This window comes from Salvelinus alpinus, chromosome 12, assembly GCF_045679555.1.
Source record: "Salvelinus alpinus chromosome 12, SLU_Salpinus.1, whole genome shotgun sequence".
In the NCBI taxonomy this organism is placed as follows: Eukaryota; Metazoa; Chordata; class Actinopteri; order Salmoniformes; family Salmonidae; genus Salvelinus; species Salvelinus alpinus.
In genome coordinates this window covers 55,131,770-55,203,208 of record NC_092097.1, presented here as the reverse complement: position 1 = coordinate 55,203,208, position 71,439 = coordinate 55,131,770, and the positions used below count along the sequence as shown (strand labels likewise).

At 41.8% G+C, this 71,439-nt stretch overlaps 4 protein-coding genes and 1 pseudogene across 6 annotated transcripts; 2 read left to right on the top strand and 3 right to left on the bottom strand.

Moving 5' to 3' along the window:
- Positions 1 to 13,986: 13,986 nt before the first annotated feature.
- Positions 13,987 to 17,077, bottom strand: LOC139536386 (L-rhamnose-binding lectin CSL3-like; annotated as a pseudogene).
- A 10,811-nt stretch (positions 17,078 to 27,888) lies between these two features.
- On the top strand, positions 27,889 to 30,974 carry LOC139536375 (L-rhamnose-binding lectin CSL3-like). 2 transcript variants are annotated; one of them, XM_071336865.1, is made up of 9 exons: positions 27,889 to 28,001; positions 28,283 to 28,318; positions 28,399 to 28,443; positions 28,603 to 28,738; positions 28,841 to 28,959; positions 30,240 to 30,284; positions 30,395 to 30,530; positions 30,607 to 30,714; positions 30,786 to 30,974. In XM_071336865.1, the coding sequence occupies exons 1-8, from the start codon at positions 27,971 to 27,973 to the stop codon at positions 30,710 to 30,712; spliced, it is 654 nt and encodes a 217-aa protein (XP_071192966.1). In that variant the 5' UTR covers positions 27,889 to 27,970; the 3' UTR covers positions 30,713 to 30,714; positions 30,786 to 30,974. The 2 variants fall into 2 exon arrangements, with proteins under 2 accessions (XP_071192966.1, XP_071192967.1); XM_071336866.1 differs by lacking the exon at positions 28,283 to 28,318 and having other exon boundaries at positions 27,922 to 28,001; positions 28,369 to 28,443.
- Positions 30,975 to 42,329: 11,355 nt separating this feature from the next.
- LOC139536387 (L-rhamnose-binding lectin CSL3-like) lies at positions 42,330 to 45,487 on the top strand. 2 transcript variants are annotated; one of them, XM_071336885.1, is made up of 9 exons: positions 42,330 to 42,457; positions 42,770 to 42,805; positions 42,886 to 42,930; positions 43,085 to 43,220; positions 43,323 to 43,441; positions 44,769 to 44,813; positions 44,924 to 45,059; positions 45,136 to 45,243; positions 45,315 to 45,487. In XM_071336885.1, the coding sequence occupies exons 1-8, from the start codon at positions 42,427 to 42,429 to the stop codon at positions 45,239 to 45,241; spliced, it is 654 nt and encodes a 217-aa protein (XP_071192986.1). In that variant the 5' UTR covers positions 42,330 to 42,426; the 3' UTR covers positions 45,242 to 45,243; positions 45,315 to 45,487. The 2 variants fall into 2 exon arrangements, with proteins under 2 accessions (XP_071192986.1, XP_071192987.1); XM_071336886.1 differs by lacking the exon at positions 42,770 to 42,805 and having other exon boundaries at positions 42,377 to 42,457.
- A 3,079-nt stretch (positions 45,488 to 48,566) lies between these two features.
- LOC139536376 (L-rhamnose-binding lectin CSL3-like) lies at positions 48,567 to 51,712 on the bottom strand. Its single transcript, XM_071336867.1, has 9 exons — positions 51,613 to 51,712; positions 51,266 to 51,301; positions 51,141 to 51,185; positions 50,849 to 50,984; positions 50,628 to 50,746; positions 49,262 to 49,306; positions 49,016 to 49,151; positions 48,832 to 48,939; positions 48,567 to 48,760 (listed from the first exon to the last, which is right to left on the bottom strand). The coding sequence occupies exons 1-8, from the start codon at positions 51,641 to 51,643 to the stop codon at positions 48,834 to 48,836; spliced, it is 654 nt and encodes a 217-aa protein (XP_071192968.1). The 5' UTR covers positions 51,644 to 51,712; the 3' UTR covers positions 48,567 to 48,760; positions 48,832 to 48,833.
- A 9,927-nt stretch (positions 51,713 to 61,639) lies between these two features.
- Positions 61,640 to 64,728, bottom strand: LOC139536367 (L-rhamnose-binding lectin CSL3-like). The gene is made up of 9 exons (XM_071336850.1): positions 64,641 to 64,728; positions 64,320 to 64,355; positions 64,195 to 64,239; positions 63,898 to 64,033; positions 63,677 to 63,795; positions 62,335 to 62,379; positions 62,089 to 62,224; positions 61,905 to 62,012; positions 61,640 to 61,833 (listed from the first exon to the last, which is right to left on the bottom strand). The coding sequence occupies exons 1-8, from the start codon at positions 64,669 to 64,671 to the stop codon at positions 61,907 to 61,909; spliced, it is 654 nt and encodes a 217-aa protein (XP_071192951.1). The 5' UTR covers positions 64,672 to 64,728; the 3' UTR covers positions 61,640 to 61,833; positions 61,905 to 61,906.
- Between the last annotated feature and the right edge of the window lie 6,711 nt (positions 64,729 to 71,439).

Genomic DNA, 71,439 nt, shown 5'->3' with positions numbered 1-71,439 from the left:
TCACAACCGATAAATACATAATAATTGAGAATTTCAATAAGCATTTTTCTACGGCTGGCCTTGCTGTCCACCTGGCTACCCCTACATCGGTCAACAGCCCTGCACCCCCCAGATCAACTTGCCCAAGCCTCCCCCGTTTCTCTTTCACCCAAATCCAGATAGCTGATGTACTGAAAGAGATGTAAAATCTGGACCCCTACAAATCAGCTGGCCTTGACAATCTAGACCCTCTCTTTCTAAAATGATCCACAGAAATTGTTGCAACAACTATGACTAGCCTGTTCAACCTCTATTTCGTATCGCCAGAGATCCACAAAGATTGGAAAGCTGCCGCGGTCATCCCCCTCTTCAAAGGGGGAGACACTCTAGACCCAAATTGCTACAGACCTATATCTATCCCACCCTGCCTTTTTAAAGTCTTCGAAAGCCAAGTTAACAAACAGATCACCGACCACTTCGAATCCCACCGTACCTTCTCCGCTATGCAATCTGGTTTCCGATCTGGTCATGGGTGCACCTCAGCCACGCTCAAGGTCCTAAACGAAATCATAACTGCCATCGATAAGAGACAATACTGTGCAGCTGTATTCATCGACCTGACCAAGGCTTTCGACTCTGTCAATCACCACATTCTTATTGGCAGACTCAACAGCCTTGGTTCCTCAAAAGACTGCCTCGCCTGGTTCACACACTACTTCCTAGACAGAGTTCAGTGTGTCACGTCGGAGGGCCTGTGGTACGGACCTCTGGCAGTCTCTATGGGGGTGCCACAAGGTTAACTAACCTCCAGACGAGCTTCAATGCCATACAACTCTCCTTCTGTGGCCTCCATCTGCTCTTAAATGCAAGTAAAACTGAATGTATGCTCTTCAACCAATCACTGCCCACACCTGCCCGCCCGTCCAGCATCACTACTCTGGACGGTTCTGACTAAGAATACGTGGACAACTACAAATACCTAGGTGTCTGGTTAGACTGTAAACTCTCATTCCATACTCACATTAAGCATCTCCAATCCCAAATTAAATCTAGAATTGGCTTCTTTTTTCGCAACAAAGCATCCTTCACTCATGCTGCCAAACATACCCTCGTAAAACTGACTATCCTACCAATCCTTGACTTTGGCGATGTCATTTACAAAATACCCTCCAACACTCTACTCAGCAAATTGGAAGCAGTCAATCACAGTGCCATCCGTTTTGTCACCAAAGCCCCATATACTACCCACCACTGCAATCTGTATGCTCTCGTTGGCTGGCCCTCGCTTCAAATTCGTCGCCAAACCCAATGGCTCCAGGTCACCTATAAGTCTTTGCTAGGCAAAGTCCAGCCTTATCTCAGCTCACTGGTCAGCATAGCAGCACCCACCATAGCAGCACGCGCTCCAGCAGGTATGGTCACCCCCAAAGCCAATTCCTCTTTTGGCCGCCCTTCCTTCCAGTTCTCTCCTGCCAATGACTGGAACAAACTGCAAAAATCACTGAAGCTGGCGACTCATATCTCCCTCACTAACTTTAACTTCTTATGGCTGCAAGGGCAGTATTGAGTAGCTTGGATGAAAAGGTGCCCATTGTAAACGGCCAGCTCCTCAGTCTCAGTTGCTAATATATGCATATTATTATTAGTATTGGATAGAAAACACTCTAAAGTTTCCAAAAATGTCAAAATATTGTCTGTGAGTATAACAGAACTGATATTGCAGGCGAAACCCTGAGGAAAATCCAAACAGGAAATGGCATCCATTTTGAAATATCCATGTTCCATAGCCTCCCTTTGCTGGATTTAAAGGGATATGAACCAGATTCCTTTTCCTATCGCTTCCTCAAGGTGGCAACAGTCTTCAGACATAGTTTCAGGCTTTTATTTTGAAAAATGAGCCAGAACGATAACATCTCGTCAAGTGGTCACATGAGTTTTGCTCGCGCAACAGAGTTTGGACAGCCATTGTTTTCCCCTCTCCTACTGTGAAAGACATTTGCGGTTGATATATTATCCATGATATATTTTAAAAACAACCTGAGGAATGATTATAAAAAACTTTTGACATGTTTCTGTGGACATTATGGAAACTATTTGGAATTTTCGTCTGCGTTGTCGTGACGTTGTCGTCTTTCCTGTGGATTTCTAAACATAACGCGCCAAACAAACGGAGGTATTTTGGATATAAAAATAATCTTTATGGAACAAAAGGAACATTTTTTGTCTAACTGGGAGTCTCGTGAGTGAAAACATCCGAAGATCATCAAAGGTAAACGATTCATTTGATTGCTTTTCTGATTTTCGTGACAGAGCTACTTGATGCTAAGTGTACTTAATGTTTTGTCGAGCAATCGATAAACTTACACAAACGCTTGGATTGCTTTCGCTGTAAAGCATAATTTCAAATTCTGACATGACAGGTGGATTAACAAAAGGCTAAGATGTGTTTTCCTATATTGCACTTGTGATTTCATGAATATAAATATTTTTAGTAATATTTATTGAATGTAGCGCTATGCTATTCAGCGGTTGTGGATGACACTTATCCCATTAACGGGATTGCAGCCATAACAAGTTAACTTCTTTGGGCTGCAAGCCCGACGTCGGTACACTTATGACAACAGCCAGCTCAAGTGCAGGGCGCGATATTCAAAATATATATTTTTAGAAATATTTAACTTTCACACATTAACAAGTCCAATACAGCATTTGAAAGATAAACATCTTGTGAATCCAGCCAACATGTCCGATTTTTAAAATATTTTACAGCGAAAACACCACGTATATTTATGTTAGCTCACCACCAAATACAAAAAAGGACAGACATTTTTCACAGCACAGGTAGCATGCACAAAATGAACCTAACTAACCAAGAACCAACCAAACTATCCAAGAAACAACTTCATCAGATGACAGTCTTATAACATGTTATTCAATAAATCTATGTTTTATTCGAAAAATGTGCATATTTGAGCGATAAATCAGTTTTACATTGCAGCTACCATCACAGCTACCGTCAGAAATAGCACCGAAGCAGCCAGAGTAATTACAGACACCAACGTCAAATACCTAAATACTCATCATAAAACATTTCTGAAAAATACATGGTGTACAGCAAATGAAAGACAGGCATCTTGTGATTCCAGCCAATATTTCCGATTTCTTAAGTGTTTTACAGCGAAAACACAATATAGCATTATATTAGCTTACCACAATATCCAGAAACACAAGCCATTTACCAGCAGCAAAAGTTAGCGATCGTAACAAACCAGCAAAAGATATATAATTTTTGACTAACCTTGATAAGCTTCATCAGATGACAGTCCTATAACATCAGGTTATACATACACTTATGTTTTGTTCGAAAATGTGCATATTTAGACCTGAAATCAGTGGTTATACATTGTGCTAACGTAGCAGCTTTTTCCCACAACGTCCGGATATTTTTCTGACACTCACATATTCTGACCAAATAACTATTCATAAACATTACTAAAAAATACATGTTGTATAGGAAATGATAGATACACTAGTTCTTAAAAAACAACAGATGCTTCTGGAAGTGGTGTCGGAGGGCCAGTAGGAGGCACCCTTTCTTCTGGTCTAAAAAATATCTCAATGACCGAGGGCAGTAGGGTGCTGTCTTTTGGATGGGACGTTAACCTGTTGAGGCCACGGGTGCCGCTAGCGGCACTCCTCCCACATTCCATTGAAAAGGCAGAGCGGCAAATTCAAAAAACAAAATTGAAATATTTAACTTTCACACATTAACAAGTCCAATACAGCATTTGAAAGATAAACATCTTGTCAATCCAGCCAACATGTCCGATTTTTTAAATGTTTTACAGAGAAAACACCACATATATTTATGTTAGGTCACCACCAAATAAAAAAAGACAGACAGACATTTTTCACAGCACAAGTAGGCTGCAGGTAGCATGCACAAGCCAACCTAACTAACCTAGAACCAACCTAAATAACCTAGAAAAAACTACCTCAGATGACAGTCCTAAAACATGTTACACAATAAATCTATGTTTTGTTCAAAAAAATTGCATATTTTAGCTATAAATCAGTTTTACATTACTGCTACCATCATAGCTACAGTCAGAAATCGCACGGGAGTAGCCAGAGTAAATACAGACACCAACTACCTAATTACATATCATAAAACATTTCAGACAAATATATGGTGGATAGCTAATGAAAGACAAATATCTTGTGAATACAGACAATATTTCCGATTGTTGAAGTGTTTTACAGCGAAAACACCACATATATTTATGTTAGTTCACCACCAAATACAAAAGACAGACAGACAGTTTTTCACAGCAACGGTAGCATGCAAGTAGCTAACCTAACTAACCTAGAACCAACCTAGAACCAACCTAAATAACCTAGAAAAAACTCCCTCAGATGACAGTCCTATAACATGTTACACAATAAATCTATGTTTTGTTCGAAAAATGTGCATATTTTAGCTATAAATCAGTTTTACATTACTGCTACCATCATAGCCACCATCACAGCTACAGTCAGAAATCGCACGGCAGTAGCCAGAGAAAATACAGACACCAACGTCAACTACTAATTACACATCATAAAACATTTCAGAACAATATATGGTGGATAGCTAATGAAAGAATAAGATCTTGTGAACAGAGCCAATATTTCCGATTTTTGAAGTGTTTTACAGCGAAAACACAATATATCGTTATATTAGCTTACTACAATAGCTAGCACACAGCAGCATTGCTTCTAGTCAAACGGTAGCATAGCACAGTTCGACAGATATATATGAAAAAGCATCCCAAATTGGGTCCTTATCTTTGTGGATCTTCCATCAGAATGTTCTCCAAGGGGTCCTTTGTTCAGAACCGACTTTATTTGGATCCATAACGAACGATTTCCCTCAGAATTAGCAAGCACCATTAGCTAGCATTGCTAGCCTCTCGTTCTTGAACCAATTCTTGCGTCGCATCACGTCTAAAGTCCAGAATAAATTTCAATAATACAATTAAACTATATTGAAAAAACATACTTTAAGATGATATTGTGACATGTATCAAAGAAAATCGAAGCCAGAGATCATATTCACCTTTAAAAAGGTTCTTCAATGAGCCGAGTACAGGTCAGACTTCGCGCCCAGAAAATAAATAAAAGTGCGCACGTCTCAGTCCAAGACGTTGTGTTCAGTCCCTGGTCGAGATAATCAACTGATTTTTTCTCTCACTTCCGCATTACACCCAGGCGAAGGCGTATGACGTGTTTCTACAGTCATAAGTGACATGCCCTTTTATAGACAAGCTCCTGAAGAGAGAGTTCGCTTTTGGAAATCTCACTTCCGGTTAGGAAATGGTCTGTAAAAGGAGTTCTGTTTCACTTAGAGAAATAATTCAAACGTTTTTAGAAACTATAGACTGTTTTCTATCCAATAGTAATAATAATATGCATATTGTAGGAGCAAGAATTGAGTACGAGGCCGTTTAAAAATCATACGATTTTCTCCAAAAGTGAAAACAGCACCCCCTTGTCCTCAACAGGTTAAATGGGTGTCCTGACTCTCTGTGGTCACTAAAAGTCCCATGGCACTGATCGCAAGAGTAGGCGTGTTATCCCCAGTGTCCTGGCTACATTCCCAATCTGTCCTTCATACCATCATGGCCACCTATTCATACAATTGGCTCATTCATCCCCCTCTTCTCCCCAGTAACTATTCCCAAGGTTGTTGGTGTAAATGAGAATGTGTTCTCAGAAAACTAACTTGTTTAAATAAAACTAAACAAATGAATTAATATAGATAGGCACATTGTATCTTGTCTGGTTTAGCGTCCCAGATAAAGCTAAATGTTTTTTACTCCTATGATTTGAAAAACGAGTCATCAGGAGTACAGTCGTGGTCTAAAGTTTTGATAATGACACAAATATTAATTTCCACAAAGTTTGCTGCTTCAGAGTCTTTAGATATTTTTGTCAGATATTATGGAATACTGAATTATAATTACAAGCATTTCATAAGTGTAAGGCTTTTATTGACAGTTACATGAAGTTGATGCAAAGAGTCAATATTTGCAGTGTTGACCCTTCTTTTGCAAGACCTCTGCAATCCACCCTGCTGTTAATTAACTTCTGGGTCTGACTGACAGATGGCAGCCCATTCTTGCATGATCAATGCTTGGAGTTTGTCAGAATTTGTGGGTTTTTGTTTGTCCACCCGCCTCTTAAGGATTGATCACAAGTTCTCAATGGGATTAAGGTCTGGGGAGTTTCCTGGCCATTGACCCAAAATATTGATGTTTTGTTCCCAGAGCCACTTAGTTATCACTTTTGCCTTATGGCAAGGTGCTCCATCATGCTGGAAAAGGCATTGTTCGTCACCAAACTGTTCCTGGATGGTTGGGAGTAGTTGCTCTCGGAGGGTGTGTTGGTACCATTCTTTATTCAAGGCTGTGTTCTTAGGCAAAATTGTGAGTGAGCCCACTCCCTTGGCTGAGAAGCAACTTCACACATGAATGGTCTCAGGATGCTTTACTGTTGGCATGACACAGGACGGATGGTAGCGCTCACCTTGCCTTCTCCGGACAAGCTTTTTTCCGGATGCCCCAAACAATCGGAAAGGGGATTCATCAGAGAAACTGACTTTACCCCAGTCCTCAGCAGTCCGATCCCTGTACTTTTTGCAGAATATCAGTCTGTCCCTGATGTTTTTCCTGAAGAGAACTGGTTTCTTTGCTGCCCTTCTTGACACCAGGCCATCCTCCAAAAGTCTTTGCCTCACTGTGTGTGCAGATGCACTCACACCTGCCTGCTGCCATTACTGAGCAAGCTCTGTACTGGTGGTGCCCCGATCCCGCAGCTGATTCAACTTTAGGAGATGGTCCTGCCGCTTGCTGGACTTTCTTGGGCACCATTAAGCCTTCTTCACAACAATTGAACCGCTCTCCTTGAAGTTCTTGATGATCTGATAAATGGTTGATTTAGGTGCAATCTTACTGGCAGCAATATCCTTGCCTGTGAAGCCCTTTTTGTGCAAAGCAATAATGACGGCACGTGTCTCCTTGCAGTTTACCATGATTGACAGAGGAAGAACAATGATTCCAAGCACCACCCTCCTTTTGAAGCAAGACAGAGTGATCTCCAGCCCAGCCTTGTCAGCACTCACACCTGTGTTAACGAGAGAATCACTGACATGATGTCAGCTGGTCCTTTTGTATAGTTTATTTTTTAAAGATCCAATACGTAGTATTGTACACCTCTCATAATTAGGTTTTAGTCCAGAGAGTCCAGAAAAGTTATCTAGATCTTCAATGAGACATTACAGGGATCTAGCTAGCAGACTAAATATAAAACTTGAGTAATCGGCATACATGGACACCTTTGTTTTTAAGTCTTGGATTTCTAATCCTCTAATGTTGTTATTTGATCTGATTTTAAAAGCTAGCATTTCGATGGCCATAACGAATAGATATGGTGACAGCGGACACCTTTGTTTTTCTCCGCTTGACAATTTAAAACTCGCGCTAATTTTTCAAAATAAAAGCCTGAAACTATGTCTAAAGCCTGGTCACAGCCTGAGGAAGCCATTGGAAAATGAATCTGGTTGATACCCCTTTAAATGGAAGAAAGATGGGCCAGCAAACACAGATAAAAATAAAAAAGTCACTTCCAGGTTAGACTTTCTCAGGTTTTGCCTGCAGAATCAGTTTTGTTATACTCACAGACAATATTTTGACAGTTTTGGAAACTGTGGAGTGTTTTCTATCCTAATCTGTAAATTATATGCATATTCTACGATCTGGACCTGAGAAATAGTCTGTTTACCTTGGGAATGTTTTTTTATTTTTTTTATTTTTTTATCTGACCCCTAGCGTCAAGAGGTTAAACTCACAGACACTATTTTAAACAGAAAACAGACAGCTTTATCTGGGACGCTAAACCAGACAAGATACAGTGTGCCTATCTATATTTATCCATTTGTTTATTTGTATTTAAACAGGTAAGTTGTCTGAGAACACATACTCATTTACAGCAACAACCTGGGGAATAGTTACAGGGGAGAAGAGGGGGGATGAATGAGCCAATTCTAAACCGGGGATGATTAGGTGGCCATGATGGTATGAAGGACAGATTGGGAATTTAGCCAGGACACTGTGGTTAACACCCCTACTCTTGCGATCAGTACCATGGGATCTTTAGTGACCACAGAGAGTCAGGACACCCATGTAACGTCCCATCCAAAAGATGGCACCCTACTGCCTTTGGTCATATGTTTTAGACAAGAGGAAAGGGTGCCTCCTACTGACCCTCCAACACCACTTCCAGAATCATCTGTTCTTCCATCCAGGGACTTACCAGGACCAACCCTGCTTAGCTTAGCTTAGCTTCAGAAGCAAACCAGGAGTGTGATGATGGGTGGTATGCAGGCCTAGCTGGCTATATAATGAATATGAATTGGGTGTTGTGATATTAAATATAAAAGCACTAAACATCCCTAAAATCTTCACTTAGTCAAAAGATTTATTTGAACCCTAAATGTTTCTCAAGTAAAATACTAAGAAAAGTTAATCCGCTGTTTAAATAGCGCTTTTGCCTGTGTACAGATTTCGATGTCTCATTTTTGATTGATTGCAAATGATACCTTTTTCTAAGTAAATACAAGCATTGCAGAGCTGGCTACAATTTAAATTTCATCCACCTGAAAATATATAAAAAATATTAAAGAATTAAACGTGCTGGTTGATAAAATACCTGTATTTATGGGAAACAGTTTGAAAAGGGTATTTTGTTATTAACTTCTTCAGGCTGCAAGCCCGACATCGGGATCAATATGACAACAGCCTGTCCAAGTGCAGAGCGCGAAATTCAAAATCTATTTTTGTAAAATATTTAACTTTCACACATTAACAAGTCCAATACAGCATTTGAAAGATAAACATCTTGTCAATCCAGCCAACATGTCCGATTTTTTAAATGTTTTACAGAGAAAACACCACATATATTTATGTTAGGTCACCACCAAATAAAAAAAGACAGAAAGACATTTTTCACAGCACAAGTAGGCTGCATTTAGCATGCACAAGCCAACCTAACTAACCTAGAACCAACCTAAATAACCTAGAAAAAACTACCTCAGATGACAGTCCTATAACATGTTACACAATAAATCTATGTTTTGTTCAAAAAAAATGCATATTTTAGCTATAAATCAGTTTTACATTACTGCTACCATCATAGTTACAGTAAGAAATCGCACGGGAGTAGCCAGAGAAAATACAGACACCAACGTCAACTACCTTATTACACTTCAGAAAACATTTCAGAGAAATATATGGTGGATAGCTAATGAAAGAGAAAGATCTTGTGAATACAGACAATATTTCAGATTCTTTAAATGTTTTACAGCGAAAACACCACATATATTCATGTTAGCTCACCACCAAATACAAAAAGAGAGACATATTTTTCACAGCACCGGTAGCATGCAGCTAGCATGCAGCTAGCATGCAAAGCCAACCTAACTAACCTAGAACTAACCTAAATAACCTAGAAAAAACTCCCTCAGATGACAGTCCTATAACATGTTACACAATAAATCTATGTTTTGTTCAAAAAAAATGCATATTTTAGCTATAAATCAGTTTTACATTACTGCTACCATCATAGCTACAGTAAGAAATCGCACGGCAGTAGCCAGAGAAAACAGACACCAACGTCTACTTCTAATTTCACATCAGAAAAGATTTCAGAACAATATATGGTGGATAGCTAATGAAAGAGAAAGATCTTGTGAATACAGACAATATTTCCGATTTCTGAAGTGTTTTACAGCGAAAACACAATATATCGTTATATTAGCTTACTACAATAGCTAGCACACAGCAGCATTGATTCTAGTCAAACGCTAGCGATAGCACAGTTCGACAGATATATGAAAAAGCATCCCAAATTGGGTCCTTATCTTTGTTGATTTTCCATCAGAATGTTCTCCAAAGGGTCCTTTGTTCAGAACCGTGTTCATTTGGACCTAGAACGAACGATGTCCCTGTTGAATTAGCATGACACACTGGCCATGCCATGCTAACCTCTCCGTCTTGACAAAATTCTTGCGTCGCATCACGTCTAAAGTCCAGAATAAATTTCAATAATATAATTAAAGTATATTGAAAAAACATACTTTAGGATGATTTTGTGACATGTATCAAAGAAAATCGAAGCTGGAGGTCATATTCACCTATAACGAGTGTTTTCCAGGAGCGCGGTCCAGTTCCTACTTCGCGCCCAGAAAAAATTATAAAGTGCGCACTTATCACTCAAAGAGGTTCCTTTCAGTCCCTGACAGAGATAATCAAGTCCTTTTTTCTCTCACTTCCGCATGACAACCAGGGGAAGATGTGTGACGTGTTTGTACAGTCCCAAGTGCCAAGGCCTTTTATAGAGAGTATCTTGAAGAGAGACATAGCTTCTTGGAAAATTCACTTTTTCCAGAAAATGGGCTGTAAAAAGAGTTATGTTTCACTTAGAGAAATAATTAAACCTGTTTTAGAAACTAGAAGGTGTTTTATATCCAAAGGTAATAAATAATATGCATATTGTACGAGCAAGAATTGAGTACGAGGCCGTTTGAAATGGGCACCTTTTTTCTGGCTACTCAATAATTTCCCTTGCAGCCATAAGAGGTTAACTGATATTGTAAATTGGAATGGGTGAGTTGTCTTTTATAGAGTTATCAGAAATATGGAAAGGTCTGCTCAGTCCAAGATTTTAACCAATTGATTACAGCGTTACACCAAAAATGGAGGCAGGTGGCAGTAGAAGGAGGTAGGGAAGTGGTCTGTCTGCCCAATTTAACAGGATCAAAACTTGCAGCGGAATAAAAATAGCATAAATAGGAATGTATACCAGTTTCATTTGAGGACCAGGATGTTGATATGTGCCATACAGATTGCAAAATTGTTGGGAAGAGATTCCTCTCGATGATTCAAGACTTGTGCTTTTCAGCTAATGCAGATTTCGTAGTGAGAATACAGAATCAATTGACCATTTATTTTAGTATTGCCCTCAAGTAGGTTCTCAGGAATAGCTGAAAATGCAAAACATTGATCTAAAATTGACCCTAGATATGTTGGAGGTCAATTACTAATACTATTAACGTTTTTCCAACAGTCTGTAGAGTCTATTCAATAGAAATGGTATGTTAATCACAGCATAGTTGAAATATATATGCTGCGTAGAAATCCAAAGTGTTTGGCCAGCAGAGACAGGTGGGATGGGCTAAGGGAAGATGAGGGTTGGGATGTGGAATTGGAGACAAGTGGGGGTGGAGTTGCTGGGCGAAGGATAGAATGATGTAAAATAAATTCCAGATAAAACAAATACATCTGAATGACACTGAGGGGCTGTGTTGATACAGTTAACCTCTAACGAGCCTCTACCCCGGGTCCGGGATCACCCCCCACCCCCCCCACACACTGATTAGCATAGCTAGCATAGCTTCACAAGTAGATAGTAGCATCTAAATATCATTAAATCACAAGTCCAAGACACCAGATGAAAGATACAGATCTTGTGAATAAAGCCACCATTTCAGATTTTTTAAATGTTTTACAGGGAAGACAAAATATGTAAATCTATTAGCTAAACACGTTAGCAAAATACACCACTTTTCTAACTCCATCAGTTTCTTACTACTTCAGGTGCTATCACCAATTCGGCTAAACTAAGATATTGATAGCCACTAACCAAGAAAAAACCTCTTCAGATGACAGTCTGATAACATATTTATGGTATAGGATAGGTTTTGTTAGAAAAAAGTGCATATTTCAGGTAGAAATCACAGTTTACAATTGCACCGACCATCACAAGACGACTAGAATTACTATAGAGAGCAACGTGTATGACCAATTTACTCTTAATAAAACATTTCATAAGAATAGACAAAGCATAGCAATGGAAAGACCCAGATCTTGTGATTCCAGACAATATTTCAGATTTTCTAAGCGTTTTACAGCGAAAACACAATAAATCGATAAGTTAGCATACCACATGTGAAAACGTTACCAGAGCATCGATTCCAGCCAAAGAGCGCTATAACGTAATCACCGCCAAAATATATTAATTTTTTCACTAACCTTCTCAGAATTCTTCCGATGACACTCCTGTAACATCATTTTACAACATACATATACAGTTTGTTCGAAAATGTGCATATTTAGCCATACAAAATCGTGGTTATACAATGAAAATAGTAGCAACTCAAGCATCAAAATGAGGGACGTCAGCTTTCAGAGTGATCTAGTTTAATCGAAAGCTAATCATATACTTGACTGAAAAATACAGGGTTGACAGGAATCGAAAGACAAATTAGTTCTTAATGCAACCGCTGACTTACATTTTTAAAATTATCCTTACTTTTCAATACAGGGTTCGCCAAGTGACGCGATAACAAACAAAATGGCGAAATATGCGTTTAAAATATTTCGACAGAACAACGATTTATCATATTAAATATTGCTTACTTTGAGCTGTTCTTCCATCAGATTCTTGGGCAATGTATCCTTTCTATGTTGTAATCTTCTTTTGGTCGATAGATGTCCTCTGTCCTTCGAAATGTCCACTAACAACGACCGAGACCCCGAAACGTTCCCAAAGCTAGAAAGTGCACGACAAAGAAATTCCTCAGAATCGCACTAAACGGATATAAATTGCTATAAAACGGTTCAAATTAACTACATTATGATGTTTTTAACAACTATAACGAGTAAAAACATGACCAGAGAAATATTGCTGGCTAAACAACGATTTGGAATGAGGCAAGTCCGATGTCCTTCACGCTTCAGGCGCGCGACGAGAAAGGGAGGTACCTCCACGTTTTTTTCTTTTATAGTGGCTGTGATTGTGCAATCGACTCCATTCAAAACGTGATGACGTACAGACACCCAAAGGAAGACGTAGGCAGTGTCCGTTTCTTCATAGCATTCACTGTCACCTTAAAAACAGACTCCAGATCAGGGGTAAAAATTTCTGAAATCTGACCCGTCATGAAAAGTGCTGTAGATATAGTTCTGTACCACTCAGGCAAAATTCCAACGGCTATAGAAACTAGAAAGTGTTTTCTATCCAATAATAACAATAATATGCATATTGTACGATCAAGAATTTAGCACGAGGCAGTTTAATTTGGAGACCAAAATATGCTAATGCGGAACAGCACCCCCTATAGTTCCAAGAAGTTAAGGGTTATGCCATGAAGGTTTTTGTACAAATGAATACTCAGATGGACATGGTGCCATACATGCACTCTAACATTGTTGGCCTGGCTGTTTTTCATGGTTGTTTCTCTTATTTGGTGGTGCATAGGGAAGGGAATATAATTATTTTATTTCTCAGGGTGGAATGTGATGGTTGAGGGCCAGCTCTTGGATGTCTGTATCGGTCAGGTCCCCCTTTGACATTGTGGGAGATTTGTCGACGTGCCTGTGAGTCTCTGGATAAGAAGCTGTTGAACTAATGTGATGTAGTTGGGCAGCTTCCCTGGAAGTATGTTTAGTAAGAGAAGAAATAGTCTAGCTGAATTTACACAGTAACAATTGGTTCATGATCCAACCACTTAACTATCAATGTTTGTAGGGTCTAAACAGTGTATAAAAATGTCTCACCCATCCAGGTCTGCTTTGTGACCAGCTTAGCTGGTGATTAATACAAATTAGGACCATTAAGGCTGCTGATGGCATAAGTACTACCTGTCAATGATTTGAGAGGCAGGTTCAATTCATTTAAATTGTTTGACCATCCAGATCACACCGCCTGAGGTAGTCAGGAAAGTGATCACAATGAGTATTAAACTTTTCTACATCTGCCTAAAGGTGGGCACAGATTACAGACGTCAAGACAAAGGCACGTTAGCCCCAGGTACAAATGAGACCGGTGAACACCGTGTAAGAGAGAATACCGGACACATGGTCAGTAATATTGGTGTGACATTTAGTAATATACAAGAGGCAACCAGTATCGTCTTCCAGCCACGTCATTTAATTCAGACCAACAACCAGTTCAGAAAAGGTTTAAGAAATGTTTCAGCACAAAATGCACAGGTTTACAATGGTCATTGAAGTTGATTTGGCGGTTGGAGGAAAACAGCATGACCCAATGATAAAGTCACAGAAGCCTTGTACATCTTCAGGTTCCCCAGGAAGATATCCTGCAAGACAAACCATCAGTACCAGCATTCTAGTTCCCAGTCATTTGTGCATGAACATATTCAACACTCACATTCAGTAACAGGTGTAAGCCACATCCAAGTACTTATAGGTTCCGACACAGGGGTCGCCGAACACGGAGTTGGATACCTTGACGATACACTGGCGCTCTCCGTCACACCTGTGTGAAACAGGTAGAGGTTAACATCACAGCCAATGAGTGCCTACAGGTATATGCACACTAAAGGTTTCAGTACCTTTCTGCCATTGTGCTGGTGGTGGATGGGCTGAGGCAGTTGGTGTTTTTGAGTTGGTTTTGTGGGCGCCCAATGGAACACACATCGTGTTGACGACGACCATAGTTGGCACGCTGAATATGGATCTCACCCCGATCTGAGGAAGAGATCAAAGAAAAGGATTACCAAATCTGGTTGTATGTGTGGGCTAGTGACTAACATATGTCACCACATGAATACACTGTATGGTAGTGTTGACCAGCTTACCACATAGTAGTTGAGAATCAGAGCCTTCACATATGATGCTGCTTACTGCAAGGACAACACAGGAGTTACACCACACAAATTAAGACACATTAGCCTGGTGAAGTGTTAGTGATGGGGACTAATAGGGAATGTTTAAAATGCACCTGGAATCAACGTGTTGGCATGAAGTAAAGTATACAAAGTAATGCGCGTCATCTTCCACCGTTACCTTGTAGTTTCACTTCCTTATGAACAGTTGGTAAGCTGGTGAAAACAGGTCGACCCGCTACACCAAATCTGTATTTCTATGCAGTTTGTGCTGTGCCATCTGTCAGATTAGCTATAGACCCTACCAATCTGTGGGAGTTGCTCTAGCTAGTTACCGTTCACTGAAACATATTCAGTGGTAAACCAGATTAAGTGCACAACCATCAAATAAGCTTGAGACACTTCCCTTCCATGTTCTTGCTGGCTAATTGAGCGAGATATGTACATATAAGGAACAGCAGCAGCATATGAGGCAAGTCGAAAAGGTTACTGCAAAAAGGGTCAGTGCAGATGGTCGGGGTAGTCATTCAGCAGTTTTATGGCTTGGGGGAAGTGGAAGCCATTCAAGGTCCTGTTGATTCCAGACTTGGTGCACCCGTACCATTTGTTATGGAGTAGCAGAGGCCAGTATGACTTGGGTGGCTCGAGTCTGTATGTAGGGCCTTCAGACACACGTGGTGTCGAGATCCTGATGGCAGGGAGCCCAGCCTGAGTGATGTACTGGGCCGTACACATTACCCTCTGTAGCACCTTGCAGTCAGATGCCATACCTAGTGGTGATGCAGCCAGTCAAAAAGCTCTCAATGGTGCAGCTGTAGAATTGAGGATCGGAGGGCTGATACCAAATATTTCTAGCCTCCTGGTTGGGAGGGGCTCGGCCCTCGTTTCCTGTAGTCCACTATCAGTTCCTTTGTCGTCTTGGCACCACACTTCCAGGTCCCTGACCTCCCTATAGGCTACGCTAACTAAAGTTGTTGCCGGCTACATTTTTCAATAACCACAGCTTGTTGGCTAGCTAGGGTTAGTTAGCAGGTGAGGGTGGTTTACACGTTGAGAAACCCATGCACGTATGAAGCGTTGTGGCCATAAGACGGCATTTAATAAAACGTAGTTAGCAATCTAGTAACATTGGGTCGTTCCCCTTTCTATTCCTTTTCTAGCTATCAGCAGAGTGCACTCTTTTACAAAAGAGTAAAGTGGGTAGGAGTATTAAACAATATCCCAACATGCCACAGTCGTACCGATAGTACGTTGAATCTAATTATGGATATTGGTGCCCACCACTAAGTGTTATTAGCACACATTCAGAGACTGACTTGTTTCTTGCTGTTGGACACAGGAGTATTTGATGTCCAGGTACTTGTAAGTCCCGACACAGGGGTCTCCAAAAACGAAATTGGATGCCGGCACAACACTCGCTCTTCCCACCGCATCTGTGTGTTTCAAAGACAGGTAGAGGTCATGAGTTCCTTTCTGCCATCTTGCTGGTTAACACTAGTCAAGGAGTTCCTACAGGTCAACACAGGTTCCAGTACCTTTCTGCCAACTTGCTGGTGGTGGATTGGCTGAGGCAGTTGGTGTCGGTGAGTTGGTTATTGGGGCGCCCAATGGAACACACATCGTGTTGACGACGACCATAGTTGGCACGCTTGATTTGAATCTTACCTCCATCTGGGGGAGATGGGGAAGAGACAATGAAAAGGAGAAAGGTGAGGGACAACGGAGAGACAAGCCTGGGTCTCTATGGTGTGGGCTAGTGATGCTAATCTACAGTAGAAACTATCATAGGTGGTCGGTGAGTATACTGTAGGGTTGAGTAGCTTACCACATTGCAGTAAAGCATCAGAGCCTTCACACGTGATGCTGATTGCTGCCAGGACAAATAAACAGGAATTACACACCACTCACATTAGCTTGGTTAAGTAGTATCATTATTACATACAGTACCTCCATCCGTTAGTGTACAGCAAGCTGCAGCCAGCACTGAAACAACATCACACAGCTAGTTGAGCAACATCTCACAACATATGCACTTGTACCATGAAGCTAGAATTCAGCATTGGTCTCTATACTAATACATTTCAGTTATACTAAGTGTATTATAGTCAAGTTGAGCATTTGGTCTCTTATTCCAGGCACAAGATGTCACAACATTTGTTAATGATTTTGTTTTGAATACTTTTTTGCCCAATAGGAACTGAATGTCCCTCAAATCATATGACATTCTTCTATTACAAACATTTGATCGTATATATTTAAATTCTAATCTGCATCAGATACAGATTTTGTATACTCACATATGACCGCCATCAGTCTGAACATGCACATGATTCCAGGTACAGGAGTGGTAGTAACAGAGAAAATGCAACTGATGTCAACAAGACCCAATACACCTGGTATTTATGTTATGTGACATGTCTTAATTAACCCAGGTGTATCACTTTGTCTCCAGGTGCACCTCATTGCAATCAGGGGCCGGCGTTTGCTGGTCTGAACCTGGCTATTGAGTCAGTCTCATGGAGTTAGATAGAGGACTCTAGATGGATGAAATCCATTTTGGCATGAACACTGCCATTGAGGGCTTCCAACATTTTAAAGTAGCCATCTAGGTGGTGCTTCTTTGTTATGGAAGAATTACATGGGCCACGTTCAGTCAAAAAACCTTCGATCATTGCAGATATAAATTTCATGAATAGAGACAACGTATTTCCTTGATCTACATGTCGGAGAGACATATTTGTTCAAAATAGCATATTGTTATCTGAACCTTCCAAAAGGTTGCATCCTGCTGAACGCACCCCAATATTCAATCCGGGTCATCAGGTGGGATCAGCCAATTAATTATACTCTTGAGCAAACACAGCATAACTGTATGTGCAGTAAATTGCCTTGAATTGCCTAAATTACCTCTTCAATTCTCAGGGCTGCTGGACAGGTGCCTAGCCCGTCAACGTGCGAGCCCTTTGGGTGTTGCACTTATCAGGCTTTACCGCCACGGTCCAGAAAGGCTGGTCCGAGTGATTTTGTTCATTTATATGTACACAGTTGCCACTACTGTGAGGGAGACCGCTGCGCTTGAAGGCAGTTTGGTGACCACAGAACCCCAGTACAGGTACTCTACTGTAAACATTATTAAAGTGAACCGTGTTGAATGACTATGTACATATGGCAGCAGTCTCTACGGTACAGGGTATAGTACCAGGTGGTATCAGCCCAGTACCCTGCTTTTAACAGTGACTAAGTTTGCTCAGGGTACTGGGCGGAGGCCGGCTAGAGGTTACTATTTCAACGTCCGATGGCCTGGAGTAAGAAACTTCTATCTCCAGTTTCTCAGTCTCTTAGGGTTAGCTTTGATGCACCTGTACTATCATCTCCTTCTAGATGGTAGCGGGGAGACAAGGCCATGGCTCGGGTGGCTGAGGTCCTTGATGATCTTCTTGGCCTATCTGTGACACCGAGTGCTGGAGATGTCTTGGAGGGCAGGCAGTGTGCCCCCGGTGATGCGTTGGGCTGTCCGCACCACTATCTGGAGAGCCCTGTGGTTGCAAATTCCGGACCAGGCGTTGATACAGCCCTACATGATCGTCTCAATGGTGCACATGTAGAATTTCATGAGGGCCTTAGAGGACTAGCCACATTTATTCAGCCTCCTGAAGTTGAAGAGGCGCTGTTGAGCTTTCACCACACTGACTCTGTGAATATAAGTCAAATATCCTTGACTTATATCACTCTGAGCTTTTATCCACTTGCTGCTTTCTGGACCCGGTTTTAGCCCTTGCTTTTTTCTCTTCTATTGTTACCTCTATGTCTGATAAACATGCCCCGCTTAAGAATCACAGAGTAAGAAACCGAACCAGTTCTTGGTTCTCTCCTGAATTGTCAGGTCTTTTCCTGCAAAAGAATCGGGCCTGGGCCTTGGCGAGGAAAACAGGTACTCCAGCTGATTGGCTGTTTTTTAGGCAATTGAGAAATAAATGTACTGCAGCTGTCGAAAAGGCAAAATCAAATTACTTCCTTAATGCTATGACAGATTCTGCAGGAGATCCTGCAAAATTCTGGAAAACCGTTAATTCACTGAAACGGGGGAATTCTGCTGTTTCTCTTCCTAAGCAAATTACCTCAGACTTCTGTATTCTAACTGAAAAAAATGATATTTGTGATGCTTTTAATAAGCATTTCATCTCTGCTGGTTTTTTATTTGAAAGGAAAAGTGGACTTTGTGGTACTGGCCAGTTAGTTGATTTTTCGTCTTGCTTTTCAACCGTTACTCTGAAAAATGGTAACCCTGTTTTTAGTTTCCAGAAAATAACTGAAGCAGAGGTTCTAATTGCCCTGTGTGCCATTGATACTAAGAAATCCTTAGGCGCTGACAATTTAGACCCGTACTTACTTAAGTGTGCTGCACCTATTTTTGCTGGTTCAGTAACACACATTTTTAATCTAACATTAAGCACAGGAAATATCCCTAAGGTGTGGAAAGCAGCTTTTGTTCTGCCATTACATAAGGGAGGTGACGGTAATGATTTGGATAACTATCGACCCATCTCTAGGCACCCTTGTCTGGTAAAGATTCTAGAATCTATAGTCAACAAACAGTTACAATCTTTTCTTTCTGCTAACAGTATTCTTAGTACCAATCAATCTGGTTTTAGATCTAAACACAGTACCACATCGGCCACTATGCTTGTTGTAAATGATATCGCAAATGCCTTAGACGATAGAAAGCACTGTGCTGCGTTGTTTGTAGATTTGTCAAAAGCTTTTGACACTGTAGACCATGCTATCCTTTTGAGTAAGCTGTCATCTATAGGACTGGGCACTGATGCCTGCCGATGGTTTTATGACTATCTTAAAGATAGAACTCAAGCCGTCATGGTCGATGGGGTCAAGTCTGACCCCTTACAGTTACTTAAAGGGGTCCCTCAGGGTTCAATAATTGGCCCACTATTGTTCTCACTTTATATAAACAACATTGGTGATGATGTCAGATATTGTAAATTCCATTTATATGCAGATGACACAGTGATGTACTCTATTGCTCCAACAGCGGACCAAGCTTTAATGCAGTTGGAGTCTGATTTTAGGATACTACAGGGGTCTCTTTTACAGCTTAAACTTGTTTTAAACGCTAAGAAAACAAATGTCATGTTTTTTTCTAGGTCTAAACTCTCAGTTAGAAACACGTTTGTAATCACTAGCTTGGATGGTACTCAAATCAATAAGGTCTCTGCATATAAATACTTAGGGGTATGGTTAGATGATAGGCTTTCTTTTAAAAAACATGTTACTGAATTGGGAAAAAAGCTCAAATTCAAGATAGGATTCCTTTACAGAAACAGGGCTTGTCTGTCCTCTGTAAATAGGAAAAAAATTGTGCAGGCTACTTTTATGTCCGTTTTAGATTATGGTGATATTATCTATATGCATGCATCGGCAAACACATTAAAACCACTGGATGCTATTTACCATTGTGCACTCAGGTTTATCACGGGTGATAGTTACAGAACTCATCACTGTATCCTATATCAACATGTGGGTTGGGTCTCTCTATCTGTGAGGCGAGAGCAACATGCTCTCTTGTTTATTTATAAAGCACTTCTTTTAAAACTACCTCCATATATATCATCATTAATTTCCACAAGATGTACTAATTTTAAAACCAGATCACAGATGTGGATTACATTAGAGACTCCTGCGGTCTCCACAGAGTTGGGTAGGACTGCCTTCAGTTCCTTTGCACCTTATTCATGGAACAAACTGCAGATCCAACTTAAGTTAGACACTCTGGTGTCCCTTGCCCATTTTAAAATGCTTATGGAGGATCAATATGATGTTGTCTGTGATTGTTTCTGTTGAATTGTGTATGTTTTGAAATGTTCTTGTCTGTATGTCTAAAACTGTACATGTCAACATGTTTACACAGGGCACAGCCGTAAAAGAGATCCAGGTCTCAGTCTGTTTTCCCTGTTAAAATAAAGATTTAAAAAAATAATACAAAAAATGGACTATTTCAGGTTTATAGTTATGTGCACGCCGAGTAACTTGAAGCTCTTCATCCTCTCCAGTGCGGCCCTGTTGACATGGATGGGGACTAGCTCAATCTGCTGTCTACAGTAGTCCACGATCATCTCCTTTGTTTTGTTGACATTGAGGGAGAGGTTATTTTCCTGGCATCATTCCGTCAGGTCCCTCAACTCCTTCCCGTAGGCTTTCTCGTCATTTTTGTTAATCAGGCCTACCACTGTTGTCAGCAAAATTGACGATTGAGTTGCCACGAAATCATGGGTGAACAGGGAGCACAGGAGGAGGCTGAGCACACACCCGTGTGGAGCCCCAGTCTTGAGGATCAGCGTTGCAGAGGTGTTGTTGACTAACCTGCTGGAGTGCCTTGCAGTTGTGGACGGAGTAATTGCCATACCAGGCCATGATGCATCCGCTCAGGACGCTCTCGATGGTGCAGTAGTAGTATTTAGAGAGGAGGCAGCATGGCAACTTTCTTCAGCCACCTTAGAAGGTAGAGACGCTGTTGTCATGTTGGTCCATGACGAGTCCGCAATGATGTAGTCGCTGAGAAACTTAAAACTTGTGACTCTCTCTACTGCAGTCCCGTTGATGTGGATCCGGGGTATGTTCCCTCCTCGCCTTCCAAAAGTCAACAATCAAATCCTTTGTTTTGCTAACGTTGAGGGAGAGGTTGTCATGACACCACAATGCCAGTTCACATACCTGCTCCCTACAGACTGACTCGTCATTGTTGGTTATCAGGCCTACAACCGTGGTGTTGTGCAAAGCTACGCAGTCATGGGTGAACAGGGAGCACAGGAGGAGGCTGAGCACACACCCCTGGGGGTCACCTGTGTTGATTCAGTGTCTCCTTAAAGCAGGTGGGTACTGCAGCCAAGGACAGGTACAGGTTGAAGATGTCCGAGAAGATGCCCGCCAGCTGATCAGCCCACACTCTGAGCATGTGGCCAATGATTCTATCTTGGCCAACGGCTTTGTGAGTACCTTCTCTTGAGAGTTTTTCTTCACGTCTGCCTCGGAGAGTGAAAGCACCTGGTCATTCAGAGCAGCAAGAGTTCTCCATGATGACTTGGTATTGTCTACCTCGAAGCGGACATAGAATGAGTTAAGCTCGTCTGAGAGGGAGGCTTTGGTGGGCATGGCACAGCAAGATTGCCTTTTGCAGTCTGTGATAGTCTGAAGTCCTTGCCAAGCGATGCAAGTTTGAGGATTGCACCCCAGCTAACAATCACAGACCATCATATTTCAACCCTCCCGGCGCGACACAAAACGCAGAAATAAAGATATAATTCATGCCTTACCTTTGACAAGCTTCTTCTGTTGGCACTCCAATATGTCCCATAAACATCACAAATGGTCCTATTGTTCGATTAATTCCGTTGATATATATCCAAAATGTCCATTTATTTGGCGCGTTTGATCCAGAAAAACACTGGTTCCAACTTGCACAACGTGACTACAAAATATCTCAAAAGGTACCTGTAAGCTTTGTCCAAACATTTCAAACTACTTTTGTAATACAACTTTTGGTATTTTTTAACGTAAATAATCGATAAAATTGAAGATGGGATGATCTGTCGTTCAATACCGGAGGAAAACAATGTGTAGCATGCCTTCTGGTCACGCGCCTCTAACTAACAGTACACTTCACTGGAAACTCATTCTGAACATGGCTACTTCTTCATTTCTCAAAGGAAAAACCTCAACATATTGCTAAAGACTGTTGCCATCCAGTGGAAGCGACAGGAACTACAGGAACGCCCCTTAGAAATCTGGATTCCCAATGAAAACACATTGAAAAGAGAGTGACCTAAAAAAAAAAAAATCTGAATGGTTTGTCCTCTGGGTTTTGTCTGACAAATAAGTTATGTTATTGTCACAGACATGATTCAAACAGTTTTAGAAACTTCAGAGTGTTTTCTATCCAATACTAATACTAATAATAATATGTATATATTAGCATCTGGGACCTAGTAGGAGGCAGTTTACTCTGGGCACACATCCAAATGTGAAAATGCTGCCCCCTATCCTAGAGAAGTTAACTTCTTCTTAATAGGGGGCGCTGTTTTCACTTTGGGAAAAATTCGTGCCTCGTACTCTGTTCTAGATCATACGATATGCATATTATTATTACTATTGGATAGAAAACACTCTGAAGTTTCTAAAACTGTTTGAATTATATCTGTGAGTAAAACAGAACTCATTTGGCAGCAAACTTCCATACAGGAAGTGAAAATTCTGAAAATGGGTCTCTGTGTAAGGCCTTGCCTATTCAATTGCCTTGTATTTATGGATCTGTATGCACTTCATACGCCTTCCACTAGATGTCAACAGGCATCAGAGTGTTGAATGGGGTGTCTAGCTTGATGTGAGACCGAATGAGAGCTTTTGGAGGGACAGGTCCGGTATATTCTTTGTCTTCGAAGGCGCGCTGGGGAGCTCGACATCGTCTTCTGAAAAGCGTTCGGTATACACGGCGAATATCTCCGGCTCTGATTTTATTTGATACATATGATAATAACATCATAAAGTAGGTTTTTTCAACCAGGTTTTATCAGTTTATTCAACTTTTATTGGGACTTTTGGAGTTTTCCGTTCTTTGCGCCAAGAGAGGATGGGAATGTTAGCAACCATGGCTAGCATTGTGGCGCGAATTTGACAGAAGAAATTGACATTCTAAAACCAAACAACGATTTATTCTGGACCAAGGACTCCTTGTACAACATTCTGATGGAAGCCCAGCAAAAGTAAGAAAACATTTATGATGTTATTTCGTATTTCTGTGTAAAAAGTTGACTCCTATTCTCCGCCGTGTTGGTGAGTGCTGTCTCACAATTACGCAAGCTGTATGTAATGGTAAAGTTATTTTAAAACTTCTCACGAGTCACCAACCCTGATCCGGTAGCACCCCCCAACTCACCCCACTGATTAGCACAGCTAGCATAGCGTCACAAGTAACTTGTAGCATCTAAATATCATTAAATCACAAGTCCAAGACACCAGATGAAAGATACAGGTCTTGTGAATAAAGCCACCATTTCAGATTTTTAAAATGTTTTACAGGGAAGACAGAATATGTAAATCTATTAGCTAACCACGTTAGCGGAGGACACGATATTTTTACCAGGCAGATTCGGCTAGGCGCCCACGTCCAGTTCACATGCACAACAGATATGATATAAAATCGTAAATTGGGTCTTACTATGGCTGATCTTTCATCAGAATGTTGATCAAAGTGTCCTTTGTCAAGATGAGTCGTTGGTTCCGTTCAGAATTCTTCCTTGCCCACTCCATTTAGCACAGGTACCGGTCGAGTGGCACGAATTTCTCAAACGTAAATACAATCCGACAACGGTACACCGAAAAACTCCCGGAAAAATTCAAATAATCTGATTAAACTATATTGAAAAAACATACATTACGATGATATGGTCACATGTATCAAACAAAATTCGACACGGAGATAGTTTGCATACATAACGCCAGCAAAACAGTACACCAACGCAGCTCAAATTCGAGCCATTCACCAAAACGGAAGTTGTCGGTCACGCCAAAGAAATGGGTCCTATTTCACGTCAGTCCCAGATAAACAAAGAATTTCTCCTCTGACGTCCTCTTGACAACCAGAGGAAGGCGAATGAGGTGTGTTTCTGGTCATAGGGGGCACGACCATATATAGGCAGAGCTTTGAAGCCAGCATAACACATCTTGATTTTATGTTCTTGGTCATGGAAAGTGCTGTGGAATGACTTCTGTATCACTCAGAGACAAAATTGAAACCGTTTTAGAAACTAGGGATTGTTTTCTTTCCAATGGTATGATTTATATGCATATAGTAAGAGCAATAATTGAATAAGAGGCAGTTTAATCTGTAGAGCAAATTATGCTAATGCGAAAATATTACCCCCTGTATTCTCAAGAGGTTAAAAAATCTAACACAGCGGTTGCATTAAGAACCAGTGTATCTTTCATTTGCCATACAACAAGTATTTTTATGTAAAGTTTATGATGAGTTCTTTGGTCAGATTAGGTGAGTGTCCAAAATATCTCCGGACATTCTGGGGAAATGTTGCTACGTATTCACAATGTATAATCACGATTTCCAGCTCTAAATATGCAAATTTTTGAACAAAACATAAATGTATTGTATAACATGATGTTATAAGACTGTCACCTGATGAAGTTGTCCAAAGGTTAGTGATTAATTTTATATGTATTGCTGTTTTTTGCGATAGCTACCTTTGCGGTGAATAAATGCGTTTGTGTGTTTGGCTATTGTGGTAAGCTAATTTAACCTGTCTAGCCCCGGGGTTCCGCTAGCGGAACCCCGCCCACATTCCACTGAAAAGGCAGCGCATTTCAAAAAATATTTTTTGGAAATATTTAACAAGTCCAATACAGCAAATGAAAGATAAACATCTTGTGAATCCAGCCAACATGTCCGATTTTTTAAATGTTTTACAGCGAAAACACCACGTATATTTATGTTAGCTCACCACCAAATACAAAAAAGCACAGACATTTCTTTCACAGCACAGGTAGCTTGCACAAAACCGACCAAATAGAGATAGAATTAGTCACTAACCAAGAAACAACCATCAGATGACAGTCTTATAACATGTTATACAATAAATCTATGTTTTGTTCGAAAAATTTGCATATTTCAGGTATAAATCATAGTTTTACATTGCAGCTACAATCACAAATAGCACCGAAGCAGCTAGAACAATTACAGACACCAACGTGAAATACCTAAATACTCATCATAAAACATTTAAGAAAAATACATGGTGTACAGCAAATGAAAGACAAACATCTTGTGAATCCAGCCAATATTCCGATTTTTTAAGTGTTTTACAGCGTAAACACAATATAGCATTATATTAGCTTACTACAGTAGCCAGCCACACAACCGCATTCATTCAACGCAACGGTAGCGATAGCGAAAAAAACAGCAAAAGATATACATTTATTCACTAACCTTCACAATCTTCATCAGATGACAGTCCTATAACATCATATTACACAATACATATATGGTTTGTTCGAAAATGTGCATATTTAGAGCTGAAATCCGTGGTTATACATTGTAAAAACGTAGCAACTTTTTTCCAGAATCTCCGGATATATTTCTGACACTCACCTAATCTGACCAAATAACTCATCATAAACTTTACAAAAAAATACATGTTGGATAGCAAATGAAAGACACACTAGTTCTTAATGCAATCGCCGTGTTAGAATTCTAAAAATAACTTTAGTACGACATACAGCTTACGTTATAGTGAGACAGCGCCCAAAATCAGGGCGGAAAATAATACTAAACATTTTCGACAGAAATACGAAATAACATCATAAATGGTTCCTACTTTTGCTGAGCTTCCATCAGAATCTTGTACAAGGGGTCCTTTGTCCAGAACAATCGTTGTTTGGTTTTAGAATGTCCTTTTTTCCTGTCGAATTAACAACCAAAGCTAGCCAAGTGGCGCGAAGCTGTCCATCTCCACCAAACGCAGAGAACGGAACACGCCAAAACTCCCGATAAACTTTCAATAATCTGATAAAACTATATTGAAAAAACATACTTTACGATGATATTATCACATTTATCAAATAAAATCAAAGCCGGAGATATTAGCCGTCTATAACGAAAGATTTTCAGAAGGCAATCCAGAGTTCCTTCCCGCGCCTTGCTGAACAAAGGAAATTGGGGTCATGTCATTCCAAGAGCTCTCTTTTGACCTCAGATCAAGCTATACACCCCATTTCACCTCTCACTTCCTGTTGACATCTAGTGGAAGGCGTATGAAGTGCATGTATATCCATAGATTTGAAGCAAATGAATAGGAAGAACCTGGAACAGAGCCTCGATTTCAGATTTTTCACTTCATGACAGGAAGTTTGCTGCAAAATGAGTTCTGTTTTACTCACAGATATAATTCAAACGGTTTTAGAAACTTGAGAGTGTTTTCTATCCAATAGTAATAATAATATGCATATTGTACGAGCAAGAATTGAGTACGAGGCAGTTTAATTTGGGAACGATTTTTTACAAAGTGAAAACAGCGCCCCCCTATCCCAAAGAAGATAATTCTATATTGTGTTTTCGCTGTAAAACACTTAAAAAATCGGAAATATTGGCTGGATTCACAAGAATGTTTTATGATGAGTATTTATGTATTTCACATTGCTCTCTGTAATTATTCTGGCTGCTTTGGTGCTTTTTTTGATGGTGGCTGCAATGTAAAACTATGATTTATACCTCAAATATGCACATTTTCAAACAAAACATAAATGTATTGTATAACATGTTATAAGACTGTCATCTGATGAAGTTGTTTCTTGGTTAGTGACTAATTTTATCTCTATTTTGTCGGTTTTGTGAAAGCTACCTATGCGGTGGAAACATGGTGAAAATATGCGGTTGTGTGTTTGGCTATTGTGGTTAGCTAATAGAAATACAAATTGTGTTTTCGCTGTAAAACATTTAAAAAATCGGAAATGATGGAGAGAAGCGGTAGAGGTTTTAACATCCCATCCAAATGACAGCACCCTACACAGAGCAGTGTCCCAATCACAGCCCTGGGGAATTGGGATATTTTTTAGACCAGAGGAAAGAGTGCCTCCTACTGCCCCTCCAACACCACTTCCAGCAGCATCTGGTCTACCATCCAGGGACTGACCAGGAAATACATTGTCTCTAATCATGAAAATTATATCTGCAATGCTCAAAGGTTTTGCGACTGCATGTGGCCCGTGTGATTCTTCCTTAACATTTACATTTACATTTAAGTCATTTAGCAGACGCTCTTATCCAGAGCGACTTACAAATTGGAAAGTTCATACATATTCATCCTGGTCCCCCCGTGGGGAATGAACCCACAACCCTGGCGTTGCAAGCGCCATGCTCTACCAACTGAGCCACACGGGACCCGTGTGGCTCAGTTAACAAAGATCCCCACCTAGATGACTACTTTAAAATGTTGGAAGCCCTCAATGGCAATGTTCATGTCAAAATGGATTTTATCCACCTAGAGTCCTCTATCTAACTCCATGAGACTGACCCAATAGCCAGGTATAGACCAGCAAACGCCGGCCCCTAATTGCAATGAAGTGCACCTGGAGACAAAGTGATACACCTGGGTTAATTAGGACATGTCACATAACATAAATACCAAGTGTATTTAGTCTAGATATCATCAGTTGCATTTTCTCTGTTACTCCACTCCTGTACCTGGCATCATGAACATGTTCAGACTGACGGTGGTCACATGTGAGTATACAAACTCTGTATGTGATGCAGATTAGAATTTAAATATGTATGACCTTGTATTTGAGAGTAAATGAAGTACATGTTAAATGATTTGAGGTACATTCAATTTCTATTGGTCAAAAAATATATATAATTGTCACGTTGCATTCTTGGAATAAGAGACCAAATGCTCAACTTGACTATAATCCAGTAGGTATAATTCAAATGCGGAATTCTAGCTTCATGGTCCAAGTGCATATGTTGTGAGATGTTGCTGAACTAGCTGTGTGATGTTGTTTCAGTGCTGGCTGCAGCTTGCTGTACACTAACGGATGGAGGTACTGTATGTAATAATGATGATGCTACTTAACCAACCTAATATGAGTAGTGTGTAATTCCTGTGTATTTGTCATGGCAGCAATCAGCATCACGTGTGAAGGCTCTGATGCTTTACTGCAATGTGGTAAGCTAGTCCACACTGCTGAACAGTATACTCACTGACCACCTATGATAGTTTCTACTGTAGATTAGGGTTACTAGCCTACACCATAGAGACCCATACTTGGCTCTCCTTTGTCCCTCACCTTTCTCCTTTTCATTGTCTCTTCCCCATCTCCCTCAGATGGAGGTAAGATTCAAATCAAGCGTGCCAACTATGGTCGTCGTCAACACGATGTGTGTTCCATTGGGCGCCCACAAAACCAACTCAAAAACACCAACTGCCTCAGCCAATCCACCACCAGCAAGATGGCAGAAAGGTACTGGAACCTGTGTTTACCTGTAGGAACTCCTTGACTAGTGTTAACCAGCAAGATGGCAGAAAGGAACTCATGACCTCTACCTGTCTTTGAAACACACAGATGCGGTGGGAAGAGCGAGTGTGTTGTGCCGGCATCCAATTTCGTTTTTGGAGACCCCTGTGTCGGAACTTACAAGTACCTGGACATCAAATACTCCTGTGTCCAACAGCAAGAAACAAGTCAGTCTCTGAATGTGTGCTAATAACACTTAGTGGTGGGCACCAATATCCATAATTAGATTCAACGTACTATCGGTATGACGGGATATTGTTTAATACTCCTAACCACTTTACTTTTTTGTAAAAGAGTGCACTCTGCTGATAGCTAGAAAAGGAATGGAATAGGTTGGTTCCCCTATGGTACTAGATTGCCAGCTACGTTTTATTAAATGCCGTCTTATGGCCACAACGTTTCATACGTGCATGGGTTCTCAAAGTGGAAACCACCCTCACCTGCTAACTAACCCTAGCTAGCCAACAAGCTGTGGTTATTGAAAAATGTAGCCGGCAACAACTTTAGTTAGCGTAGCCTATAGGTAGGTCAGGGACCTGGAAGTGTGGTGCCAAGACGACAAAGGAACTGATTGTGGACTACAGGAAACGGAGGGCCGAGCCCCTCCCTACCAGGAGGCTAGAAATATTTGGTATCAGCCCTCCGATCCTCAATTCTACAGCTGCACCATTGAGAGCTTTTTGACTGGCTGCATCACTACTAGGTATGGCATCTGACTGCAAGGTGCTACAGAGGGTAGTGTGTACGGCCCAGTACATCACTCAGGCTGGGCTCCCTGCCATCAGGATCTCGACACCACGTGTGTCTGAAGGCCCTACATACAGACTCGAGCCACCCAAGTCATACTGGTCTCTGCTACTCCATAACAGATGGTACGGGTGCACCAAGTCCGGAACCAACAGAACCATGAATGGCTTCCACTTCCTCCAAGCCATAACTGCTGAATGACTACCCTGACCATCTGCAACGACCCTTTTTGAAGGAACTTTATTGACTTGTCTCATATGCTGCTGATCCTTGTTATATGTACATATCTCGCTCCATTAGCTAGCAAGAACATGGAAGGGAAGTGTCTCGAGCTTATTTGATGGTTTTGCACACTTCATCTGGTTTACCACTGAATGTTTCAGTGAACGGTAACTAGCTAGCGCAACTCCCACAGATTGGTAGGGTTTATAGCTAATCTGACAGATGGCACAGCACAAACTGCATAGAAATACAGATTTGGTGTAGTGGGTTGACCTGTTTCACCAGCTTACCAACTGTTCATAAGGAAGTGAAACTACAAGGTAACGGTGGAAGATGACGCACCTAACTATTTATACTTTAGTTCATGCCAACGTGTTTAAAATGCACCTGAAATCAACATTCCCTATTAGTGCCCATCACTAACACTTCACCAGGCTAATGTGTCTTAATTTGTGTAACTCCTGTTTTGTCCTTGCAGTAAGCAGCATCATATGTGAAGGCTCTGATTCTCAACTACTATGTGGTAAGCTGGTCAACACTACCATACAGTGTATTCATGTGGTGACGTATGTTAGTCACTATCCCACACAAACACCCAGATTTGGTAATCCTTTTCTTCGTTCTCTTCCTCAGTTCGGGGTGAGATCCATATTCAGCGTGCCAACTATGGTCGTCGTCAACACGATGTGTGTTCCATTGGGCGCCCACATAAACAACTCATAAACACCAACTGCCTCAGCCCATCCACCACCAGCAAGATGGCAGAAAGGTACTGAAACCTTTAGTGTGCATATACCTTTAGGCACTCATTGGCTGTGATGTTAACCTCTACCTGTTTCACACAGGTGTGACGGAGAGCGCCAGTGTATCGTCAAGGTATCCAACTCCGTGTTCGGTGACCCCTGTGTCGGAACCTATAAGTACTTGGATGTGGCTTACACCTGTTACTGAATGTGAGTGTTGTATATGTTCGTGTACACATGACTGGGAACTAGAATGCTGGTACTTATGGTTTGTCTTGCAGGATATCTTCCTGGGGAACCTGAAGATGTACAAGGCTTCTGCGACATTTTCATCGGGTCGTGCTGTTTTCCTCCAACCGCCAAATCAACTTCAATGACCATTATAAACCTGTGCATTTTGTGCTGAAACATTTCTTAAACCATTTCTGAACTGTGGTTGTTGGTCTGAATTAAATGACGTGGCTGGAAGATGATACTGGTTGCCTCTTGTATATTACTAAATGTCACACCAATATTACTGACCATGTGTCCGGTATTCTCTCTTACACGGTGTTCACCAGACTCATTTGTACCTGAGGCTAACGTGCCTTTGTCTTGATGTCTGTAATCTGTAATCTGTGCCCACCTTTAGGCAGTTGTAGACAAGTTTAATACTCATTGTGATCACTTTCCTGACCACCGCAGGTGGTGTTCTGGATGGTCAAACTATTTTTAAATCAATTGAACCTGTGTCTCAAATCGCTGACAGGTAGTACTTATGACATCAGCAACCTTAATGGTCCTAATTTGTATTAATCAACAGCTAATCTGGTCACAAAGCAGACCTGGATGGGTGAGAAATGTTTATACAATGTGTAGACCCTACAAACATTGATAGTTAAGTGGTTGGATCATGAAACAAATGTTACTGTGTAAATTCAGCTAGACTATTTCTTCTCTTAATCAACATACTTGCAGTGACGCTGCCCAACTACATCACATTAGTCTAACAGCTTCTTATCCAGAGACACACAGGGTCACAGGCACGTCGACAAATCTCCCACAATGTCAAAGGGGGACCTGACCGATACAGCCATCCAAGAGCTGCCCCTCAACCATCACATTCCACCCTGAGAAATAAAATAATTCCCTGCCCTATGCACCACCAAATAAGAGAAACAACCATGAGAAACAGCCAGGCCAACAATGTTTGAGTGCATGTATGGCACCATGTCCATCTGAGCATTTGAATTAGTACGCATTTGTATAAACACCTGCATGGCATAAGCCTCAACTGTATCAACACAGCCCCTCAGTGTCATTCAAATGTATTTGTTTTATCTGGAATTTATTTTACATCTCATTCTATCCTTCACCCAGCAACTCCACCCCCACTTGTCTCCAATTCCACATCACAACCCTCAGCTTCCCTTAGCCCATCCCACCTGTCTCTGCTGGCCACACACTTTGGATTTCTACGCAGCATATATATTTCAACTATGCTGTGATTAACATACCATTTCTATTGAATAGACTCTACAGACTGTTGAAAAACGTTAATAGGATATCCAGGGTCAATTTTAGATCAAAAAATATCTTCCCAACAACTTTGCAATCTGTATGGCACAGATATCAACATCCTGGTCCTCAAATGAAACTGGTAAACATTCCTATTTATGCTTTTTTTATTCCACTGCAAGTTTTGATCCTGTTAAATTGGGCAGACCACTTCCCTACCTCCTGCTGCCACCTGCCTCCATTTTTGGTGTAATGCTGTAATCAATTGGTTATAATCTTGGACTGAGCAGACCTTTCCATATATTTCTGATAACTCTATAAAAGACAACTCACCCATTCCAATTTACAATATTTAATAACAAAATACCCTTTTCAAACTGTTTCCCATATATACAGGTATTTTATCAACCAGCGCATTTAAATTCAGCATTAATATTTGTTCTATCTTTTCAGGTGGATGAAATTTAAATTGTAGCCAGCTCTGCAATGCTTGTTTGAAAAAGAGAGATACTTAGAAAAAGCTATCATTCGCAATCAATCAAAAATGAGACATCGAAATCTGTACACAGGCAAAAGCGCTATTTAAACAGTGGATTAACTTTTCTTAGTATTTTACTTGAGAACCATTTAGGGTTCAAATAAATCTTTTGACTAAGTGAAGATTTTAGAGATGTTAGTGCTTTTATATTTAATAATCTCACAACACCCAATTCATATTCATTATATAGCCAGCTAGGCCTGCATACCACCCATCATCCCGCTGCTGGTTTGCTTCTGAAGCTAAGCTAAGCTAAGCAGGGTTGGTCCTGGTAAGTCTCTGGATGGGAGAACAGATGCTTCTGGAAGTGGTGCTGGATGGTCAGTAGGAGGCACCCTTTCCTCTTGTCTAAAACATATCCCAATGACCAAAGGCAGTAAGGTGCCGTCTTTTGGATGGGACGTTACATGGGTGTCCTGACTCTCTGTGGTCACTAAAGATCCCATGGCACTGATCGCAAGAGTAGGGGTGTTAACCACAGTGTCCTGGCTAAATTCCTAATCTGTCCTTCATACCATCATGGCCACCTAATCATCCCCGGTTCAGAATTGGCTCATTCATCCCCCTCTTCTCCCATGTAACTATTCCCCAGGTTGTTGCTGTAAATGAGTATGTGTTCTCAGACAACTTACCTGTTTAAATACAAATATACAAATGGATATATATAGATAGGGACACTGTATCTTGTCTGGTTTAGCGTCCCAGAAAAAGCTGTCTGTTTTCTGTTTAAATTCATTGTGTAGGGCTCATTTAATATTTTTTCATATGAATACCAATCATTTCTACTTCACCGTCAGCCCATTTTAAATATGAACTGCATAGTAATGTAAAAGTTGTATTTTTTAAAGATACAATACGTAATATTGTACACTTCTCATAATTAGGTTTTAGTCCAGAGAGTCCAGAAAAGTTATCTAGATCTTCAATGAGACATTACAGGGATCTAGCTAGCAGACTAAATATAAAACTTGAGTAATCGGCATACATGGACACCTTTGTTTCTAAGCCTTGGATTTCTAATCCTCTAATGTTGTTATTTGATATGATTTAAAGGCTGGCATTTCGATGGCCATAACGAATAGATATGGTGACAGCGGACACCCTTGTTTAACTCTTCTTGACAATTCAAAACTCTCTGAGAAGTAGCCGCTATTTACTATTTTACACCTGGGGTTGCTATCCAGTACTTTTACCCATTTCTAAGAGAATCACCGAAATTGTAAACATCCAGGCATTTTATGAATACATTTCTAGTCCGTAATTGCCTGTAGACCCTGTCACATACGTCTCTTGTCTGGGCCATTGAATTGCGATTCCATTTTGTCCCTATACTGACATTCTGCTTGTTTGATTGCCTTGCAGAGGGAATAACTACACTGTTTATATTCAGCTTTATTCCCCGACCTCTTTCCATGGTTGAATGCGGTGGTTTGCGCTTTCAGTTTTGCGCGAATGCTGCCTTCTATCCACAGTTTCTGGTTGGGGTAGGTTTTAATAGTAACACTGGGTACAACCTCTCCAATGCACATTCTAATAAATTCACTCACAGAGTCGGCGTATAAATCGATTTTATTGTCTGAGGCTTCCCGGAATATTTTCCAGTCCACGTGATCAAAACAATCTTTAAGCGTCGATTCCGATGGGTCAGACCAGCGTTGAATGGTTTTAGTCACGGCTACATCCTGCTTGAGTTTCTGCCTATAGGGCGGTATGAGCAAGATGGAGTCGTGGTTGGATTTGCCGAAAGGAGGGCGGGGGAGGGCCTTGTATGCATCGCGGAAGTTAGATTAACAGTGGTCGAGTGTTTTGCTCGAGCAGGTACGAAAGTCAATGTGCTGGTAAAATGGAGGTATTCTTGTTCTCAAAATAGCTTTCCTAACATCCCCAGCTTCAATTAATCAGCCTGAGGATATATGATTTCCGGGGGAAGGGGGGGGGGGGGAGTATATACTGCCGTGACTATAATCAAAGAGAATTGTCTTGGGAGATAATGCGGTCGGCATTTGACTGTAAGGATTTCTAGGTCAGGTGAACAAAAGGACTTGAGTTACTGTATGTTCATAAACCCCCACCCTTCCACTTACCAGAGAGATGTTTTTTTCTGTCAGCGCGACGTATGAAGAAACCCGATGGCTGTATCGACTCTGACAACATATCCTGAGTGAGCAATGTTTCCGTGAAACATAGAATGTTTAAATTAAAATATACAAATGGATAAATATAGATAGGCACACTGTATCTTGTCATATTTAGGTTTTAATCCAGAGAGTCCAGAAAAGTTATCTAGATCTTCAATTAAACATTACAGGGATCTAGCTAGCAGACTAAATATAAAACTTGAGTAATCGGCATACATGGACACCTTTGTTTTTAAGCCTTGGATTTCTAATCCTCTAATGTTGTTATTTGATCTGATTTTAATAGCTAGCATTTCGATGGCCATAAGGAATAGATATGGTGACAGCGGACACCCTTGTTTTTCTCTGCTTGACAACTCAAAACTCTCTGAGAAGTAGCCGCTATTTACTATTTTACAGCTGGGGTTGCTATACAGTAGTTTTACCCATTTTATAAGAGAATCAACAAAAGTGTAAAAATCCAGGCATTTTATCAATACATTTGTAGTCCGTAATTGCCTGTAGACCCTGCCACATAAGTCTCTTGTCTGGGCCATTGAATTGCGATTCCATTTTGTCCCTATACTGACATTCTGCTTGTATGATTGCCTTGCGGAGGGAATAACTACACTGTTACATTCAGCTATATTCCCCAACGTCTTTCCATGGTTGAATGAGGTGGTTTGCGCTTTCAGTTTTGCACGAATGCCGCCTTCAATCCACAGTTTCTGGTTGGGGTAGGTTTTAATAGTCACAGTGGCTATTAATGACATGCTGTCAATAATACAATAGATTAGTTCTATATACAGTGTGTGCAAATGAGGGAGGATAAGGGAGGTAAGTCAATAAATAGGCCATAGTGGCAAAATAATTACAATATAGCAATTAAACACTGGAGTGAAGATGAGTGTGCAAGTAGAGATACTGGGGTGCAAAGGAGTAAAATAAATAAAATAAATAACAGTATGGGGGATGAGGTTGTTGGATGGGCTAATTACAGATGGACTATGTACGGGTGCAGTGATCTGTGAGCTGCTCTGACATCTAAAGCTTAAACTTCTTATGGCTGCAATCCAGTTAACGGGATCGATATGACAACAGCCAGTGAAAGTGCAGATTCAAACAACAGAAATCTCATAATTAAAATTCCTCAAACATACATGTATCTTATACCATTTTAAAGGTAATCTTGTTGTTAATCCCACCAAAGTGGCCGATTTCAAATAGGCTTTTCAGCGAAAGCACCACAAACGATTATGTTAGGTCACCGCAAAATCACAGACAAACACAGTCATTTTTCCAGCCAAAGACAGGAGTCACAAAAAGCAGAAATTAGATAAAATGAATCAATATCCTTTGATGATCTTCATCAGATGACACTCATAGGACTTCATGTTACACAATACAAATATGTTTTGTTCGATAAAGTTCATATTTATATCCAAAAACCTCAGTTTACATTGGCGCGATGTTCAGAAATGCCTCCAAAACATTCGGAGAGCCACGTCAAATAACATAAATACTCATCATAAACTTTGATGAAAGATACATGTTTTACATAGAACTAAAGATACACTTGTTCTTAACTTGTTATGGCTGGAATCCCGTTAATGGGATAAGTGTCATCCACAACCGCTGAATAGCATAGCGCTACATTCAATAAATATTACAAAAAATATTTATATTCATGAAATCACAAGTGCAATATAGGAAAACACATCTTAGCCTTTTGTTAATCCACCTGTCATGTCAGAATTTGAAATTATGCTTTACAGCGAAAGCAATCCAAGCGTTTGTGTAAGTTTATCGATTGCTCGACAAAACATTAAGTACACTTAGCATCAAGTAGCTCTGTCACGAAAATCAGAAAAGCAATCAAATGAATCGTTTACCTTTGATGATCTTCGGATGTTTTTCACTCACGAGACTCCTAGTTAGACAACAAATGTTCCTTTTGTTCCATAAAGATTATTTTTATATCCAAAATACCTCCGTTTGTTTGGCGCGTTATGTTTAGAAATCCACAGGAAAGACGACAACGTCACGACAACGCAGACGAAAATTCCAAATGGTTTCCATAATGTCCAGAGAAACATGTCAAAAGTTTTTTATAATCATTCCTCAGGTTGTTTTTAAAATATATCATTGATAATATATCAACCGCAAATGTCTTTTACAGTAGGAGAGGGGAAAACAATGGCTGTCCAAACTCTGTTGCGCGAGCAAAACTCATGTGACCACTTGACGAGATGTTATCGTTCTGGCAAATTTTTCAAAATAAAAGCCTGAAACTATGTCTGAAGAATGTTGCCACCTTGAGGAAGCGATAGGAAAAGGAATCTGGTTCATATCCCTTTAAATCCAGCAAATGGAGGCTATGGAACATGGATATTTCAAAATGGATGCCATTTCCTGTTTGGATTTTCCTCAGGGTTTCGCCTGCAATATCAGTTCTGTTATACTCACAGACAATATTTTGACATTTTTGGAAACTTTAGAGTGTTTTCTATCCAATACTAATAATAATATGCATATATTAGCAACTGAGACTGAGGAGCTGGCCGTTTACAATGGGCACCTTTTCATCCAAGCTACTCAATACTGCCCCTGCAGCCATAAGAAGTTAAAGTTAGTGAGGGAGATATGAGTCGCCAGCTTCAGTGATTTTTGCAGTTCGTTCCAGTCATTGGCAGGAGAGAACTGGAAGGAAGGGTGGCCAAAAGAGGAATTGGCTTTGGGGGTGACCATACCTGCTGGAGCGCGTGCTGCTATGGTGGGTGCTGCTATGCTGACCAGTGAGCTGAGATAAGGCTGGACTTTGCCTAGCAAAGACTTATAGGTGACCTGGAGCCAGTGGGTTTGGCGACGAATTTGAAGCGAGGGCCACCAACGAGAGCATACAGATTGCAGTGGTGGGTAGTATATGGGGATTTGGTGACAAAACGGATGGCACTGTGATTGACTGCTTCCAATTTGCTGAGTAGAGTGTTGGAGGGTATTTTGTAAATGACATCGCCAAAGTCAAGGATTGGTAGTCAGTTTTACGAGGGTATGTTTGGCAGCATGAGTGAAGGATGCTTTGTTGCGAAAAAAAGAAGCCAATTCTAGATTTAATTTGGGATTGGAGATGCTTAATGTGAGTATGGAATGAGAGTTTACAGTCTAACCAGACACCTAGGTATTTGTAGTTGTGCACATATTCTTAGTCAGAACCGTCCAGAGTAGTGATGCTGGACGGGCGGGCAGGTGTGGGCAGCGATTGGTTGAAGAGCATACATTCAGTTTTACTTGCATTTAAGAGCAGATGGAGGCCACAGAAGGAGAGTTGTATGGCATTGAAGCTCGTCTGGAGGTTAGTTAACCCTGTGGCACCCCCATAGAGATTGCCAGAGGTCCGTACCACAGGCCCTCCGATGTGACACACTGAACTCTGTCTAGGAAGTAGTGTGTGAACCAGGCGAGGCAGTCTTTTGAGGAACCAAGGCTGTTGAGTCTGCCAATAAGAATGTGGTGATTGACAGAGTCGAAAGCCTTGGTCAGGTCGATGAATACAGCTGCACAGTATTGTCTCTTATCGATGGCAGTTATGATTTCGTTTAGGACCTTGAGCGTGGCTGAGATGCACCCATGACCAGATCGGAAACCAGATTGCATAGCGGAGAAGGTACGGTGGGATTCGAAGTGGTCGGTGATCTGTTTGTTAACTTGGCTTTCGAAGACTTTAAAAAGTTAGGGTGGGATAGATATAGGTCTGTAGCAATTTGGGTCTAGAGTGTCTCCCCCTTTGAAAAGGGGGATGACCGCGGCAGCTTTCCAATCTTTGTTGATCTCTGGCGATACGAAATAGAGGTTGAACAGGCTAGTCATAGTTGTTGCAACAATTTCTGCGGATCATTTTAGAAAGAGAGGGTCTAGATTGTCAAGGCCAGCTGATTTGTAGGGGTCCAGATTTTACATCTCTTTCAGTACATCAGCTATCTGGATTTGGGTGAAAGAGAAACGGGGGAGGCTTGGGCAAGTTGATCTGGGGGGTGCAGGGCTGTTGACCGATGTAGGGGTAGCCAGGTGGACAGCAAGGCCAGCCGTAGAAAAATGCTTATTGAAATTCTCAATTATTATGTATTTATCGGTTGTGACAGTGTTTCCTAGCCTGGGTGCAGTGGGCAGCTGGGAGGACGTGCTCTCATTATCCATGGATTTTACAGTGTCCCAGAACTTTTTGGAGTTTGTGCTACATGGATGCAAATTTCTTTTTGAAAAGCTAGCCTTAGCTTTCCTAACTGCCTGTGTATTTTGGTTCCTAACTTCCCTGAATATTTGCATATTGCGGTGGCTATTTGATGCTAACGCAGTACGCCACAGGATGTTTTTGTGATGGTCAAAGGCAGTCAGGTCTGGAGTGAACCAAGGGCTGTATATGTTCCTGGTCCTAATTTTTTTGAGTGGGGCATGCTTATTTAAGATGGTGAGGAAAGCACTTTTAAAGAATAACCAGGCATCCTCTACTGTCGGAATGAGGTCAATATCCTTCCAGGATATCCGGGCCAGGTCGATTAAAAAGGCCTGCACGCTGAAGTGTTTTCGGGAGCGTTTGACAGTGATGGGGGGTGGTCATTTGATCACAGACCCATTACGGACGCAGGCAATGAGGCAGTGCTCACTGAGATCCTGGTTGAAGACAGCAGAGGTGCATTTGGAGGGCATGTTGGTTAAGATGATATCTATGAGGGTGCCGTGTTTACGGATTTGGGGTTGTACCTGGTAGGTTCATTGATAATTTGTATGAGATTGAGGGCATCAAGCTTAGATTGTAGGATGGCCGGGGTGTTAACCATGTCCCAGTTTAGGTCACCTAACAGCACGAGCTCTGAAGATAGATTGGGGAAATCAATTCATATATGGTGTCCAGGGCCCAGCTGGGGACAGAAGGTGGTCTGTAGCAAGTGGCAACGGTGAGAGACTTGTTTCTGGAAAGCTGGATTTTTAAAAGTAGAAGCTCAAATTGTTTGGGCACAGACCTGGAGAGTAAGACAAAACTCTGCAGGCTGTCTCTGCAGTAGATTGCAACTCCGCCCCCTTTGGCAGTTCTATCTGTTCAGAAAATGTTATAGTTAGGGATGGAAATTTCAGGGTTTTTGGTGGTATTCCTAAGTCAGGATTCAGACACGGTTAGGACATCCATGTTGACAGAGTGTGCTAAAGCAGTGAATACAACAAACTTAGGGAGGAGGCTTCTAATGTTAACATGCATGAAACCAAGGCTTACATAAGTCAACAAATGAGAGCGACTGGGGAATGGGAGTGGAGCTAGCCACTGCAGGGCCTGGGTTAAACTCTACATCACCAGAGGAACAGAGGAGGAGTAGGATAAGGGTATGGATAAATGCTATAAGAACTGGTCGTCTAGTACGTTCGGAACAGAGAGTAAAAGGAGCAGGTTTCTGGGCAAGGTAGAATAGATTTAAGGCATAATGTACAGACAAAGGTATAGCAGGATGTGAATATAGTGGAGGTAAACCTATGCATTGAGTGACGATGAGAGAGATATTGTCTCTGGAAACATAATTTAAACCAGATGAGGTCACCGCATGTGTGGGAGGTGGAACTAAAGGGTTAGCTAAGGTTTATTGAGCAGGGCTAGAGGCTCTACAATGAAATAAGGCAATAATTACTAACCAAAACAGCAATGGACATGGCATATTGACATTAGGGAGAGGCATGCTTATCCAAGTGATCATTGGGTCCATTGAGTAGCTGGGCGAGCTGGAGACACATCGATTCAGACAGCTTGCGGGCCTGGGCATGCAGGCTAGCAGAAGGGTCTTAGAGGGACTTCGCGACGGAAGGAGTCATTTGTAGCCCCTTCATGTGGTTACGTCGGCAGATCAGTCATGATGGATCAGCAGGACTCCCTGTAGTAAAATGGTTCAGGCCAATTGTCAAAATATGTATAGTAGCCTCAAAAAAATTGTCTTATGGACTTCTTCAGCTAACAGTCCGGTGTCTTCTTGACAGCTAGCGAGCCGCGGATAGCAGAATAGTAGATGGGCATTCAGGGAACGTCGCGACGGGGTAGCCAGTTGAAACCCCCTCGGGCGGATTATGTCAGTAGTCCAGTAGTGAAGGATCGGCAGGGCTCCATATCGGCAATTAAAGGGGTCCAGGCCAATTGTCAAAATAGGTATTGTAGCTTAAGGAGTGGCTGATGGACCTCTTCAGCTAGCCGGGAGATGGGCCTAGCATAGGCTAGCTCCAGGCTAATTAGTGCTTGTTTCAGGACAGAAACGTTAGCCAGGAGAAGCCAATCAGCCAATCGGATAGCAGGTAGCTAGCTGCGATGACCCAGGTGAAAAGGTTCAGAGCTTGCGGTAGGAATCCGGAGATATGGAGAAAATAAGCCCGATTTGCTCTGGTTTGAGTCGCGCTGTGCAGACTGGCGAGAGATGTCCTGGCTAAAGGTAGTTGATGACCGCTAGTAGTGGCTAGCTGACTACTAGCTAGTAGCTAGTTAGCTGGATAGCTTCTGTTAGGGGTTCCGGTTCAAAAGTAAAGAAAATAGTAGAATCATACCACATTACTAAGCTTGGGCCCTTGGTCTCAACCCCGCCCTTTGCAGCTGGGTAGACGGGCCGTACTCGGGTGTGAAGGTAGGCAACAACACCTCCGCCACGCTGATCGTCAAGACTGTGGCCCCACAAGGGTGTGTGCTCAGCCTCCTCCTGTACTCCCTGTTCACCCATGACTGAGTGGTAACTCAATCATCAAGTTTGCTGACAACAGTGGTGGGCCTGATTGCCAACAATGACAAGACAGCATACAGGGATGTGCCGGCCTCCGCCCAGAACCCTGCCCAAACTTAGTCTCTGTTAAAAGCAGGGTACTGGGCTGATACCACCTGGTACTCTACCCTGTACCATAGAGACTGCTGCCATATGTACATAGTCATTCAACACGGTTCACTTTAATAATGTTTACAGTGGAGTACCTGTACTGGGGTTCTGTGGTCACCAAACTGCCTTCAAGCGCAGCGGTCTCCCTTCACAGGAGTGGCAAGTGGGAACATATAAATGAACAAAATCACTCGGACCAGCCTTTCTGGACCGTGGCGGTAAAGCCTGATAAGTGCAACACCCAAAGGGCTCTCACGTTGACGGGCAAGGCACCTGTCCAGCAGCCCTGAGAATTGAAGAGGTAATTTAGGCAATTCAAGGCAATTTACTGCACATACAGTTATGCTGTGTTTGCTCAAGAGTATAATTAATTGTCTGATCCCTCCTGATGACCCGGATTGAATATTGGGGTGCGTTCAGCAGGATGCAACCTTTTGGAAGGTTCAGATAACAATATGCTATTTTGAACAAATATGTCTCTGCGACATGTAGATCAAGGAAATACGTTGTCTCTATTCATGAAATTTATATCTGCAATGATCAAAGGTTTTTTGACTGAACGTGGCCCATGTAATTCTTCCATAACAAAGAAGCACCACCTAGATGGCTACTTTAAAATGTTGGAAGCCCTCAATGGCAGTGTTCATGCCAAAATGGATTTCATCCATCTAGAGTCCTCTATCTAACTCCATGAGACTGACTCAATAGCCAGGTTCAGACCAGCAAACGCCGGCCCCTAATTGCAATGAGGTGCACCTGGAGACAAAGAGATACACCTGGGTTAATTAAGACATGTCACATAACATAAATACCAGGTGTATTGGGTCTTGTTGTCATCAGTTGCATTTTCTCTGTTACTACCACTCCTGTACCTGGAATCATGTGCATGTTCAGACTGATGGCGGTCACATGTGAGTATACAAAATCTGTATCTGATGCAGATTAGAATTTAAATATATACGATCAAATGTTTGTAATAGAAGATTGTCATATGATTTGAGGGACATTCAGTTCCTATTGGGCAAAAAAGTATTCAAAACAAAATCATATAACAAATGTCACATTTTGTGCCTGGAATAAGAGACCAAATACTCAACTTGACTATAATACACTTAGTATAACTGAAATGTATTAGTATAGAGACCAATGCTGAATTCTAGCTTCATGGTACAAGTGCATATGATGTTGAATGTTGCTGAACTAGCTGTGTGATGTTGTTTCAGTGCTGGCTGCAGCTTGCTGTACACTAACGGATGGAGGTACTGTATGTAATAATGATGATACTACTTAACCAAGCTAATGTGAGTGGTGTGTAATTCCTGTTTATTTGTCCTGGCAGCAATCAGCATCACGTGTGAAGGCTCTGATGCTTTACTGCAATGTGGTAAGCTACTCAACCCTACAGTATACTCACCGACCACCTATGATAGTTTCTACTGTAGATTAGCATCACTAGCCCACACCATGGAGACCCAGGCTTGGCTCTCCGTTGTCCCTCACCTTTCTCCTTTTCATTGTCTCTTCCCCATCTCCCCCAGATGGAGGTAAGATTCAAATCAAGCGTGCCAACTATGGTCGTCGTCAACACGATGTGTGTTCCATTGGGCGCCCACAAAACCAACTCAAAAACACCAACTGCATCAGCCAATCCACCACCAGCAAGATGGCAGAAAGGTACTGGAACCTGTGTTTACCTGTAGGAACTCCTTGACTAGTGTTAACCAGCAAGATGGCAGAAAGGAACTCATGACCTCTACCTGTCTTTGAAACACACAGATGCGGTGGGAAGAGCGAGTGTGTTGTGCCGGCATCCAATTTCGTTTTTGGAGACCCCTGTGTCGGGACTTACAAGTACCTGGACATCAAATACTCCTGTGTCCAACAGCAAGAAACAAGTCAGTCTCTGAATGTGTGCTAATAACACTTAGTGGTGGGCACCAATATCCATAATTAGATTCAACGTACTATCGGTACGACTGTGGCATGTTGGGATATTGTTTAATACTCCTACCCACTTTACTCTTTTGTAAAAGAGTGCACTCTGCTGATAGCTAGAAAAGGAATAGAATGGGTTGGTTCCCCTATGGTACTAGATTGCTAACTACGTTTTATTAAATGCCGTCTTATGGCCACAACGTTTCATACGTGCATGGGTTTCTCAACGTGTAAACCACCCTCACCTGCTAACTAACCCTAGCTAGCCAACAAGCTGTGGTTATTGAGAAATGTAGCCGGCAACAACTTTAGTTAGCGTAGCCTATAGGGAGGTCAGGGACCTGGAAGTGTGGTGCCAAGACGACAAAGGAACTGATTGTGGACTACAGGAAACGGAGGGCCGAGCCCCTCCCAACCAGGAGGCTAGAAATATTTGGGATCAGCCCTCCGATCCTCAATTCTACAGATGCACCATTGAGAGCTTTTTGACTGCCTGCATCACCACTAGGTATGGCATCTGACTGCAAGGTGCTACAGAGGGTAGTGTGTACGGCCCAGTACATCACTCAGGCTGGGCTCACTGCCATCAGGATCTCGACACCACGTGTGTCTGAAGGCCCTACATACAGACTCGAGCCACCCAAGTCATACTGGCCTCTGCTACTCCATAACAAATGGTACGGGTGCACCAAGTCTGGAATCAACAGGACCCTGAACGGCTTCTACTTCCTCCAAGCCATAAAACTGCAGAGTTCACTATCTGCAACGACCCTTTTTGAAGGAACTTTATTGACTTGTCTCATATGCTGTTCCTTGTTATATGTACATATCTCGTTCCATTAGCTAGCAAGAACATGGAAGGGAAGTATTTCGAGCTTATTTGATGGTTGTGCACGCTTAATCTGGTTTACCACTGAATGTTTCAGTGAACGGTAACTAGCTAGCGCAACTCCCATAGATTGGTAGGGACTATAGCTAATCTGACAGATGGCACAGCACAAACTGCATAGAAATACAGATTTGGTGTAGTGGGTTGACCTGTTTCGCCAGTTTAGGTGTAGCCAGCCAGTTTGCTTAAAATGGAAGTATTTTGAGAACTGCTCACAAGGAATTGAAACTACAAGTTAACGGTGGAAAATGAGGCACCTAACTTTTTATACTTTAGTTCATGCTGACATGCTTAAAATGCACCTGAAATCAACATTCTTTTTAGTGCCCATCACTAACACTTCACCAGGCTAATGTATGTCTGGCCAGTGTGGTGTAACTCCTGTGTTGTCCTTGCAGTAAGCAGCATCATATGTGAAGGCTCTGATTCTCAACTACTATGTGGTAAGCTGGTCAACACTACCATACAGTGTATTCATGTGGTGATGTATGTTAGTCACTAGCCCACACAAACAACCAGATTTGGTCATCTTTTTCTTCGTTCTCTTCCTCAGATCGGGGTGAGATCCATATTCAGCGTGCCAACTATGGTCGTCGTCAACACGATGTGTGTTCCATTGGGCGCCCACAAAACCAACTCAAAAACATCAACTGCCTCAGCCCATCCACCACCAGCACAATGGCAAAAAGGTACTGAAACCTTTAGTGTGCATATACCTGTAGGCACTCATTGGCTGTGATGTTAACCGCTACCTGTTTCACACAGGTGTGACGGAGAGCGCCAGTGTATCGTCAAGGTATCCAACTCCGTGTTCGGCGACCCCTGTGTCGGAACCTATAAGTACTTGGATGTGGCTTACACCTGTTACTGAATGTGAGTGTTGTATATGTTCATGCACACATTACTGGGAACTAGAATGCTGGTACTGATGGTTTGTCTTGCAGGATATCTTCCTGGGGAACCTGAAGATGTACAAGGCTTCTGGGATATCGTCATCAGGTCGTGCTGTTTTCAACCAAATCAACTTCAGTGACTGTAAACCTGTGTATTTTCTAAGCATTTCTTAAACAATTTCTGAACTGTGGTTGTTGGTCTGAATTAAACGACGTGGCAGAAAGACATGACTGGTAGCCTCTTGTATATTACTAAATGTCACACCAATATTACTGACTGTGTCCTTTATTCTCGCCTTTCACCGGACTCATTTGTACCTGCCGCTAATGTGCAATTGTCTGGTATTCTGTGCCCACCTTTAAGCAGTTGTAGACAAATAAAATACTCATTGCAATCAGACTTTCCTGCCCACCTCAGGTGGTGTGATCTTGATGGTCAAACTATTTATAAATCAATTGTACCTGCCTCTCAAACCACTGACAGGTAGTACCGTTGACTTATGGCAGCAGGCCTCATGGTCCTAATTTGTATGCGTCACCATCTAATCTGGTCACAAAGCAGACCTGGACGGGTTAGACATTGTTATACAATGTGTAGAACCTACAAACGTTGATCATTAAGTAATTGGGTCACATCATGAACCAAATGTTACCGAGAAGTGTAAATTAAGCTGGAGGCTATTTCTTCTCATAAACATACTTGCAAGGAAATTGCCCAATTTCACATTAGTCATCTAACTCCCTCTGATCCAGAAATGTAAACGGGGTCAAGGGCACATGGACAGATCTCCCACACTGTCAAACACGTGGGCCCAACAGTTCCAAGAGCAGCCCCTCAACCATCAGATTCCAGCCAGAGAATAAATAGAATTCCATTCCCTGCCCCACCAAGGAACAAAAGAAACAACCATGAAAAACATCCAGGACAATACAACAGCATGGCCAACAATGTTTGAGTGCATGTATGGCACCATGTCCATCTTGGTGCATTTGAATGAGTATGCATTTGTACAAACACCTGCATGGCATCAGCCTCAATTTTATCAACACAACCTCTCATGTATTTACCTTTTATACAGTTTATTTTTCATCTGTCATTCTATCCTTTGCCCAGCAACTCCACTCCGGCTTGTCTCCAATTCCACATCAGTCCTCAGCTTCCCTTAGCCCAATCTCAACTGGCAACCCTTTTGGGATTTCTATGCAGCATATCTAATTGAATAGACTCTACAGTGAGTTAATCTTTTACTAAGAGCGTTAGTATATTAGTAATTGACTGACCTGGTCTCCAGATCTTCAGTATTTCTAGGGTCAATTTTAGATCAATGTTATGCATTTTCAGCCATTCCTGACCGGCTGCTTGACAATACCAAAATAAATGGTCAATTCTGTATCCTCACAACAAAATCTGCAGCGCTTCGATGATTGTATGCCCCAAATATTCAGCATATTATTGGCAAGAATTCTATAAAACTTTAGCTGATAAGCACAAGTCTTGAATCAACTCACACCCTGTACCATGGAATCAGTAAATCAAAATCTCTTCCCAACAATTTTGCAATCTGTATGGCACAGATGTCAACATCCTGGTCAAATGAAACTGGCATACATTCCTATTTATGCAATTTTTTTTCTCTCTGCAAGGTTTGGTCCTTTATATTGGGCAGACAGACCAGTTCCCTACCTTCTCCTGCTGCCACCTGCCTCCATTTTTGGGGAAATGCTGTAATCAATTGGTTATAATCTTGGATTGAGCAGACCTTTCCATATAACTCTGATAACTCCATGAAAGACAACTCTACCCTTCTAATTGACAATATCATTTAAAAACAAATACTCTTTCCCATAAATATAGGTATTTTATAAACCAGCACATTTGAGTAGTGCCATAATATTTGTAATATTTGTTCTATCCTTTCAGGGGGATGAAATTGAACTTGTAGCCAGTTCTGCAATGCTTGTTTGAAAAAGAGAAATTCTTTGAAAAAAGTCTAATTTGCAATTAATCAAAATGAGACGCGGAAATCTGTACTCAGGCCAAAAAGGCTATTTTAAACAACGGATTAGCTTTTCTTAGTAGTCAACTTGAGAATATATTTAGGGTTCAAGTAGAACTTTTGAATAAGTGAAGCTTTTAGAGATGTTTAGTGCTTTTATATTTAATAATCTCAACACACCCAATTCATATTATTATTATTAATTGTATAGCGAGCTAGTTAATTGTATAAAGAGCCTGCAAACAACCCTGCATCCCACTGCTGCTATTCTTAACTTCTTGTCAATACGGGGGCACTGTTTTCACTTTGGAAAAAATCGTGCCCAAATGAAACGGCCTCTGTTCTAGATCATACAATATGCATATTATTATCACTATTGGATAGAAAACACTCTGAAGTTTCTAAAACTGTTTGAATTATATCTGTGAGTAAAACAGAACTCATTTTGCAGCAAACTTCAAAACAGGAAGTGAAAAATCTGAAAACGAGGCTCTGTTTCAGGGCTTGCCTATTCAACTCGCTTTTATTTATCGATATGCATGCACTTCATACGCCTTCCACTAGATGTCGACAGGCAGTGGAAGGTGGAATGGGGTGTCTAGCTTGATCTGAGGCCGAACAAGAGCTTTTGGAGTGACAGGTCCGGTATTTTCTTTGTCTTCGACGGCGCGCGAGGGACCTCGACATTGTCTTCTGAAAAGCGTTCGGTATACACGGCGAATATCTCCGGCTCTGATTTTATTTGATACATATGATAATATTAAAAAGTAGTTTTTTTTTCAACCGAGTTTTACCAGTTTATTCAACGTTTGAGACTTGGAGTTTTCCGTTCTTTGCGCCAAGAGAGGATGGGAATGTTAGCAACCTTGGCTAGCATTGTGGCGTGAATTCGACAGAAGAAATGGACATTCTAAAACCAAACAACGATTTATTCTGGAAATAGGACTCCTTGTACAACATTCTGATGGAAGCTGTATGTTATGGTAAAGTTATAAAAAAAAAAAATCATACACAGCAGTTGCATTAATACAAATTAGGACCATTAAGGCTGCTGATGTCATAAGTACTACCTGTCAGTGATTTGAGACACAGGTTCAATTGATTTGAAAAGAGTTTGACCATCCAGATCACAATGAGTATTAAACTTGTCTACAACTGCCTAAAAGTGGGCACATGACAGACATCAAGACAAAGGCACGTTAGCCCCAGGTACAAATGAGACCGGTGAACACCGTGTAAGAGAGAATACCAGACACATGGTCAGTAATATTGGTGTGACATTTAGTAATATACAAGAGGCAACCAGTATCGTCTTCCAGCCACGTCATTTAATTCAGACACACAACCACAGTTCAGAAATGGTTTAAGAAATGTTTCAGCACAAAATGCACAGGTTTACAATGGTCATTGAAGTTGATTTGGCAGTTGGAGGAAAACAGCACCGCCCGATGAAAATGTCCCAGAAGCCTTGTACATCTTCTGGTTCCCCAGGAAGATATCCTGCAAGACAAACCATCAGTACCAGCATTCTAGTTCCCAGTCATGTGTGCATGAACATATACAACACTCACATTCAGTAACAGGTGTAAGCCACATCCAAGTATTTGAAGGTTCCGACACAGGGGTCGCCGAACACGGAGTTGGATACCTTGACGATACACTGGCGCTCTCCGTCACACCTGTGTGAAACAGGTAGAGGTTAACATCACAGCCAATGAGTGCCTACAGGTATATGCACACTAACGGTTTCAGTACCTTTTTGCCATTGTGCTGGTGGTGGATGGGCTGAGGCAGTTGGTGTTTTTGAGTTGGTTTTGTGGGCGCCCAATGGAACACACATCGTGTTGACGACGACCGTAGTTGGCACGCTGAATATGGATCTCACCCCGATCTGAGGAAGAGAACGAAGAAAAGGATTACCAAATCTGGGTGTTTGTGTGGGCTAGTGAATAACATACGTCACCACATGAATACACCGTACGGTAGTGTTGACCAGCTTACCACATAGTAGTTGAGAATCAGAGCCTTCACATATGATGCTGCTTACTGCAAGGACAACACAGGAGTTACACCACACTGCCCAGACAAATTAAGACACACACATTAGCCTGGTGAAGCGTTAGTGATGGGCACTAATAGGGAATGTTGATTCCAGGTGCATTTTTTAAAGTCATTTTAAACATGTTGGCATGAACTAAAGTACAAAGAGTTAACCGTGTCATCTTCCAACGTTACCTTGTAGTTTCACTTCCTTATGAACAGTTGGTAAGCTGGTGAAACAGGTCGACCCGCTACACCAAATCTGTATTTCTATGCAGTTTGTGCCGTGCCATCTGTCAGATTAGCTAGACCCTACCAATCTGTGGGAGTTGCGCTAGCTAGTTACCGTTCACTGAAACATTCAGTGGTAAACCAGATTAAGTGCACAACCATCAAATAAGCTTGAGACACTTCCCTTCCATGTTCTTGCTGGCTAATTGAGCGAGATATGTACATATAAGGAACAGCAGCAGCATATGAGACAAGTCGAAAAGGTTACTGCAAAAAACGGTCAATGCAGATGGTCAGGGTAGTCATTCAGCAGTTTTATGGCTTGGAGGAAGTAGAAACCGTTCAGGGGCCTGTTGGTTCCAAACTTGGTGCAGCAGTACCATCTGTTATGGAGTAGCAGAGACCAGTATGACTTGGGTGGCTCGAGTCTGTATGTAGGGCCTTCAGACACACGTGGTGTCGAGATCCTGATGGCAGGGAGCCCAGCCTGAGTGATGTACTGGGCCGTACACACTACCCTCTGTAGCACCTTGCAGTCATATGCCATACCTAGTGGTGACGCAGCCATTCAAAAATCTCTCAATGGTGCAGCTGTAGAATTGAGGATCGGAGGGCTGATACCAAATATTTCTAGCCTCCTGGTTGGGAGGGCTCGGCCCTACGTTTCCTGTAGTCCACAATCAGTTCCTATGTCGTCTTGGCACCACACTTCCAGGTCCCTGACCTCCCTATAGGCTACGCTAACTAAAGTTGTTGCCGGCTACATTTTTCAATAACCACAGCTTGTTGGCTAGCTAGGGTTAGTTAGCAGGTGAGGGTGGTTTACACGTGGAGAAACCCATGCACGTATGAAACGTTGTGGCCATAAGACGGCATTTAATAAAACGTAGCTAGCAATCTAGTACCATAGGGGAACCGACCTATTCTATTCCATTTCTAGCTATCAGCAGAGTGCACTCTTTTACAAAAGAGTAAAGTGGGTAGGAGTATTAAACAATATCCCAACATGCCACAGTCATACCGATAGTACGTTGAATCTAATTATGGATATTGGTGCCCACCACTAAGTGTTATTAGCACACATTCAGAGACTGACTTGTTTCTTGCTGTTGGACACAGGAGTATTTGATGTGCAGGTACTTGTAAGTCCCGACACAGGGGTCTCCAAAAACGAAATTGGATGCCGGCACAACACACTCGCTCTTCCCACCGCATCTGTGTGTTTCAAAGACAGGTAGAGGTCATGAGTTCCTTTCTGCCATCTTGCTGGTTAACACTAGTCAAGGAGTTCCTACAGGTAAACACAGGTTCCAGTACCTTTCTGCCATTGTGCTGGTGGTGGATGGGCTGAGGCAGTTGGTGTTTTTGAGTTGGTTTTGTGGGCGCCCAATGGAACACACATCGTGTTGACGACGACCATAGTTGGCACGCTTGATTTGAATCTTACCTCCATCTGAGGGAGATGGGGAAGAGAGACAATGAAAAGGAGAAAGGTGAGGGACAAAGGAGAGCCAAGTCTGGGTCTCTATGGTGTGGGCTAGTGACCCTAATCTACAGTAGAAACTATCATAGGTGGTCGGTGAGTATACTGTAGGGTTGACTAGCTTACCACATTGCAGTAAAGCATCAGAGCCTTCACACGTGATGCTGATTGCTGCCAGGACAAATAAACAGGAATTACACACCACTCACATTAGCTTGGTTAAGTAGTATCATCATTATTACATACAGTACCTCCATCCGTTAGTGTACAGCAAGCTGCAGCCAGCACTGAAACATCACACAGCTAGTTCAGCAACATTCAACATCATATTCACTTGTACCATGAAGCTAGAATTCAGCATTGGTCTCTATACTAATACATTTCAGTTATACTAAGTGTATTATAGTCAAGTTGAGCATTTGGTCTCTTATTCCTGGCACAAAATGTGACATTTGTTATATGATTTTGTTTTGAATACTTTTTTGCCCAATAGGAACTGAATGTCCCTCAAATCATATGACATGTACTTCTATTACAAACATTTGATCGAATATATTTAAATTCTAATCTGCATCAGATACAGATTTTGTATACTCACATGAGACCGCCATCAGTCTGAACATGCGCATGATTCCAGGTACAGGAGTGGTAGTAACAGAGAAAATGCAACTGATGACAACAAGACCCAATACACCTGGTATTTATGTTATGTGACATGTCTTAATTAACCCAGGTGTATCTCTTTGTCTCCAGGTGCACCTCATTGCAATTAGGGGCCGGCGTTTGCTGGTCTATACCTGGCTATTGAGTCAGTCTCATGGAGTTAGATAGAGGACTCTAGATGGATGAAATCCATTTTGCCATGAACACTGCCATTGAGGGCTTCCAACATTTTAAAGTAGCCATCTAGGTGGTGCTTCTTCGTTAAGGAAGAATTACATGGGCCACGTTCAGTCAAAAAACCTTCGATCATTGCAGATATAAATTTCATGAATAGAGACAACGTATTTCCTTAATCTACATGTCGGAGAGACATATTTGTTCAAAATAGCATATTGTTATCTGAACCTTCCAAAAGGTTGCATCCTGCTGAACGCACCCCAATATTCAATCCGGGTCATCAGGAGGGATCAGACAATTAATTATACTCTTGAGCAAACACAGCATAACTGTATGTGCAGTAAATTGCCTTGAATTGCAATTCTCAGGGCTGCTGGACAGGTGCCTTGCCCGTCAACGTGCGAGCCCTTTGGGTGTTGCACTTATCAGGCTTTACCGCCACGGTCCAGAAAGGCTGGTCCGAGTGATTTTGTTCATTTATATGTACCCAGTTGCCACTCCTGTGAGGGAGACCGCTGCGCTTGAAGGCAGTTTGGTGACCACAGAACCCCAGTACAGGTACTCTACTGTAAACATTATTAAAGTGAACCGTGTTGAATGACTATGTACATATGGCAGCAGTCTCTATGGTACAGGGTAGAGTAACAGGTGGTATCAGCCCAGTACCCTGCTTTTAACAGAGACTAAGTTTGGGCAGGGTACTGGGAGGAGGCCGGCTAGAGGTTACTATTTCAACGTCCGATGGCCTGGAGTAAGAAACTTCTATCTCCAGTTTCTCAGTCTCTTGGGGTTAACTTTGATGCATCTGTACTATCAACTCCTTCTAGATGGTAGCGGGGAGACAAGGCCATGGCTCGGGTGGCTGAGGTCCTTGATGATCTTCTTGGCCTATCTGTGACACCGAGCGCAGGAGATGTCTTGGAGGGCAGGCAGTGTGCCCCCGGTGATGCGTTGGGCTGTCCGCACCACCATCTGGAGAGCCCTGTGGTTGCAAATTCCGGACCAGGCGTTGATCATGATCGTCTCAATGGTGCACATGTAGAATTTCATGAGGGCCTTAGAGGACTAGCCACATTTCTTCAGCCTCCTGAAGTTGAAGAGGCGCTGTTGAGCTTTCACCACACTGACTCTGTGAATGGACTATTTCAGGTTTATAGTTATATGCACGCCGAGTAACTTGAAGCTCTTCATCCTCTCCAGTGCGGCCCTGTTGACATGGATGGGGACTAGCTCAATCTGCTGTCTAGAGTAGTCCATGATCATCTCCTTTGTTTGGTTGACGTTGAGGGAGAGGTTATTTTCCTGGTATCATTCCGTCAGGGCCCTCAAATCCTTCCTGTAGGCTGTCTCGTCATTGTTGGTAATCAGGCCTACCACTGTTGTCAGCAAAATTGACGATTGAGTTGCCACGCAATCATGGGTGAACAGGGAGCACAGGAGGAGGCTGACCACACACCCGTGTGGGGCCCCAGTCTTGAGGATCAGCGTTGCATAGGTGTTGTTGACTAACCCGCTGGAGTGCCTTGCAGTTGTGGATGGAGTAATTGCCATACCAGGCCATGATGCATCCGCTCAGGACGCTCTCGATGGTGCAGTAGTAGTATTTAGAGAGGAGGCAGCATGGCAACTTTCTTCAGCCACCTTAGAAGGTAGAGACGCTGTTGTCATGTTGGTCCATGACGAGTCCGCAGTGATGTAGTCGCTGAGAAACTTAAAACTTGTGACTCTTTCTACTGCAGTCCTGTTGATGTGGATCGGGGTATGTTCCCTCCTCGGCTTCCAGAAGTCAACAATCAAATCCTTTGTTTTGCTGACGTTGAGGGAGAGGTTGTCATGACACCACAATACCAGTTCACATACCTGCTGCCTACAGACTGACTCGTCATTGTTGGTTATCAGGCCTACAACCGTGGTGTTGTGCAAAGCTACGCAGTCATGGGTGAACAGGGAGTACAGCAGAGGACTGAGGACACACCCCTGGGGGTCACCTGTGTTGATTCAGTGTCTCCTTAAAGCAGGTGGGTACTGCAGCCAAGGACAGGTACAGGTTGAAGATGTCCGAGAAGATGCCCGCCAGCTGGTCAGCCCACACTCTGAGCATGCGGCCAAAGATTCTATCTTGGCCCACGGCTTTTTGAGTACCTTCTCTTGAGAGTTTTTCTTCACCTTTTGCCTCGGAGAGTGAAAGCACCTGGTCATTCAGAGCAGCAAGAGTTATCCTTGATGACTTGGTATTGTCTACCTCGAAGTGAACATAGAATGAGTTAAGCTCGTCTGAGAGGGAGGCTTTGGTTGGCATCGCACAGCAGGATTGCCTTTTTCAGTCTGACAATCTGAAGTCCTTGCCACGAGATGCAAGTTGAGTTGCCGAACATCAATTAAAGTTTCAGTCTTGTCTTTATGCGTCCTAATTTATTTTTGGAGCTCGTACCTGCTTGCCTTGTAGGCATTGCACACCACCAGGTCATCATGTTCGTTCTGCTGACATCGAATGCTGCAGTATGGAATATCTCTGTTCATCAAGGGTTTTTGGTTAAGACCTGTCCGGATTTTTATTGTGAGCACATCATCCTCAACACATTCATCATCAACACATTTCCTAATGAAGACTGTGACTGACGATGTACATTCTTCAATGTTGATGGATGAGTCCTGGGTGGACTCTTCTTTACCCCCTTTTTCTCCCCATGTTTAAATCTTGACTAATCGCTGCAACTCCCCAACGTGCTAGTGAGAGGTGAAGGTTGAATCATGCATCCTCTGAAACATGACCCGCCTAACCGCGCTCCTTAACTCCCGCCAGCTTAACCTCTCTGAATATGTGGGACGGTAGCGTCCCACCTGGCCAACATCCAGTGAAAATGCAGAGCACCAAATTCAAATACATTACCATAAAAATTTAACTTTCATGAAATCACACATTGAATATACCAAATTAAAGCTACACTTGTTGTGAATCCAGCCAACGTGTCAGATTTTAAAAATGCTTTACGGCGAAAGCAAACAATGCTATTATCTGAGGATAGCACCCCAGCTAACAATCACAGACCATCATATTTCAACCCTCACGACACGACACAAAACGCAGAAATAAAGATATAATTCATGCCTTACCTCTGACGAGCTTCTTCTGTTGGCACTCCAATATGTCCCATAAACATCACAAATGGTCCTTTTGTTCGATTAATTCCGTCGATATATATCCAAAATGTCCATTTATTTGGCGCGTTTGATCCAGAAAAACACCAGTTCCAACTTGCACAACGTGACTACAAAATGTCTCAAAAGTTACCTGTAAGCTTTGTCCAAACATTTCAAACTAGTTTTGTAATACAACTTTAGGTATTTTTTAACGTAAATATTCAATCAAATTTAAGACGGGATGATCTGTGTTCAATACCGGAGGAAAACAATGTGTAGCATGCTTTCTGGTCACGCGCCTCTAACAGTACACTTCACTGGAGCCTCATTCAGAACATGGCTACTTCTTCATTTCTCAAAGGAAAAACCTCAACCAATTTCTAAAGACTGTTGCCATCCAGTGGAAACGATAGGAACTACAGGAAGGTCCCTTAGAAATCAGGATTCCCAATGAAAACACATTGAAAAGAGAGTGACCTCAAAAAAATAAAATCTGAATGGTTTGTCCTCGGGGTTTTGCCTGCCAAATAAATTCTGTTATAGTCACAGACATGATTCAAACAGTTTTAGAAACGTCAGAGTGTTTTCCATCCAATACTAATAATAATATGCATATATTAGCATCTGGGACTGAGTAGGAGGCAGTTTATTCTGGGCCAGCTTTTCATCCAAACGTGAAAATTCTGCCTCCTATCCTAGAGAAGTTAACGTGGAAGCCAGATGTATCAATGTGTCGGAGGAAACGCCATTCAACTGGTGACTTGGGTCAAGTAAAGCCCCACCGGCCGAACCCGGATCGGTAGTAACGTCTCTAGCACTGAGATGCAGTGCCTTAGACCGCTGCGCCACTCAGGAGGCCACTGTGGATGAATCTTTGAACATATTCCAATCAGTATTCTCAAAACAGTCCTGCAGTATTAAATCTGCCTCCAATGTCCAGTACCTCACTATTCTCTGTGTTGGTGGCTCCCTCTTGAGTTGCTGATTGTAGGCGGAGAGTAGGAACAGAGATGTGATCCGATTGGCCGAAGCGGGGACGGGGATGGCTTTGTACTTATCATGGATGTTTTGCTTGTACATGGTCAAGCAGGCTGGATCCTCTTGAGAAGCAGGATACATGTTGGTGATATTTTTGGAAAACTTGCTAAGGCTGCTTTTCATTTTTAGAGAACAGTAGGAGATAAACTCCCATTGGCCAATGAATGGAGAAACGTATAACGCCCCACAAACTTTTGACGAATCACATTCACGTTGTCATAATGCGTCACACGGTTGCTAAGCTAATCATCACGCAATTTCTTCTCAAAGTCGAGTAACTTGCCTATTTTCCTGAAAAGTAGATAATGTCACTATTCCAAAGCAATACGATATTATCAAACATCTCGGATTAAAGTTGCAATTTTGCACTTGTTCACGGAATTCATGCTAAACTTGGGTTTTTGAGCTAGCGTCCAATTCATTCCCATTCACTCCTTGAAGAGCCTTGTTCCAGAATAGTCCAGAACGCACTGCGCAGCCCATTGAAAACGTATGGGCAACATACAAAATGGGCATTAATATGATGCCAATGGAGTTTCCCCATCTCCTCAAAGGTATCTCTGGGACTGTCCCACACATTTTGGCAATACACCAACATTGATCTATCCCTCATTGAAATCAAGTCTAAGTGGTAGATCTGTAGTGCGCTATTTCAATGCTTAGTTACATTGTTGTACACCAGTGTTCAACAGCTGAAAATAGTACTTTTTGGTCTGAAAATATATTTCACTGCAGTTTAGATGGTACAATGATGCGACACTATACTTTTGTCAAACTTAAATTAGGCGAAACAGAATATCAGCAACCAGGAAATGGCGGCGTGATCCACATAGTTAATTTTTTATTTATATTATACCATCATTAATATGTCCCGAGGTACTGTCGTTGTGGTACTGCTGTGCTCATCCCAAATCAAACCAATGGACATTAGGAGACCGAATGCGATCGGATCAACATCTAATTGGCTTTCACATAACTCTTACAGAATGTCCACGTGGATGGGGATATTGGACATGTAATCAAAGTTTACTGGGTGACAATTTATTTTTAACTTAGAGAAAATAATTTATAATTACATTTTTCCAGAACAACATATGTTCAGCAAATCCCCTTATTGTTTGGGATACCTTTAAATGTAACTTAAAAGGTTATTCAATTCAATTTTCAACAACAATAAAAAAGCAGTTTCTGGCTAAAGAGACAGGACTAACAAGGGAAATACATTCTCTAATCGTACAGGAAGCAAAATAAAAACGAAAGAGATACAAAATAAATTAGAGGAAAAACAAAAAGAAATGGATGAACGTATTCTAGAACCATCTAATGTAATCTATTACAAAAATAAAGTTACCTGTGATTCTCCAAATTATATTTTAAAGGAGGAAGCTAAATGATCAAAAGTTGGCGCAGACAGAGATGGTCGCCTCGCTTCAAGTCCTTTGGAAATTATGTAGTCATTTGTGGACAAAATTAGGGCACAAGTTGCCTTCCAGAGAGACATCAGAGATTGTAACATTCTATGTTTCACGGAAACATTGCTCACTCGGGATATGTTGTCAGAGTCGATACAGCCATCGGGTTTCTTCATGCGTCTCGCCGACAGAAAAAAACAACACTCGACCACTGTTAATCTAACTTCCGCGATGCATACAAGGCCCTCCCCCGCCCTCCTTTCGGCAAATCCAACCACGACTCCATCTTGCTCATACCGCCCTATAGGCAGAAACTCAAGCAGGATGTACCCGTGACTAAAACCATTCAACGCTGGTCTGACCCATCGGAATTGACGCTTCAAGATTGTTTTGATCACGTGGACTGGAAAATATTCCGGGAAGCCTCAGACAATAAAATCGATTTATACGCCGACACTGTGAGTGAATTTATTAGAATGTGCATTGGAGAGGTTGCACCCAGTGTTACTATTAAAACCTACCCCAACCAGAAACTGTGGATAGAAGGCAGCATTCGCCCAAAACTGAAAGCGCAAATCACCGCATTCAACCATGGAAAGAGGTCGGGGAATAAAGCTGAATATAAACAGTGTAGTTATTCCCTCTGCAAGGCAATCAAACAAGCAGAATGTCAGTATAGGGACAAAATGGAGTCGCAATTCAATGGCCCAGACAAGAGACGTATGTGACAGGGTCTACAGGCAATTACGGACTAGAAATGTATTCATAAAATGCCTGGATGTTTACAATTTCGGTGATTCTCTTAGAAATGGGTAAAAGTACTGGATAGCAACCCCAGGTGTAAAATAGTAAATAGCGGCTACTTCTCAGAGAGTTTTGAATTGTCAAGAAGAGTTAAACAAGGGTGTCCGCTGTCACCATATCTATTCGTTATGGCCATCGAAATGCCAGCCTTTAAATCATATCAAATAACAACATTAGAGGATTAGAAATCCAAGGCTTAGAAACAAAGGTGTCCATGTATGCCGATTACTCAAGTTTTATATTTAGTCTGCTAGCTAGATCCCTGTAATGTCTCATTGAAGATCTAGATAACTTTTCTGGACTCTCTGGACTAAAACCTAATTATGACAAGACACATATATATATATATATATGTGCCTATCTATATTTATCCATTTGTATTTAAACAGGTAAGTTGTCTGAGAACACATACTCATTTACAGCAACAACCTGGGGAATAGTTACAGGGGAGAAGAGGGGGGATGAATGAGCCAATTCTAAACCGGGGACGATTAGGTGGCCACGATGGTATGAAGGACAGATTGGGAATTTAGCCAGGACACTGTGGTTAACACCCCTACTCTTGCGATCAGTGCCATGGGATCTTTAGTGACCACAGAGAGTCAGGACACCCATGTAACGTCCCATCCAAAAGACGGCACCCTACTGCCTTTGGTCATTGGGATATGTTTTAGACAAGAGGAAAGGGTGCCTCCTACTGACCCTCCAACACCACGTCCAGAAGCATCTGTTCTCCCATCCAGGGACTTACCAGGACCAACCCTGCTTAGCTTAGCTTCAGAAGCAAACCAGCAGTGGGATGATGGGTGGTATGCAGGCCTAGCTGGCTATATAATGAATATGAATTGGGTGTTGTGAGATTATTAAATATAAAAGCACTAACATCTCTAAAATCTTCACTTTGTCAAAATATTTATTTGAACCCTAAATGGTTCTCAAGTAAAATACTAAGAAAAGTTAATCCACTGTTTAAATAGCGCTTTTGCCTGTGTACAGATTTCGATGTCTCATTTTTGATTGATTGCAAATGATACCTTTTTCTAAGTATCTCTCTTTTTCAAACAAGCATTGCAGACCTGGCTACAATTTAAATTTCATCCATCTGAAAAGATAGAATAAATATTAATGCTGAATTTAAATGCGCTGGTTGATAAAATAACTATTATATGGGAAACAGTTTGAAAGGGGAATTTTGTTATTAAATGATATTGTAAATTGGAATGGGTGAGTTGTCTTTTATAGAGTTATCAGAAATATATGGAAAGGTCTGCTCAGTCCAAGATTATAACCAATTGATTACAGCATTACACCAAAAATGGAGGCAGGTGGCAGCAGAAGGAGGTAGGGAAGTGGTCTGTCTGCCCAATTTAAAGGATCAAAAAATGCAGCGGAATAAAAATAGCAAAAATAGGAATGTATACCAGTTTCATGGATGTTGATATCTGCCATACAGATTGCAAAGTTGTTGGGAAGATATTTTTGATTTACCGATTCCATGGGAGAGGGTGTATGAGATGATTCATTCAACTAATGCAGATTTTGTTGCGAGAATACAGAATCAATTGACCATTTATTTTAGTATTGCCCTCAAGTAGGTTCTCAGGAATAGCTGAAAATGCAAAACATTGATCTAAAATTGACCCCAGATATACTGTTGGAGATCAATTACTAATAGACGTTTTTCAACAGTCTGTAGAGTCTATTCAATAGAAATGGTATGTTAATCACAGCATAGTTGAAATTTATGCTGCGTAGAAATCCAAAGTCTGTGGCCAGCAGAGACAGGTGGGATGGGCTAAGGGAAGCTGAGGGTTGGGATGTGGAATTGGAGACAAGTGGGGGTGGAGTTGCTAGGCGAAGGATAGAAAGAGATGTAAAATAAATTCCAGATAAAAAAACATTTGAATGACACTGAGGGGCTGTGTTGATACAGTTGAGGCTTATGCCATGCAGGTGTTTGTACAAATGCATACTCATTCAAATGCTCAGATGGACATGGTGCCATACATGCACTCAAACATTGTTGGCCTGGCTGTTCATGGTTGTTTCTCTTATTTGGTGGTGCATGGGGCAGGGAATGTAATTATTTTATTTCTCAGGGTGGAATGTGATGGTTGAGGGGCAGCTCTTGGATGCCTGTATCGGTCAGGTCCCCCTTTGACATTGTGGGAGATTTGTCGACGTGCCTGTGACCCTGTGTGTCTCTGGATAAGAAGCTGTTAGACTGTGATGTAGTTGGGCAGCTTCACTGCAAGTATGTTTATTAAGAGAATAAATAGTCTAGCTGATTTTACACACAGTAACATTTGGTTCATGACCCAACCACTTAACTATCAATGTTTGTAGGGTCTACACATTGTAAACATTTCTCACCCATCCAGGTCTGCTTTGTGACCAGATTAGCTGGTGATTAACTTGTAATTGGTCCAAATCCCAGATCCGGGAGCACCCCCCCCATATTATTATTACTATTGGATAGAAAACACTGAAGTTTCTAAAACTGTTTGAATTATATCTGTGAGGAAAACTACTCATTTGGCAGCAAACTTCCATACAGGAAGGGAAAAATCTGAAAAAGAGGCTCTGTTTCAGGGCCTGCCTATTCAACTGGCTTTTATTTATCGATATGCATGCACTTCATACGCCTTCCACTAGATGTCAACAGGCAGTGGAAGGTGGAATGGGGTGTCTAGCTTGATCTGAGGTCGAATAAGAGCTTTGAGTGACAGGTCCGGTATTTTCTTTGTCTTCAAAGGCACGCAGGAGCTCGACATGGTCTTCTGAAAAGCGTTCGGTATACACGACGAATATCTCCGGCTCTGATTTTATTTGATACATATGATAATATCATAAAGTAGGTTTTCAACCGAGTTTTACCAGTTTATTCAACGTTTGAGACTTGGAGTTTTCCGTTCTTTGCGCCAAGAGAGGATGGGAATGTTAGCAACCTTGGCTAGCATTGTGGCGTGAATTCGACAGAAGAAATGGACATTCTAAAACCAAACAACGATTTATTCTGGAAATAGGACTCCTTGTACAACATTCTGATGGAAGCTGTATGTTATGGTAAAGTTATTAAAAAAAAAAAATCATACACAGCAGTTGCATTAATACAAATTAGGACCATTAAGGCTGCTGATGTCATAAGTACTACCTGTCAGTGATTTGAGACACAGGTTCAATTGATTTGAAAAGAGTTTGACCATCCAGATCACAATGAGTATTAAACTTGTCTACAACTGCCTAAAAGTGGGCACATGACAGACATCAAGACAAAGGCACGTTAGCCCCAGGTACAAATGAGACCGGTGAACACCGTGTAAGAGAGAATACCAGACACATGGTCAGTAATATTGGTGTGACATTTAGTAATATACAAGAGGCAACCAGTATCGTCTTCCAGCCACGTCATTTAATTCAGACACACAACCACAGTTCAGAAATGGTTTAAGAAATGTTTCAGCACAAAATGCACAGGTTTACAATGGTCATTGAAGTTGATTTGGCAGTTGGAGGAAAACAGCACCGCCCGATGAAAATGTCCCAGAAGCCTTGTACATCTTCTGGTTCCCCAGGAAGATATCCTGCAAGACAAACCATCAGTACCAGCATTCTAGTTCCCAGTCATGTGTGCATGAACATATACAACACTCACATTCAGTAACAGGTGTAAGCCACATCCAAGTATTTGAAGGTTCCGACACAGGGGTCGCCGAACACGGAGTTGGATACCTTGACGATACACTGGCGCTCTCCGTCACACCTGTGTGAAACAGGTAGAGGTTAACATCACAGCCAATGAGTGCCTACAGGTATATGCACACTAACGGTTTCAGTACCTTTTTGCCATTGTGCTGGTGGTGGATGGGCTGAGGCAGTTGGTGTTTTTGAGTTGGTTTTGTGGGCGCCCAATGGAACACACATCGTGTTGACGACGACCGTAGTTGGCACGCTGAATATGGATCTCACCCCGATCTGAGGAAGAGAACGAAGAAAAGGATTACCAAATCTGGGTGTTTGTGTGGGCTAGTGAATAACATACGTCACCACATGAATACACCGTACGGTAGTGTTGACCAGCTTACCACATAGTAGTTGAGAATCAGAGCCTTCACATATGATGCTGCTTACTGCAAGGACAACACAGGATTTACACCACACAAATTAAGACACACATTTTCCTGGTGAAATGTTAGTGATGGGCACTAATAGGTAATGTTGATTTCAGGTGCATTTTAAACATGTTGGCATGAACTAAAGTATACAAAGTTATGCGCGTCATCTTCCACCGTTACCTTGCAGTTTCACTTCCTTATGAACAGTTGGTAAGCTGGTGAAACAGGTCGACCCGCTACACCAAATCTGTATTTCTATGCAGTTTGTGCTGTGCCATCTGTCAGATTAGCTATAGACCCTACCAATCTGTGGGAGTTGCGCTAGCTAGTTACCGTTCACTGAAACATTCAGTGGTAAACCAGATTAAGTGTGCACAACCTTCAAATTAGCTTGAGAAACTTCCCTTCCATGTTCTTGCTGGCTAATTGAGCGAGATATGTACATATAACAAGGAACAGCATATGAGACAAGTCGAAAAGGTTACTGCAAAAAGGGTCAATGCAGATGGTCAGGGTAGTCATTCAGCAGTTTTATGGCTTGGGGGAAGTAGAAACCATTCAGGGTCCTGTTGATTCCAGACTTGGTTCACCCGTACCATTTGTTATGGAGGAGCAGAGGCCAGTATAACTTGGGTGGCTCGAGTCTGTATGTAGGGCCTTCAGACACACGTGGTGTCGAGATCCTGATGGCAGGGAGCCCAGCCTGAGTGATGTACTGGGCCGTACACACTACCCTCTGTAGCACCTTGCAGTCAGATGCCATACCTAGTGGTGATGCAGGCAGTCAAAAATCTCCCAATGGTGCAGCTGTAGAATTGAGGATCGGAGGGCTGATACCAAATATTTCTAGCCTCCTGGTTGGGAGGGCTCGGCCCTCCGTTTCCTGTAGTCCACAATCAGTTCCTTTGTCGTCTTGGCACCACACTTCCAGGTCCCTGACCTCCCTATAGGCTACGCTAACTAAAGTTGTTGCCGGCTACATTTTTCAATAACCACAGCTTGTTGGCTAGCTAGGGTTAGTTAGCAGGTGAGGGTGGTTTACATGTGGAGAAACCCATGCACGTATGAAACGTTGTGGCCATAAGACAGCATTTAATAAAACATAGTTAGCAAGCTGGTACCATAGGGGAACCAACCCATTCCATTCCTTTTCTAGCTATCAGCAGAGTACACTCTTTTACAAAAGAGTAAAGTGGGTAGGAGTATTAAACAATATCCCAACATGCCACAGTCATACCGATAGTACGTTGAATCTAATTATGGATATTGGTGCCCACCACTAAGTGTTATTAGCACACATTCAGAGACTGACTTGTTTCTTGCTGTTGGACACAGGAGTATTTGATGTCCAGGTACTTGTAAGTCCCGACACAGGGGTCTCCAAAAACGAAATTGGATGCCGGCACAACACACTCGCTCTTCCCACCGCACCTGTGTGTTTCAAAGACAGGTAGAGGTCATGAGTTCCTTTCTGCCATCTTGCTGGTTAACACTAGTCAAGGAGTTCCTACAGGTAAACACAGGTTCCAGTACCTTTCTGCCATCTTGCTGGTGGTGGATTGGCTGATGCAGTTGGTGTTTTTGAGTTGGTTTTGTGGGCGCCCAATGGAACACACATCGTGTTGACGACGACCATAGTTGGCACGCTTGATTTGAATCTTACCTCCATCTGAGGGAGATGGGGAAGAGAGACAATGAAAAGGAGAAAGGTGAGGGACAAAGGAGAGCCAAGTCTGGGTCTCTATGGTGTGGGCTAGTGACCCTAATCTACAGTAGAAACTATCATAGGTGGTCGGTGAGTATACTGTTCAGCAGTGTGGACTAGCTTACCACATTGCAGTAAAGCATCAGAGCCTTCACACGTGATGCTGATTGCTGCCAGGACAAATAAACAGGAATTACACACCACTCACATTAGCTTGGTTAAGTAGTATCATCATTATTACATACAGTACCTCCATCCGTTAGTGTACAGCAAGCTGCAGCCAGCACTGAAACAACATCACACAGCTAGTTCAGCAACATCTCACAACATATGCACTTGGACCATGAAGCTAGAATTCAGCATTGGTCTCTATACTAATACATTTCAGTTATACTAAGTGTATTATAGTCAAGTTGAGTATTTGGTCTCTTATTTGTTATATGATTTTGTTTTGAATACTTTTTTGCCCAATAGGAACTGAATGTCCCTCAAATCATATGATTTATTACAAACATTTGATCGTATATATTTAAATTCTAATCTGCATCAGATACAGATTTTGTATACTCACATGTGACCACCGTCAGTCTGAACATGCGCATGATTCCAGGTACAGGAGTGGTAGTAACAGAGAAAATGCAACTGATGATAACAAGACCCAATACACCTGGTATTTATGTTATGTGACATGTCTTAATTAACCAAGGTGTATCTCTTTGTCTCCAGGTGCACCTCATTGCAATTAGGGGCCGGCGTTTGTTGGTCTGAACCTGGCTATTGAGTCAGTCTCATGGAGTTAGATAGAGGACTCTAGATGGATGAAATCCATTTTGGCATGAACACTGCCATTGAGGGCTTCCAACATTTTAAAGTAGCCATCTAGGTGGTGCTTCTTCGTTAAGGAAGAATTACATGGGCCACGTTCAGTCAAAAAACCTTCGATCATTGCAGATATACATTTCATGAATAGAGACAAAGTTTTTCCTTAATCTACATGTCGGAGAGACATATTTGTTCAAAATAGCATATTTGTTTATAACCTTCCAAAATGTTGCATCCTGCTGAATGCACCCCATTATTAATTTCTCCATTATTCATTATACATTGCCAGCAGCATACCACCCTGCATACCACTGCTGGCTTGCTTCTGAAGCTAATTGGTCCTGGTCAGTCCCTGGATGGTAGACCAGATGCTGCTGGAATTGGTGTTGGAGGGGCAGTAGGAGGCACTCTTTCCTCTGGTCTAAAACATATCCCAATTCCCCAGGGCTTTGATTAGGGACACTGCTCTGTGTAGGGTGTTGTCATTTGGATGTGATGTTAAACGGGTGTCCTCACTCTCTGAGGTCATTAAAGATCCCATGGTACTTATCGTAAGAGTAGATGTGTTAACCCCAGTGTCCTGACTAAATTCCCAATCTGGCACCCAAACCATCACGGTCACCTAAGAATCCCCAGTTTACGATTGGCTCATTCATCCCCCTCCTCTCCCCTGTAACTATTCCCCAGGTTGTTGTTGTAAATGAGAATGTGTTCTCAGTCAATTTACCTGGTAAAATATCAGATAAATTAAAATGATTCAATCAGGAGGGATCAGCCAATTAATTATACTCTTGTGCAAACACTTCATAACTGTTGGTGGCAGTAAATAGCCAGATTTGCCTTCAAACAAAACACTCTGTTGCGCTGTGCATCCTTTTAGTGTCTTTGTCAACTCATAGAAATTATAGAAGAAATTGTCTAATTTAATCAAATGAATATTGTCTCTATTGTCTCTAATGTAATTACATATGTTATTGGATTGGAATGGAGCTGCCCGTGGGCTCACGGACACCATATTGGGACACATATAAAGATGATATACTGTGACTATCATTCTCTATGGTCAGATCCCTATGATGTGTTGTTCTGGTGGCTGAGCGTATGTCCTCTTCCTCTCAACTGTCAATTCTCAGGGCTGCTGGACAGGTGCCTTGCCCTTCAACATGCGAGCCCTTTGGGTGTTGCACTTATCAGGCTTCACAGCCACGGTCCGGAAAGGCTGGTCCGAGTGATTTTGTGCATTTATATGTTCCCATTTGCCACTCCTGTGAAGGGAGACCGCTGCGCTTGAAGGCAGTTTGGTGACCACAGAACCCCAGTACAGGTACTCTACTGTAAACATTATTAAAGTGACCCGTGTTGAATGACTATGTACATATGGCAGCAGTCTCTATGGTACAGGGTAGAGTACCAGGTGGTATCAGCCCAGTACCCTGCTTTTAACAGTGACTAAGTTTGGGCAGGGTTCTGGGCGGAGGCCGGCTAGAGGTTACTATTTCAACGTCCGATGGCCTGGAGTAAGAAACTTCTATCTCCAGTTTCTCAGTATCTTGGTCACAGATTTGATGCACCTGTACTATCATCTCCTTCTAGATGGTAGCGGGGTGAACAGGCCATGGTTCGGGTGGCTGAGGTCCTTGATGATCTTCTTGGCCTTCCGGTGACACCTGGTGCTGTAGATGTCCACGAGGGCAGGCAGTTTCCCCCGGTGATATTTTGGCCTGACTGCACCACCATCTGGAGAGCCCTGCTGTTGCAATGGCCATAACAGACGGTGATGCACTCAATTGTGCCAAATTTCTTCAGCCTCCTGATGTTGAAGAGGCGCTGTTGCGCCTTCACAACACTGTCTCTGTGAATGGACCATTACAGGTTGACAGTGCGGTTGTGAGGCCTGTTGGATATACTGCCAACTTCTCTACGTTGGAGGTGGCTAATGGTAGAGAAATTAACATTCAAATAACTAGCAGCAGTTCTTGTGGACGTTCCTGCAGTCAGCATGCCAATTGCATGCTCCTTCAAAACTTGAGACATCAGTGGCAATGTGTTTTGTGTGTCAAAGCTGCACATTTTAGAGTGGCCTTTCATTGTCCCCGGCACAAGATGCACCTGTGTAATGATCATGCTGTTTAATCAGCTTCTTGACATGCCACACCTGTCAGATCAATGGATTATTTTTCCAATGAGAAATGCTCACTAACAGGGATGTTAACAAATTTGTGCCCAAATTTTTTGAGAAATATGCTTTTTGTGCAATTTCTGGGATCTTTTATATCAGCTCATGAAACATGGGACCAACACTTTACATGTTGCATTTACATTTTTGTTCAGTATTATGAACATGCAGTTCTCAGCAGCAGCAGAATAGAGAGAGATCCTCTGCGTCTGACATTTGGGTTAATGCCAGACTGAGCAAAACGTAGATATTGTGTTATAAGTCGCAATAATTAACTAGGCTATTGAATCACCAAGACTTATTATACATAATTTATTATAAATGATTGATACATACCTCCTCTCAGTCAGCAAAAATCTTCTAATGGTATCATGAAACATAGGCTATTCCCCTCAATTGATTGAAATATGTTTAAAAAAAAAGGAACAATTAGCTCATTTCCAATGTCAGTAGTTTTAGATGGTCAGTAGTTGGTCCCAAATAAGTAAAATAAAAAAAAATTAAAAAAAATAAAAATGTCATAAAAAAAAAAGATTTAAAAAAAAACATGTATGCACTCTACTGTAAGTCGCTCTGGATAAGAGCGTCTGCTAAATGACTAAAATGTAAATGTAAATGTAACGTTTTATTTGGCATGACCCATAATGAAAAGTAGTTTTTACTTAAAACCTCTCTAGGGTACGTGAGACGGTAGCGTCCCACTTCTTCAACAGCCAGTGAAACTGCAGGGCGCCAAGTTCAAAACAACAGAAATCCCGTAATTAAAATTCCTCAAACATACATGTATTTTACACCATTTTAAAGATACCCTTGTTGTAAATCCAGCCACAGTGTCCGATTTCAAAAAGGCTTTACGACGAAAGCAAAACAAACAATTATGTTAGGTGAGTGTCTATTCACAGAATAACACAGCCATTTTTCCAGCCAAAGAGAGGATTCACAAAAAGCAAAATTAGAGATAAAATGAATCACTAACCTTTGATGATCTTCATCAGATGACACTCATAGGACTTCATGTTACACAATACATGTATGTTTTGTTCGGTAAAGTTCATATTTATATCCAAAAATCTGAGTTTACATTGGCGCCTTACGTTCAGAAGTTCCAAAACATCCTTTGATTTTGCAGAGAGCCACATCAATTTACAGGAATACTCATAATAAACATTGCTAAAAGATACAACTGTTTTGCATGGAATTTTAGATGCACTTCTCCTTAACCTCTTGGTAATAGGGGGCGCTGTTTTCACTTTGGGAAAAAAATCGTGCCCAAATTAAACGGCCTCGTACTCTGTTCTAGATCATACGATATGCATATTATTATTATTACTATTGGATAGAAAACACTCTGAAGTTTCTAAAACTGTTTGAATTATATCTGTGAGTAAAACAGAACTCATTTGGCAGCAAACTTCCAAACAGGAAGTGAAAATTCTGAAAATGGGGCACTGTGTCAGGCCTTGCCTATTCAATTGCCTTATATTTATGGATCTGTATGCACAATTTTTTCCAAAGTGAAAACAGCACCCCCCTATTCACAAGAAGTTAATGAGGCTGGAGTATAATTTTTTTTTCATGTCCACAAACTAAGCAGAAATTAAATTTCATTTTAAGTGTCTAAAGCATTGATAAGATTACTAACAACTAAAGTGGTTGCTGTAATAGTACAATGCCCAGGCCTAAACCCTGATTAAAGTGGTTGCTGTAATAGTGCTATGCCCAGGCCTAAACCCTGATTGAAGTGGTTGCTGTAATAGTGCTATGCCCAGGCCTAAACCGTGATTGGTTTACATTCAAAATAAATGTTCCAGATGACAAAAGGATTCTAGAATCTTAGCTAGACAAGGAAGACTTGAAATGGGGGAATAATGATTAAGATCAGTGCTATCTTGCCCTTATGGAGTGGCAGCGCAAGAGCTTATTTCCATACTTCTGGAGTATTTCCTGATATCAATGTTAAATAAAATATAAAAATTGGGGTAACTGAGCCAGCAATGATGGGTGCTGCACACTTAAGCAGACCAGGATGCAATTGGTCGGCCCCTGTGGATTTCTTGTTGTCTATTGCTAGCAGAGCCAGGACTTATTTTTCTGTAAATAGCCTAAAGGAAAAGCTTTGAGTATAATTTCTCTGATCATTCAGCAAGTTTCCACTATCAGCATCCAGACCGATATTGTGAATGTGCTTAGAAGTGGCTTAGAAGTTTTTGCAAAGAGACTGCCTGCTGAAATAAAATTGTGATTAAATGAACTTGGCTAGTCACAAGTCGTTATACACTGCTCAAAAAAATAAAGGGAACACTTAAACAACACAATGTAACTCCAAGTCAATCACACTTCTGTGAAATCAAACTGTCCACTTAGGAAGCAACACTGATTGACAATAAATTTCACATGCTGTTGTGCAAATGGAATAGACAAAAGGTGGAAATTATAGGCAATTAGCAAGACACCCCCAATAAAGGAGTGGTTCTGCAGGTGGTGACCACAGACCACTTCTCAGTTCCTATGCTTCCTGGCTGATGTTTTGGTCACTTTTGAATGCTGGCGGTGCTTTCACTCTAGTGGTAGCATGAGACGGAGTCTACAACCCACAAAAGTGTCTCAGGTAGTGCAGCTCATCCAGGATGGCACATCAATGCGAGCTGTGGCAAGAAGGTTTGCTATGTCTGTCAGCGTAGTGTCCAGAGCATGGAGGCGCTACCAGGAGACAGGCCAGTACATCAGGAGACGTGGAGGAGGCCGTAGGAGGGCAACAACCCAGCAGCAGGACCGCTACCTCCGCCTTTGTGCAAGGAGGAGCACTGCCAGAGCCCTGCAAAATGACCTCCAGCAGGCCACAAATGTGCCTCCTTCATGCTACCACTAGAGTGAAAGCACCGCCAGCATTCAAAAGTGACCAAAACATCAGCCAGGAAGCATAGGAACTGAGAAGTGGTCCATGGTCACCACCTGCAGAACCACTCCTTTATTGGGGGTGTCTTGCTAATTGCCTATAATTTCCACCTTTTGTCTATTCCATTTGCACAACAGCATGTGAAATTCATTGTCAATCAGTGTTGCTTCCTAAGTGGACAGTTTGATTTCACAGAAGTGTGATTGACTTGGAGTTACATTGTGTTGTTTAAGTGTTCCCTTTATTTTTTTGAGCAGTGTATATTTTTCTTGTACTTTATGCTATTTGTCTTATGACTCCTGCGTGCTTTGTTGACTATGAACTTGTTTACACGGACTCTTGGCCATGTTCTGTTATAATCTCCACCCAGCACAGCCAAAAGAGGACTGGCCACCCCGCATAGCCTGGATCCTCTCTAGGTGTCTTCCTAGGTACAGGACCTTTCTAGGGAGTTTTTCCCTAGCCACCATGCTTCTACACCTGCATTGCTTGCTGTTTGGGGTTTTAGGCTGGGTTTCTGTGCAGCACTTTGAGATAGCAGCTGATGTAAGAAGGGCTTTATAAATACATTTGATTTGATTCTTGGCCTCCCATCCTATTCTAACCACCTCTCGCTGGCTTTGTATTCATGTTACCTGATGAAATTGCAGTACAATATGATCTGATGAACATTCAAAAGTCATAAAATAATAAACATTGCAGAGCTCTCCATGCCGCTCCCTGATTGTATTACTGCTGATGACATCTGGAAATGTGCATGTACACCCTGCCCCTTCTACTGTTGCTAGCCCCAATTCTGACTTGTGCTCTGAAATCTGTTTCATTGATTTCTGCTCTCGTAAAAGCCTGGGGTTTCTGCACGTTAACACTAGAAGCTTATTAACTCAAATTGGTCAATTTAAAGTGTGGGTTCACAGCCCCAATCCAGATGTGCTGGTCATTAGTGAGACGTGGTTAAGAAAGAGGGTTTTGTACACCAATGTTAACCTTTCTGGTTAAAACCTTTTTCGACAAGACAGATCTTCCAAAGGTGGTGGAGTGGCAATTTTTACCAATGAACACCTTCAGTGCCCGGTTGTCTCCACCAAGTCTGTCCCCAAACAATTTGATTTGCTGCTTTTAAGCATTAAACTTTAAAAAAGCTCTTTATTGATTGTTGCTGTGTGTTATCGTCCACCATCAGCACCATCAGTACCCTACCTGCCCTAAGCTCTCTCCTGGTCACTTACACTAAGTATGAATTTATCCTGCTAGTGACTTTATGGAGCAGTTCTCTCTTTGTGGGTCTAACACCAATATGTTCTGGAAAAGGGTTAAAGACCTGGAGAATAAATCCTCCTTCCTCACAGCTGACCATGTCCCTTTATGTTGATGATGTGGTTATTACTGACAAGGAGCACATGGCTGAGCTCTTTAATCACCAATTCATTAAGTCAGGATTCCTATTTGACTCAGCCATGCCTCATTGCCCATCCC

Excerpts from the sequence above, each read along its gene's own strand:
- LOC139536387 (XM_071336885.1), top strand. The coding sequence starts at position 42,427 with ATGTGCATGTTCAGACTGATGGCGGTCACAT. Across the intron at positions 43,221-43,322 it reads ACCAGCAAGATGGCAGAAAG|ATGCGGTGGGAAGAGCGAGT; the intron begins GTACTGGAACCT and ends TGAAACACACAG. Across the intron at positions 45,060-45,135 it reads ACCAGCACAATGGCAAAAAG|GTGTGACGGAGAGCGCCAGT; the intron begins GTACTGAAACCT and ends TGTTTCACACAG.
- LOC139536375 (XM_071336865.1), top strand. The coding sequence starts at position 27,971 with ATGAACATGTTCAGACTGACGGTGGTCACAT. Across the intron at positions 28,319-28,398 it reads CTGTACACTAACGGATGGAG|CAATCAGCATCACGTGTGAA; the intron begins GTACTGTATGTA and ends TTGTCATGGCAG. Across the intron at positions 28,960-30,239 it reads TGTCCAACAGCAAGAAACAA|TAAGCAGCATCATATGTGAA; the intron begins GTCAGTCTCTGA and ends TTGTCCTTGCAG.
- LOC139536376 (XM_071336867.1), bottom strand. The coding sequence starts at position 51,643 with ATGCGCATGTTCAGACTGATGGCGGTCTCAT. Across the intron at positions 50,747-50,848 it reads ACCAGCACAATGGCAGAAAG|ATGCGGTGGGAAGAGCGAGT; the intron begins GTACTGGAACCT and ends TGAAACACACAG. Across the intron at positions 48,940-49,015 it reads ACCAGCACAATGGCAAAAAG|GTGTGACGGAGAGCGCCAGT; the intron begins GTACTGAAACCG and ends TGTTTCACACAG.
- LOC139536367 (XM_071336850.1), bottom strand. The coding sequence starts at position 64,671 with ATGCGCATGTTCAGACTGACGGTGGTCACAT. Across the intron at positions 62,380-63,676 it reads TGTCCAACAGCAAGAAACAA|TAAGCAGCATCATATGTGAA; the intron begins GTCAGTCTCTGA and ends TTGTCCTTGCAG. Across the intron at positions 62,013-62,088 it reads ACCAGCACAATGGCAAAAAG|GTGTGACGGAGAGCGCCAGT; the intron begins GTACTGAAACCG and ends TGTTTCACACAG.